Here is a 72,089-nt window from a genome sequence, read left to right as displayed (position 1 = left end):
TTGTCAGAATGGCTAAAATCAAAAGCACAAGAAACAAGTGTTGGCCAGGATGTGGAGAGAAAGGAATCTTCATGCACTCCTAGCAGGAATGAAAATGGATGCAGTCATTGTGGAAGACAGTATGGAGGCTCCTCAAAAAGTTAAAAATAGAACTATCTTACAATCCAACAATCACACTACTGGGTGTTTACTCAAAAAATACAAAAACACTAATCTAAAGAGATACATCCACCCCTATGTTTATTGTAGTATTATTTAGAATAGCCAAACTATGAAAGCAGCACAAGTGTCCATCAATAGATAAATGGATAAAGATGTGGGGTGTGTGTGTGTGTGTGTGTGTATGTGTATATATATACAACAGAATATTATGCAGCCATCAAAAAGAATGAAATCTTGCCATTTGCAACAACATGGATCAAGCTAGAAAGTATAATGCTAAGTGAAATAAATCAGAGAAAGGCAAATACCATATGATTTCACTCATATGTGGAATTTAAGAAACAAAACAAAGGAGCAAAAGAAAAAAGAGAGAGAGACAAACCGATAAACAGACTCTTAACTATAGGGAACAAATTGATGGGTACCAGAAAGGGGGGGGATGAAATGGGTGAATTAGGTGATAGGGATTAAGAGCACAGTCATCATGATGAACACGAACATACAGAGTTGTTGAATGACCATACTGTACAGCTGAAACTAATATACCACTATATGTTGACTATGCTGGAATTAAAATTAAAAACTTAATAATAAATAAATAAATACATAAATCCTTGACCATTCTGGCTTTCACAGTCAAATGTAGCAAATGGAAAATACAAGACACCCAGTTAAATTGGAATGTCAGAGAAATAGTAATTTTTAATGTAAGTATGCCTCATTCATACTTTGATATCATACTTTAATACATTCATACTTTAATATCAAAGAATTAGTATTCTTTGATACTAATCTAAAACTACACAAGTGGTAGTGCCTGAAAGGTTGGTTGCAATGTAGAATTTAAAACCCTATTACTGAATATTTTGTACTCTGTCACATTAAATACATAGGGCTATGTAGCTGATGGCTACTTCACCCAATGTGTTTGCTTTAGATGGGGCATATTTATAATAGAGTAGAGCTAGGATTGTTCTGGTCTTTGTATCAACTTTATGGTATATCTGAGCATAATCTGAGTATATGTATGGTATATCTGAGTGTAATCAAAATGTATACATGTTCATTTCCGTTTTTGTTATCTTTTAAAGAGAAATACTGGTAGCTATTCTTTGATTTACTGACCAGGATATTTCAGGGTCTAAGTCAAGAAGGCAACCCTCCATCATGACATTAGTCTTTCCATTTGGTGGTGGTTTGTCTTGCTGAAGGGTTAATAGGAAATGCACTTCAGCATAACTCAGGAACTGCTGAGAACAGCAGAATGGCAGTACTTTGCAGTGGCAGGAGCATGTTATTCAAGACTGAAGAAGGATCAAAGGTCATGTCTCAGCCTTATGAGGAATTTAAAAAGTGGTACATGTGGAAATCCTTTTAAGCTCTAACATACTGCAAGCTTGTCAATCATCATATTTTGGAATTTACACTATCGCTGATTGATATAAATTATTATAGTGAAGTATACAGGTTTGGTTTATGCCTCCAATATTTAATATTTATATTATGGAAGAAAACGATGCTTTATTGCAGCACGAGCCTTGGGAAAAATCATGAGTTGTAATTTGGCAATACCCAAGAACATGTACTCTATTTCATTTTCTGGGACAATTCCCTCAGAATGGGACAATGTTTGTGAGTGAACAGCCACCCTATAGGGTTAAATACTGAAATACATTGTTATAATATAGTGACTTTATTATTATAAATATACATATGCCTTAGAATCTAGGGTTTCTTTTCCCTTTATCACCATATGCTTTATTGGCTGTCAATCACTATAAAAAAAATAAGATACAAGCCATGCTCAGTCAACCAGGTGAGACAAACACAAAAGGAAACCACCTCTGCTCCAGTACCAATGATACACAGAGGTAACAGCAGCAGTAATTATAATCTCTACTCAACAAAGTTCACCTTACACCCACTCTGTCATGCACCCACATTTTGTTCAGTCCCTGCCCTACCACTTCCCCTTGGCCATCTCACTGCCCATTGCTTCTGTCTCCTCACTATCCTTTCCATCTCTTCCTAGTTTCTCTAGAATCATTTCTTCATTCTCTACTTCCTTAGGATCAGTACTCCTTAGCCTGTCTATGGAACATATAACCTTTCTCTCCTGGCTTTGAAATCACTTCACAGAAATTAAGCCATGCTAAATAGTCCAACAGGCTAACCAGAACCATGTGTGGGGGTGCTGTGGGGCTTTGTTAAGCAATGACTAGCGAGGGCAAGCTGAAAGAAGGCACCCAGAACAGTGAGGGAGCACTCCAAACGGGGGGGAGAAGCAATGCGTCTAACAAATTTGGCTGTGTGCCCACTTTGCTGGGCTCAAGCCTCTCTGCAGAGCCTGTTGGCTGCTTTTTGTTTGTTTGTTTGCTTATTGCAGGTGAAAAACTCACATAATTGTTCCAAAGCAAAAAGAAGTATTACTGGAATAATGAAAATAGCACATCACAGAAGGAAGCTGGCCACACTTAAAATGGAATAAAGTAAGACAAAATGGCACCAAATCATGAATTCAGGTAAGTTATGGGTCAAAAGTTGTTAAATTCATCCTCCCTCCCAGAGCCAAGATTCCCAGTACAACAAGGGTAGAAAAGTCAAATGCCTATAGAAACCAGGTAGGCAAGGGAAAAAGTGAAGGTACTGTCCCATTAGAAGTGGTACAGACCATGGCAAAAAGGGGAACACATGCCTTATCTACATGGGGCAGCCCCTACACAGCTCTGTCCAACTGTGACCTTTAGGTAAATGGGCCCACTGCTGCTAGATCTTCCAATTTTTCCAGAGGAATTGGAAATCCAGATTTTTGGTGACTTTTAAAAGTGATTAACTACTAAGTCTTAATGTTAACTACTTACTCAAATGTTTTTAAATACCTCCTGAAGTCAAAGACAGTATGAAAGTGGACCAGATTTGGCTCACAAGAATGACTCTTAACTCTGTGAAAAACTATCTGATGGCCCAAAACACATTTTAATAGCTCTAATCCTGAGCTCTTTCTTACCTTCAACCAAAGACCATGTTGGCATAACTTTGACACTATATGTTGTTAATTTTGTCCTCTGGATCAAGACAGAACAACCCCACTCCTTGTATCTCCCTTCTGTTCTTGAAATATGGAGTATTATGCCTCCATCAGAAAGGATGAATCCCAACTTTTGTAGCAACATGGACGGGACTGGAAGAGATTATGCTGAGTGAAATAAATCAAGCAGAGAGAGTCAATTATCATATGGTTTCACTTATTTGTGGAGCATAATAAATAGCATGGAGGACAAGGGGCATTAGAGAGGAGTAGGGAATTTGGGTAAATTGGAAGGGGAGGTGAACCATGAGAGACTATGGACTCTGAAAAACAGTCTGAGGGGTTTGAAGTGGCGGGGGAGTGGGAGGTTGGGGTACCAGGTGGTGGATATTATAGAGGGCACGGCTTGCATGGAGCACTGGGTGTGCTTGCATGGAGCACTATGGTGAAAAAATAATGAATACTGTTTTTCTGAAAATAAATAAATTGGAAAAAAAAAAGAAATATGTTCTTCAAAACCAAAATGCCTATGCCTTTATAACCTCCTTCTTTCTTATCCATCCAATCCCTTTTTGCTCTCCAAACTACTTTTTTTTTAAATTTGTGACTGGGTTATGCTTTTCTTTAAATTTTGTTTTGTTTTCATCTTTTTCCTTCTTAAGTACCTTCAGAGACCCCTTTTCTAAGGGAGTGGAAGTCTACTGCATTCTACTCCTGGCTTCTCTCTATCCCTTCACTGTCTCTACCCCTGGGGTACAAAAGAGATCTATCCGATGAGTAAATTTGAAACGAATAAACCAGGCATGCTCAGATCAACTTGCTTTTCTTCTCCTGGGACTGACCTACCCACAGAGAAAAGAAGTCCTCCAACACTAACAGACTGATGTTTCAACTTCCAACTTTCTTTCAATTTATACAGAACCTGTTTAAATAACTGGGATGTATCTATTGGGCTCTCTGAAAAATACAATCTACCTGGTCCCAGGAATTCAGGTAGATAGCTATCAAATCATTCTGAACACCTGCAAACTCAACCAGAGACCTAAGAAAAGAATTGCACTACAAATAGAAAAGCAACCACTTTCTGCAAGGTAAGAGGTGTGGAGAAATGAATCGGAGGCAATATATGGGGAGATAAACCGTGGGAGGAGGGGGCCTCCACCAGCCGGCTATCGGAAAGTGACAGAGCAGTGGTGTACAGAATTAGAACTTTTAGAAGTCTGATCCAGGGAGGGACGGCCTTGCCTAAAAGGTTCTTAGGTGGCAAAGCGGGGTGGAGTCGAAGATGGGATACTGTGGTTTCTCAGGATCCCCATGGTCATAGAAAGAATGGGAGTGCTGGAGTGTAGCAGAGCTCAGGGCAGCCAGCTGCAAACAGTGAGCCCAGGAGTGGGCCTTCATCTCAGGGTTGCCATAAACCATGAAGAGAGTCCCAGTTGGGCAACTACTCTCCAAGCAGAGACCCAGCAGGCAGCAGAGTCTGGGAGAGACCCTCCTGCTTCCTCTGGGAAGAGCTGTGTGGGTACATGTAGGATCTGGCAACGTCTCCTGGAGCAGGGGCCTAGGAAATGACAGAGCCCCAAACAAGACTCCCTCCCCAGAAGGAACAGTATGGATGCCCAACAAAGGAGTCTGCAGGGTTAGGAGACTCCAAGCAGGGTTACGTACCCAAGACAGAAATGCTCAGTCACAGGCTGAGTGAGCACAGAGTGCTGACGGAGACCAGGGAGAGAGGAGTAATTGACTGCCTTTCCCTGAGGGCTCAATGAAGAGCGTGGGGGATGTGAGCTCTTGGCTTCAGGGCTGGAGATTGAGAGGACACCATTTTCATGCTCATCTTCTAGGGCTGTGCAGAAAGGCTTCAGGGAACAAAAGCCACATACAACCATCCAGACAGCTTACTTAGCCTGGCCCCATGGCAAGGGCGGTGCAGTCCCCCATAGCCAAAAACACCTGAGAATCAGTGCACCAGGCACCTCCCAGAGAAGATCAGCGAGAACATCCATCTAAGACCAAGTCTACGGATAACCCAGAACTGCTAAACTCTAGTTCTAGGGGAAGGTAGTGTATAGAATTCATGGTTTTTTTTCCTCATGAGTCCTTAGCCTTTCAATTTTAATTTTTTTCTCTTTCCTTTTCAACCAGTTTTTTATTTCAACTCTTTTTTTTAGTCTTTTAATCTTCATTTTTACAGTTACATTCTATTCTTTCATTGTATTTAATTTTTATATAGATATAGAAGTTTCTCTTTCTTTATAATTTTGGGATGTAGTTTCTTCTAACAGACCAAAATACATACAGAATCTAGTATATTTCTCTGTTCTCTTCACCTGTCTGATTATATTCTCTCTTTTTTTGAATCTTTTTTAAGGGGTACCTGGGTGGCTCAGTCAGTTAAAATATTTTTTTAATTTTCATCTTTACACTTACATTCTATCCTTTCAATGCATTTAATTTTTGTGCTCTGTTCTATTCACCTGTCTGTTTTTATTCTTTCTTTATGTTGTTGTTGTTGTTTTGTCTTTTAAGTTTCACTTTTACAGTTACATTCTATCCTTTCATTTACTTAATTTTATTTTTGTACATATGCAAGTTTTTCTTTCTTTACAATTTTGGGATCTAGTTTTCTATCAAACAGGCCAAAATACACACAGGACCAGTGTATTGTTCTGATCCATTCACCTGTCTGATTACATTCTCTCTCTCTCTCTTTCTCTCTTTAAAATATTTATTTCTTTTTCAGTTTCCAGTGTATTCTGAATTGTATAGACTATATTTCTCTGGGGTCATTGTTGCCATTTTAGTATTTTGTTCTCTCATTCATCTATTCTTCTCTGGGCAGAAGATGAAAAACTCACCTCAAAAAAGATGGAAAAACTCACCTCAAAAAAGAGAACAAGAGGCAGTACTGACTGCCAGGCACCTCATCAGTATGGATATAAGTAAGATGTCAGAACCAGAGTTCAGAATAACAATTGTAAAGATAGTCCATGAGCTTGAAAAAAGCATAGAAAACACTGTATGAAATAGAAAACACTGAGAAATCCCTTTCTGGAGAAACAAAAAGAACTAAAATCTAATCAAGTCAAATCAAAAAGGCTATTAATGAGATACAATAAAAAATGAAGGTTCTAACTGCTATCCTCTAACTGGGGATAAATGAGGCAAAGGAGAGAATTAGAAGACAAATTGATGGAGAATAAAGAAACTGAGAAAAAGAGAGATAAACAACTCCTGGATCACAAAGGGAGATAATTGATACCATAAACTTGAACAATTTTAAAGTAAGTGGAGTCCCAGAAGAAGAGGAAGGGGGTAGGGCAGAAGGTATATTATAGCAAATTATACTAGAGAATTTCCCCAATGTAGGGAAGGAAACAGGCATTATGCTCCTGGGCTGCAAGGGTGGCTCAACATCCTCAAATCAATCAATATGGTACACTATATTAATAAAAGAAAGGACAAGAAACATATGATTCTTACAATACATGCAGAAAAAAACCTTTGATAAAGTACAGCATCTTTTCCTGATTAAAACTATTTACAGTGTAGGGATAGAGGGAACACATCTCAATATCATAAAAGCCATATACAAAAAGTCCACAGCAAATATCATTATCAATGGGGAAAAATAGAGCTTTTCCCCTAAGGTCAGGAACATGATAGAGAAGTCCACTATCACCACTGTTGTTCAACATAGTACTAAAAGTCCTATCCTCAGCAATCAGGCAGAAAAAGAAATAAAATGTATGCAAATCAGCAAAGAAAAAGTCAAACTCTCTCTTTCTCTTTGCAGATGACATGTTATTCTATGTGGAAAACCCAAAAGATTGTACCCCAAAATTGCTAGAACTCATACAGGAACTCAGCAATGTGGCAGGATATGAAATCAATACCCAGAAATTAGTTGCATTTCTATACACTAACAATGAGACAGAAGAAAGAGAAATTAAAGAGTCGATCCCATTTACAACTAAACCCCAAACCTAGGAATAAACCTAACCAAAGAGGCAAGGATCTATACTCAGAAAACTAGAGAACACTCTTGAAAGAAACTGAGGAAAACACAAAGAAATGGAAAAACACTCCATGCTCATGGATTGGAAGAAAAAATATTGTGAAAATGTCTACACTATCTAGAGCAATCTACACATTCAATGCAATCCCTATCAAAATACCATCCACTTTTTTCACAGAGCTGGAACAAATAATCCTAAAATTCATATGGAACCAGAAAGGACCCTGAATAGTCAAAGAATGTTGAAAAAGAAAACCAAAGCTGGGACATCATGATTCCAAAGTTCACGCTCTATTACAAAGCTGTAATCATCATGACAGTATGGTACCAGCACAAAAACAGACACATGATCAATGGAACAGGATAGAGCATCCAGAAATGAACCCTCAACCCTAATCTTTGACAAAGCAGGAAAGAATGTCCAATGGAAAAAAAGACAGTCTCTTCAACAAATGGTGTTGGGAAAACTGGACAGCCCCATGCAGAAGAATGAAACTGGACCATTTCCTTACACCATACACAAATATAGACTCAAAATGGATGAAAGACAAATATGAGACAGGAATCCATCAAAATCCTGGAGGATAATACGGGCAGCAACCTCTGTAACCTCAGCCACAGCAACTTTTTGCTAGACATGTCTCCAAAGACAAGGGAAACAAAGGCAAAAATGGACTATTGAGACTTCAACAAGAAGATTTGCACTGCCAAGGAAACAATCAGCAAAACCAAAAGACAACTGACAGAATGGGAGAAGATATTTGCAAATGTCTTATCAGGCTAGTATCCAAAATCTATAAAGAACTAATCAAACTCAACACCCAAAGAATCCAATCAAGAAATGGGCAGAAGACATGAACAGACATTTCTCCAAAGAATACAAATAAATGGCCAACAGACACATGAAAAAATGCTGAATATCACCTGGCATAATCAAAACCACAATGAGATAGCACCTCACACCAGTCAGAATGTCTAAAATTAACAAATTAGGAAACAACAGATGTTGGCAAGGATATAGAGAAAGGGGAACCCTCTCACACTGTGGGTAGGAATCCAAACTGGTGCAGCCACTTTGGAAAACCATACAGAGGTTCCTCAAAACGCCAAAAATAGAGGTACACTATTACTCAGCAATTGCACTACCAGGCATTTATCCCAATGACACAAATGTAGTGCTCCAAAGGGGTACCTGCTCCCCAATGTTTCCAGCAGCAATGTCCACAATAGCCAAACTATGGAAAAATCCCAAGATGTCCATCAACAGATGAATGGGTAAAGAAAATGTGGTATATATACTCGTATACATACAATGGAATACTACTCCACCATCAAAAAAATGGAATCTTACCATTTACAACAACTGGGATGGAACTAAAGGGTATTATGCTAAGTGAAATAAGTCAACCAGAGAAAGATAATCATCATATGCTCTCACTCATATGTGGAATTTAAAAAACAAAACAGAGGATCATAGAGGAAGAGAGGGAAAAATAAAACAAGATGAAATCAGAGAGGGAGACAAACCGTAAGAGATTCTTTTTTTTTTTTTTAATTTGACAGACAGAGATCACAAGTAGGCAGAGAAGCAGACAGAGAGAGGAGGAAGCAGGCTCCCTGCTGAGCAGAGAGCCTGATGCAGGGGTCAATCCCAGGACCCTGGGATCATGACCTGAGCCAAAGGCAGAGGCTTTATTTAACCCACTGAGCCACCCAGGTGCCCCAAGAGATTCTAATCATAGGAAACACACTGAGGGTTGCTTGAGGGGACAGGGGTAGGAGGAGGGGGTAATTGGGTGATAAACATTAAGGATGGCATGTGATGCAGGTTTGAGTCCCACACTGGGCTCTACACTGGGCAGAGTGCCTACTAAACAAACCAACGAACAAGAAATAACAAGTGTTGGTGAAGATGTGGAGAAATTGGAAGATTTGTCCACTGTTGGAGGAAATGTAAACTGATAGAGCTACAGTGAAAAACAGTATGGAGTTTCCTAAAAAAAATAAAATGGGATTTACCATGCAGCAACTCCTAGGTAAATACCTGAAGGAAGCGAAATCACTATCTTGAAGAGATACCTGCACCTCCATATTAATTGTAGCATTATTCACAGTAAACAAGACATTAAAACAACCTAAGTATCCATCGACATATACATGGATAAAGAAAATGTGGTATATATGCACAGAATATCATTCACCCATAATTAGAAGGAAATCCTGCCATTCACAACAACATGGATGGGCCTTAAGGATAGTGTGCTAATATCCTACTAGTATATGCTAGTAACTCAGGCAGACCAAGACAAATCCTGTATAAAATCTCACTTCTGTGGAATCTAAAAATGCTGAACTCACGAAAACAGAGAGCAGAATAGTGACTGTTGAGGGCTGGGGTTGGGGGAAATGGAGAATGGTCAAAGGGCACAAAGTTCTGGTTATAAGGTGATTAAGGTCTGGGGATCTAATGTATGATACAATGATGATAGTTAACAATACTGTATTATATATGTGAAAGTTGCTAAGAGAGTAAATCATAAAAAGTAACTATGTGAGGTGATGGAGGTGTTAACTAATCTTACTATGCTAATCATTTCTAATATGTACATGTATCAAATCATCACATTATACACCTTAAACTTACAAATGTTATATGTCATTAAAGCTGGAAAGGGAAAAAGAGACACCCAAAGGGATCTCCTGCATGCCAGACATACTCCTTGCCTCCATTGTGGAGTACTAGACCAATTTTCCTCTGATAGTCAGGATCATTCATCCCAGCCAGAACATTAACTCTCTTCTTTGCCTCCTGATTCAAAGGCCTAAGTACTTTTAAATGACTAGAAAGCAATCTTAACTTCCAGTTCAATGGAATCACTGGTATGCCTCCTGATGGAAGCATTCCTCCCTTTGGAGATAAGACCTCCAGGCAAACAGACAATAAGGTCATGGGAACAGGAAACAGAATTTTGCCAGTAGGTTACTAGGGGTAATAGTGACTGTTGTCACTCCCATTTCCACCACTTGTTTCCTGGACCCATGATTTCTGGCTTTGGGAGAAACAGCACCATTTATTAGATGCTGATTCAGAGCACATAACAGCCTTCTGCAGAACCTTGCCCCAGGTTGCAAAATATTGTGACCTAGATAGCACTGTGACAAAGTCTTCTTAAGGCCATACCACCATTCTATCAAACCAACTGCTTCAGGATAATGGGGAATATTGTAAGACCAACGAATCCCACGAACATAGGCCACTGCACACTTCTGCTGTGAGGTGAGTTTCTCAATCCAAAGCAATCCTATGTGGAATACCATGCCACTGGGTAAGCATTCTGTAAGTCCACAGATGGTAGTTTTGGCAGAAGCACTGCATACAGGAAGGCAAATCCATATCCAGAGTAAGTTTCCATTCCAGAAAGATCATGGGTATTTGGACCATATTTATTTGTGCCTTCAGGGCCTGCTCAGGCTCCATTACATATATAGTACTTTCATTTAATGATGGAGTATTGCTGTGCAAATCCAACTTGATGGCTTAGTGGGAGATAACACCCAGCTCATGATGGGTAGTTCAGTGTGCAAGTTAACTTATTTTCCCATAGTTAAGTCTTCACTCTACTAAGGCTCAGTAGCAGGTCGAGTTGTCTCAAAAGGGAAGTAGTTATCTGCAGAGGATGACAGGCACATGTCCTAGCAATGAGTCTCAAGTAATTGCTACTTCCTGCTCACTAGATCCAACTAGAATAATGTCATCAATGTAATGCACCAGCATGATAGTCTGTGGAAGGGAAAAGGGATCAAACTAAATTATGACATAGGACTGAAGGGTTGATATACCCTTAGGTAGGAGAATGAAGATATACTGGGTGGCCTTGCCAGCTGAAAACAAACTGCTCCTAGCAGACCTTAGCAATAGGGATGGAGGAAAGGCATTTGCTGGATTAATAGCTACATACAGGTATGAGGGGATGTGTTGATTTGCTCAAGCAATGAAACCACAGCTAGCACAGCAGTTGCAGCTGGAACCACCAGTTAAGCGTTTGGTAATCTACTGTTATTCTCTAGGATTCATCTGTCCTCCGCACAGGCCAAATGGGAAAGTTGAATGGGTATTTGATGAAAATAACCACCCCTACATCATTCAGATCCTTGATGGTGACAGTAATCTCCACACTCCCCTTTGGACTGTAATATTGGTTTGGGTTTGCTAATTTCCTAGATAGAGGCAGCTCTAGTGTCTTCTACTTGGCCTTTCCCACTATAATAGGCAATGGTGGAATATATGAGAATGGAGTTCATGGGTAAAGGATAAAATTGGGAGTCATGGGCACTTGGGTGGCTCATTCTGTTATGTGCCTGCCTTCAGCTTGGGTCATGATCCCAGGCTGCTGGGATCAAGTCCCCCATCGGGCTCCCAGGGAGCCCACTTCTCTCTCTTCCTTTGCCCCTCCTCCCTGCTCATTCTCTGTCTCTCTCTCTCATAAATAAATAAAAACCTCTTAAAATTTTGGGAGTCATAATGCAGGTGATATTTAAAGCCTTTCGATCACCTCACTACAGGAGACCACCAAGGAAATGAGTGGAGATAGAGAAACTGAGGACTGGTCTTGGGACTACACCAACTATAAGAGGAGGGAAAGATGGGCGAGAAGACTGGAAAGGATCAGCTTGTGAGACATAAGGTAAACCAGAGCCATGTGGTGCCCGAAAGTCAAGTAAAAGTCATGTTTCCAGAAGGAAGGGATGATCAGTTGTGCCAATGCTTGATTTAAAAAAAGGAAGATTAGTATTGAGAATTTTCCATTGAATTTAACCAAAACTAAACTATATATATCTTGATAGTCTGCATCTTTGTGTTTGTGGGTGTCTGTTAAATCTGGGAGCACCTGGGGACTGCAGAGCTGCTTCTACCCAGATGCTTTGCCTGCAAGTTGTAGCAATTTATTAGAAAATATCTACTGCTCTCCATGGTGATATCAGAAGCATGTGTGATTAAAGGAAAGTTGTTAAAGACCTCTGAAAATGTGATCTTTTCCACTGTAACACAGAGTTTACAAACGCTGTCTAAACTTTCAAGAAAGAGAGATTTTCCTTGTCCCAGGTAGTCCTGCAGCCCTGCAAAGAGCTTATTTCAGCCCCCAATAGGGTATATTGAGTTTTACCAAATACATTGTAGGTCACAGAAAATGTGAGCATGCTCCACCACCATCAGCATCATGGGGTGTATGTATGATGGGGTCAATGAAAAAAGAATGGTAGACTCACAAAGTATTTTTCTTGCTCATTACTCCATAGTTATAAGGAAGACAAAGACCTAGAAAGATCAAGACAACTGGGAGACAGTGTTTCCCAATATTAATAACATTCAGACCTAAATTAAAATAACAATATTTAATAGTATTTGTTTAGCATACTGAGGTAAACAAACAGAAAGCTCCAATGTCTGCCAGTGACCATTCCAATGGTTCTGGTCACCTCAAACCCTACCTAGGTGCCCCAACATCCAAGAGACTCAATATCTTAGCACTGTATACTTAAAAATATCAGTTGGGAAATCCTCCCTATGTTCATTTGGCTTATTTATCTCTATATCCCCACAATCTAGCACATGGCCACAGAACTCAAAAATGTTACAGAATGATAGACATGAGTATACAGGCTCCTTTTGACCCCACGGAATGGAGGGTGCAAGATTCAAATGGCTGAAGTCCCCAGGAAACTATATGGACTATTCAGAATCAGCTTGATCAGAGGAAACTGATATTGACCCTCATCTATCATTTACATATTTTTTTTAGATATTAAAATGCAGACCTGGGTGCCTGGGTGGCTTAGTTGGTTAAGCATCCAACTCCAGCTGTGAGATCAAGCCCCACATCAGGCTCTGCACTGAACATGAAGCCTGCTTGCATTACTCTCTCTTCCTCTCTCTCTGCCCTTCCCCAATAATGTTCTATCACCCCCTCCTTAAATAAGTAAATAAATAAATAAATCAGACAACAGTGTGAGCCAAGCACACATTCATGGCTAATAGAAATGCAAAGAGGTGTGCCATTATGGAAATGTGACTGATACACCTTAATACTTTCAAACCCTGGACTTTTAGAAATCTCTCCTAAGGAAAATTTCAAAAATACAAACAAAATTTTATATTCAGAGAAACTCATCATAACATTTTTTTGCACAACAAGGTATTGATTGAATAATCATATGATAGAATTTTTAAAAACTTAAAACTTAATTTACAAAGAGTTTTGATGACATAGGAAAATGTTTATATTGCATGATCAGGGATAGAAACAATACAAAATGGTATATGATTTATAATTTCAATCATCTTAAAAATATATACAATATCAATATTCAAAAAGGGCTAAATAAATACGATTGATGGGATTATGGGAATTTTTTGTTTTCTTCTCTTTATGTATTTTCTAAATTTTCTATAATAATAATACTGACATTTTTATAATTTAAAGTATTTTGGTAAAATCAAGTTTTGGAATCTGTAATGAGATGAAAAATGCTTATAATACTAAGTAAAAAATCAAGATGAACAGTATGATTACAACTGCTTAACTTTTATAAAAAGCATATCTATATTTAGAAAAGAAAACTCCAAGATAATAAATGTGGTTTCTCTGAGGAATGAGATTGGGGCAATTATCATTCTCCTTTCTACCTTTCTGCATTTTTCAATTTTGCACAATGGAAATATATTAACTTTATGTGATAACAGCAATATAATTCCTTAATTTTTATTCTAAATTTAATCATTAGGTGATAGTTGGTAGAATTTTCAAAGTAGATTAAGTACAACTAAGAAGGAGTATCTAATTAGTATGCAAAGAAAAAAATCTTTGGCAAAAATATCCGTGAGACTAAAACAGACTCTTTGTAAGCTTGAGAAAGACCCTATTCAACTCCATTTTCATAATCTAGTCTGCAGTCATTGTTGGACTTGAGAACAGCAGTTACACTTTGACATTTTCTGTACTATTACAGATAGTGACTTCTCTCTCCATCCCAAACAACTCCAGCTAGGTCAGTTTTAAATTTAAAGCATTTCTGGAAAGAAGATACTGTATAACAGACATAAAGACAATTAAAATGCAATGTTATTGTCTTTTTCACTTTCAATATGTCATTACCAACATTCACTTATCTTAGTGACAGATGTGGAGTGTTAACCAAAAAAAGACATGACCTTAGCATCTGGTGAGGGAATCTATCTTTCCACTGATCTGTGTTGACACAAACTAGCAATATGGCTGAGATTTCCTCCTTGGAAGTGAATTTTGCCCCATTACTAAAATACCTTTCTTCATAAATCTGATAGTGTGAGCACTGGGAAGCCCCATTACCAAAATACTAGCCAGTACTATCTTTAATGGGTTAGAAAGTGAGCAGTTCCATGCTTCTAATGACTGGCTATTTGGGGGCGACAACAGAAAGGAGCTGAAGGAGATACCAAGATACAAAACTATTCAAAGGGTGAAATTAATTTCTTCTGTTCTTCAGATTATAACCTGCCAGTCACTTTGGATTTTAATGTGCTGGGAATTAAAGGAATTACTATAAAGCAAGACTTTAGCTGATAATGAGCTATCTGTTTTAAACTAAGACTTTTTTTTTCCTAATGGAACATTTAGTACATCAGAGAAAGTATTTACGAGGAAGCCTCCTTCCCATCATCTGACCCTCAAGCCATAACCCCACCCACTTTACCATAAATACAAAGGTTCATTGATACAGTAGGGGATCCTCTGAAACCTATCCAAACCTCTCTCTCTATTCCTTCTACTTACACATCTCTAATATTAAAGTGAAAAATAGAACATAAATATAGATAAATGAATGTTTAAGACCTGTAAAGTAAAATAGGAATAGAAAAAATAAATAGGAATAGAAACAAATAAATAAATAGAAAAAAAGATAAAGGAATAGAAAAAAGGACATGGTTGGGCACATGGGTGGCTCTGATGGTTAAGTGCACACCTTTGGCTGAGGTCATGATCCCAGGGCCCTAGGATCAAGCCCCACATGGGCTCCCTGCTCAGTGGGGAGCCTACTTCTCCATCTGCCCTCTGCTTGTGCTCTCTATCGCTCTCTCGCTCTCTCTTTCTTTCTCTCTCAAATAAATAAAATCTTTTTAAAAAGAAAGAAAAAAGGACATGGTGGCATAGGGTACTAGTAGCTCACCAACCAACTAGCTGCTCACCAATCTAATTTCTCTCCTTTCTGGGCACACAGCTAAATTACACTTCACACCTTCCCTGCAATGAGGAGCCATGTGACTCCGCTTTGGCCAATGGGATGCAGACAGAAACAATGAACACTCCCAGAGCGGGACCATAGAATCCTCCCACATGCAATCCTCCCTCTCTCCCCTCACTGAATGGGGAAGCCCCCAAGGACACAAAGAAAAGTGAAGAAACATGGTAGAAAAGAACTGAAAGAAGAGAGCTTCCCAGGACTATATGTCCTGGGAAGACCCATTTTGAACATCCATATTGCATCAGCAAAAACTAAACTTTCATTATGTTAAGCCACAAAAATACTGGGGTTGTTTGTTTTAGCAGTTAGCCTATCCCAACTAAAACAGACATGGTTACATATATTTACATAATGATTGCAACAGGCATATTCATAGAGACATTCATCTATGTTTTATATCCAGAAATTCAAAAAAGACAAATTTGATGTTTTCAGCCCATTTCTAAATAATTTGAATTATGGTCTAATTTAGCAATTCACTTGTTCTATAAATATAGTTAAACATTAAGACTCTTTGTATAATTTGGCTGGCTGCTGTAAATCTGAGAACTTTATATCACTCTATGTAAGTCATGATTTAGATTTTGAGAGTGCATGACAAAGGAGGTAGTATTTCAGCTCAGTCTTGAGAGTAGTATTAGATTGATCAGGTGATTAGAGTCCTAGAATCAGGTGATTAGAGACCTAGCATTTCAAACCCAGAAGGTTCTTACAGTTGAGGAAAGGAAGAGCCAGAAAAGTTTCAATCTGCAAAAATCACACTATTGTATTGCAACAATTCCTGGTTCAGAAGAGGAATTCCTTGACTTCTAGCCTAGTGTTCACTGTATGTCACATCATCCTTCATATCACCTCACTTAGCAAGATATAAATATTCTCTGAATAATCTGTTATTAGGCAATGATTGTATACATTTACAAATATTCAAATGTCTATACACACACACACATACACACACACACAGGTTTCCACCTGAACTAGAAAAAACCTCTAATGCAACTATGTCTATCATTAAGGAATATTACCTCATTTTTGCTTGTCTCCCAATAGGAAATATATAGCCACACACACTGTGTGGTAGCTCGTCTTCAAAGATGGCCCCCAAAGTGCATGCCTCATGGTATCTATATCCTTGTATATAGGATCTCCTAATACACTGACTCCAGATTTCCAACACAATGTGCCAGGAGTGATGCAGAATCACTTCAAGACTTTAGGAAGATCAGTTGCTTGTGCTTCCTCCTTCTTGGAACATGTAGTTTGGGGAATCTAGAACCACAGTATAAGAAGTCTAGCTACCCTACCGGAAAGACTATATGGAGTGGTCATGTAGAGATAACAATTCTGAAACTACAAGGAGAGAGGCCCAGCTGTCCCAGGACTCCAGTAAGCATCTGACGGCAGCCACAAAAGAGACAACAAACACCACCAGATGTTCCCAGTCAATACACAGAGCAGTGAGAGATAATAAAATAGTTGCTATTTTAAGCCACAAATTTTTGGTTTTGTTTTCCCTTCTGATTTCTCTTATTTAATTGAATTAGCCAGAATCTTCAGAACAATATGAAATAAAAATTTATTCATTTGCATAATTAAAATAATCTATATAAGTTGTCATTTTGTTGTATTTTAAAATTTATAATTGTATAATTACTTTCAAGTTCTTCTTCCCTTGTGCAAAGATGTTTTCCATTTCTGTTGCAGATTTAACTCAGTTTTTTTTAAAAGTTTCATTATAGATATAAATTGTTGCATCTTTTTGGTGAATTGACCCTTTTATTATTATATAATGTCCTTCACTCTTCTGATGGTTTTGAGTTAAAGTCTATTTTGTCTGCTGTAAGTAGAACCACTCCTGCTCTCTTCTGGCTACCATTAACATGGAATATCTTTTTCTATTTCTTCACTTTCAGTCTATGTGTGTCTTTAAATCTAAAGCACAACTCCTATACATAGCATACACAGACTTTCCTCAGCTTACAATGGGTTACATCACAAGAAACTTATTGTAAGTTGAAAATATCATAAATCAAAAAAGCATTTAATATACCTAACCTACTTAACATCATAGCTTAGCCTTGCCTACCTTAAACATACTCAGAACACTTAAATTAGCCATAGTTGGGGAAAATTATCTAACACAAAGCCTACTTCATAATAAAGTGTTGAATATCGCATGTAATTTATTGAATACTGTACCAAAAATTAAAAACAAGATGTTTTTATAGGAATAGAATGATTGTAAGTGGAAAGGAGCAAGATGGCAGAGAAGTATGAGACCTAAATATCATCAAGTCCCAAGAGTTCAGCTGGATAGTCATCAAACCTTTCTGAAGAGCTACAAACTCAACAGGAGAGAGAAGAGCAACAGTTCTAGGAACAGGAAATCGACCACTTTCCAGAAGGTAGGACATTATGGAGAAGTAAATCTGAGGCAACATTCGGGAAGATAGACCATGGGGGGAGGGGTTGGCTCCCCGCAAGTGAGAGAGCAGCAGAGCACAAAATTGGAACTTTTAGAAGTCTACTCCACTGAGGGATGTCACTCCAGAGGCTAAGCAGGGGGGTGGAGCCCTCATGGGGACAGTGTGGTCTCAGGACCCACAGGGTCACAGAAAAACCCAGGGTGCCTGAGGGTGACAGAGCTCCCAGGTATTGGAGTGGGGAATCCAGCTGCAAAGACAGAGCCAAGGAGTATGCTCTCAGCTCAGGGTTACATTAAACCATGATCCAAGGTACAGTCAGGCCACTGCTCTTCAGACAGGGACCCAACAAGCAGCAGATCCAGGAGACTCACCTTCCTCCTCTGGGAGGAGTGGTGTGGGAGCATGCTGCAGGAATCTGCTGGGTTGGGAGACTCCAAACAGGGTTGTGTGCCAGAGACATAAATGCTCGGTCACAGGCCAGGTGAGCTCAGAGTGCGGCTGGAGACCAGGGAGATGGAAGTGATTGACTGCTTTTCTCTGAAGGTGCACAGAGGAGTGGGGCCACCAGCTCTCAGCTCCTACAGGGCAGAGATTGGGAGGCTGCCATCTTCATTCCCATCCTCCAAAGCTGTACAAAAAACTTCTGGGGAGCAAAAGCTACCAAGAGCAAACCCAAACAGATTACTCAGCCTAGCCCCTGGCAAGGGCAGTGCAATTCCAACTCAGGCAAAGGCATTTGAGAATCACTGCAACAGGCCCCTCCCCCAGAAGAGCTACAAGAACATGCAGCCAAGACCAAGTTCACCGATCAATGAGAACTGCAGAACTCCACAGCTAAGGTGAAAGCAACACATAGAATTCATGCCTTTTAACAGGGTGCCTGGGTGGCTCAGTGCATTAAGCCTCTGCCTTTGGCTCAGGTCATGATCCCAGGGTCCTGGGACTCTCTGCTGCCCACCCCCCCACCCTCCGCCTGCCTTTCTGCCTACTTGTTATCTCTGTCAAAGAAATAAATAAAATCATTTTTTTAAAAAAAGAATTCATGGCTTTTTCCCATGATCCTTTAGTCTTTCAAAGTTAAATTTTTTTATTTTATTTTTTCTTATTCTATTTTTTTAAATTTTTCATCTTTCCTATTTTAACATTTTTAAACTATTTTATCTTATCAATAACTTTTTAAAAATCTTTTTAAATTTTCGTTGTTATAGTTTATCCCTTCATTGTATTTCACCTTATTTCTTATATACATATAGGGGTTTTTATTTTCTTTAAAATTTTGGGATACAATTTCTTCTAATAGATCAAAATATACCCTAAATGTAGCGCATGGCTTTATGCTAGTCTCCAGCCTGATCACAGTCTTTCCTCTTCTTTTTTCAACCAACTTATTTTTTTCTTTTTTCCTTTTCTTTCTTTTTTTTTCAACCAACTTCTTAACAATTCCTTTTTAAGAATCGTTTTAAATTTTCATCTTTACAGTCATATTCCATCCCTTCATCATGTTTACCCTTATTTTTGTGTATATATATATATATATATATATATATACATATATATATAAATTTTTCTTTCTTTCTTTAAAATTTTTTAAAATTTTCTTTAAAATCTCTTCTGATTAGGTTAGTGTATATTTTTCTGGGGTCATTGCTAACTTTTCAGTATTTTGTTCTTTCATTCATCTACTCTTATCTGGATAAAATAACAAGGCAGGAAATACTCACCACAAAAAAAAAAAAAAAGAACAAGAGGCAGTACAGATGGCTAGGGACCTAATCAATACAGACATTAGTAATATGTCAGAACAAGAGTTCAGAATGACAATTATCAAGGTGCTAGCTGGGCTCAAAAAAAGCATGGAAGATATTAGAGAATCCCTTTCTGGAGAAATAAGAGAACTAAGATCTAACCAAGTTGAAATCAAAAAGCTATTATTGAGTTGAAGTAAAAAACAGAGGCCCTTACTGCTAGGATAAATGAGGCAGAAGAGAGAATTCATGATATAGAAGACCAAATGATGGAGAATAAAGAAGCTGAGCAGAGGAGAGACAAACAACTACTGGACCACAAGGGGAGAATTTGAGAGATAAATGATACCATAAGACTAAATAATATTAGAATAATTGGGATCCCAGAAGAAGAAAAAAGAGGGAGGCAGAAGGTATACTGGAGCAAATAAGAGCAGAGAATTTCCCTAATTTGGCAAAGGGAATAAGCATCAAAATCGAGGAGATAGAGAAGCCCCCTCAAAATCAACAAAAATAGGTCTGCACCGCATCATCTAATAGTAAAACTTACAAGTCTCAATGACAAATAGAAATTCCTGAAAGCAGCTCAGGACAAGAGGTCTATAACATAAAATGGTAGAAATACTAGATTGGCAGCAGACCTCTCCACAGAGACCTGGCAGGCCAGAAAGAACTGGCATGATATATTCAGAACACTAAATGAGAAAAAGAGGAAGCCAAGAATACTATACCCAGCTAGGCTATCATTGAAAATAGAAGGAGAGATTTAAAAGCTTCCAGGACAAACAAAAACTGAAAGAATTTGCAAACACCAAACCAGCCCTACAGGAAATATTGAAAGGGGGTCCTCTAAGCAAAGAGAAAGCCTAAAAGTAACACACCTGCAAGGAACTAGACAATATACAGTAACAGTCACTTTATGGGCAATAAAAAGGCACTAAATTCATATTCCAATAGTTACCTTAAATGTAAATGGGCTATATGCCCCAATCAAAAGATACAGGGTATCAGAATAGATTTAAAAAAAAAAAAAGACCCACTGATATGCTGTCTTCAAGAAACTCATTTTAGACCTAAAGACACATCCAGACTTAAACTGAGGGGTTGGAAAACAATTTACCATGCTAATGGTCATCAAAAGAAAGCTAGAATGGCAATGTTTATATCAGACAAATTAGATTTTAAGCCAAAGGCCATAATGAAAGATGAGGAAGGACACTATATCATATTTAAAGGGTCTGTCCAGCCACATGCAGAAAAATGGAATTGGACCATTTCCTTACACCAAACACAAAAATAGACTCAAAATGGATGAAGGACCTCAATGTGAGAAAGGAATCTATCAAAATCCTTGAGGACAACACAGGCAGCAACCTCCTCGACCTCAGCCACAGCAACTTCTTCCTAGGAACATCGCCAAAGACAACAGAAGCAAGGGCAAAAATCAACTATTAGGATTTCATCAAGATCAAAAGCTTTTGCACAGCAAAGGAAACAGTTAACAAAACCAAAAGACAACTGACAGAATGGGAGAAGATATTTGCAACGACATATCAGATAAAGGGCTAGTATCCAAAATCTATAAAAAGTTTAGCAAACTCAACACCCAAAGAACAAATAATCCAATCAAGAAATGGGCAGAGGACATGAACAGACATTTCTGCAAAGAAGACATCCAGATGGCCAAGAGACACATTAAAAAAGTGCTCCACATAACTCGGTATTAGGGAAATATATATCAAAACCACAATAAGATACCACCTCAAACCAGTCAGAATGGCTAAAATTAACAAGTCAAGAAATGACAGATGCTGCTGAGGACGCGGAGAGGGGGAACCTTCCTACACTGTTGGTGGGAATGCAAACTAGTGCAACCACTCTGGAAAACAGCATGAAGTTCCTCAAAAAACTGAAAATAAAGCTACCCTATGACCCAGTGATTGCACTACTGGGTATATATCCTCAAGATACAAACATGGTGCTCCGAAGGGGCACGTGCACCCAAATGGTTATAGCAGCAATGTCCACAATATCCAAACTATGGAAAGAACCTAGATGTCTATCAATAGATGAATAGGTAAAGAAGATATGGTATATATACACAATGGAATACTATGCAGCCATCAAAAGAAATGAAATCTTGCTATTGGCGATGACATGGATGGAACTAGAGGGTATTATGCTTAGTGAAATAAGTCAATCAGAGAAAGACAGCTATCATATGATCTCCCTGATACGAGGAAGTGGAGATGCAATGTGGGGGGACTTGGGGGGTAGGAAAAGAAAAAATAAAAGAAGATGGGATTGGGAGGGAGACAAAACATAAAAGACTCAATCTCAAAAAACAGACTGAGGGGGAATGGGAGAGGGTGGGGGGGATATGGACATTGGGGAGGGTATGTGCTATGATGAGTGCTGTGAAATGTGTAAACCTGGCAATTCACAGACCTGTACCCCTGGGGATAAAAATATATTATATGTTTATTTTTAAAAATAAATAAATAATTTTTTAAAAAATACTAATAAAAAAATAAAGGGTCTGTCCAACAGGAAGATCTAACAATTTTAAATATCTATGCCCCTAACATGGGAGCAGCCAATTATATAAACCAATTAATAACAAAATTAAAGAAACATATCAACAAAATGCAGTAATAGCAGGGGACTTTAACACCCACCTCACTGAAATGGACAGATCATCTAAGCAGAAGATCAACAAGGTAATAAAGACTTTAAATGACACAATGGACCAGATGGACATCACAGATATATTTAACATTCCATTCCAAAATAACAGAACACACATTCTTCTCTAGTACATATGGAACATTACCTAAAATAGATCACATCCTGGGTCACAAATCAGGTCTCAATCAGTACCAAAAGATTGGGATCATTTGCTGAATATTTTCAGACCACAGTGTGTTGAAACTAGAACTCAATCACAAGAGGAAAGTTGGAAAGAACCCAAATAAATGGAGGCTAAAGAGCATCCTACTAAAGAATGAATGGGTCAACCAGGAAATTAAAGAATTTTTTAAATTTTTTTAATTTTCTTATAAACATATATTATTAGCCCCAGGCTTACAGGTGTGTGAATCATCAGGTTTAGAGACTTCACAGCACTCACCATAGCACATACCCTCCACAATGTCCATAACCCCACCACTCTGTCCCTGCCCCACTCCTCCTGGCCATCCTCAGTTTGTTTTGTGACATTAAGATTCTCTTATGCTTTGTCTCCCTCTTGATCCCATCTTGTTTCATTTATTCTTTTCCTAGTCCCCAAACCCCCCACATTGCATCTCCACTTCTTCGTATCAGGGAGATCATATGATAGTTGTCTTTCTCTGATTAACTTATTTTGCTAAGCATAATACCCTCTAGTTCCATCCATGTCGTTGCAAATGACAAGATTTCATTTCTTTTGATGGCTGCATAGTATTCCATATTATATATATATATATATATATATATATATATATATATATATACCACATCTTCTTTATCCATTCATCTGTTGATGGACATCTAGGTTCCTTCCATAGTTTGGCTATTGTGGACATTGCTGCTATAAACATTTGGGTGCACGTGCCCCTTTGGATCCCTGCATTTTTATCTTTAGGGTAAACACCCAGTAGTGCAATTCCTGGGTCATAAAGTAGCTCTATTTTCAACTTTTTGAGGAGCCTCCATGCTGTTTTCCAGAGTGGTTGCACCAGCTTGCATTCCCACCAACAGTGTAGGAAGGTTCCCCTTTCTCCGCATCCTCACCAGCATCTTTCATTTCCTGACTTGTTAATTTTAGTCATTCTGACTGGTTTGAGGTGGTATCTCATTGTGGTTTTGATTTATATTTCCTTGATGCCAAGTGATGTGGAGCACTTTTTCATGTGTCTCTTGGCCATCTGGATGTCTTCTTTGCAGAAATGTCTGTTCATGTCCTCTGCCCATTTCTTGATTGGATTATTTGTTCTTTGATTGTTGAGTTTGCTAAGCTCTTTATAAATTAGGGGTACTAGCCCTTTATCTGATATATCATTTGCAAATATCTTCTCCCATTATGTCAGTTGTCTTTGGTTTTGTTGACTGTTACCTTTGCTGTGCAAAAGCTTTGGTCTTGATGAAGTCCCAATAGTTCATTTTTGCCCTTGCTTCTGTTGTCTTTGGCGATGTTCCTAGGAAGAAGTTGCTGTGGCTGAGGTCGAGGAGGTTGCTGCCTGTGTTGTCCTCAAGGATTTCGATAGATTCCTTTCTCACGTTGAGGTACTTCATCCACTTTTTTTAAAGATTTTATTTATTTATTTGACAGACAGAGATCACAAACAGGCAGAGAGGCAGGCAGAGAGAGAGGAGGAAGCAGGCTCCCTGCTGAGCAGAGAGCCCGATGTGAGGCTCGATCCCAGGACTTTGAGATCATGACCTGAGCCGAAGGCAGCGCTTTAACCCACTGAGCCACCCAGGTGCCCCCCTTCATCCATTTTGAGTCTATTTTTGTGTGTGGTGTAAGGAAATGGCCCAATTTCATTTTTGTGCATGTGGCTGTCCAATTTTCCCAACACCATTTGTTGAAGAGACTGTCTTATTTCCATGCGACATTCTTTCCTGCTTTGTCAAAGATTAGTTGACCATAGAGTTGAGGGTCTATTTCTGGGCTCTCTCTTCTGCTCCATTGATCTATGTGTCTGTTTTTGTGCCAGTACCATACTGTCTTGATGATGACAGCTTTGTAGTAGAGCTTCAAGTCTGGAATTGTGATGCCACCAACTTTGGCTTTCTTTTTCAATATTCCTTTTGCTATTTGAGATCTTTTCTTGTTCCATATAAATTTTAGGACTATTTGTTCCATTTCTTTGAAAAAAATGGATGGGATTTTGATAGGAATTGTATTAAATGTGTAGATTGCTTTAGGTAGCATAGACATTTTCACAATATTTGTTCTTCCAATCCAGGAGCATGGAACATTTTTCCATTTCTTTCATGAGTACTCAATTTCTTTCATGAGTACTTTATAGTTTTCTGAGTATAGATTCTTCGCCTCTTTGGTTAGGTTTATTCCTAGGTATTTTATGGTTTTGGGTGCAATTGTAAATGGGATCAACTCCTTAATTTCTCTTTCTTCTGTCTTGCTGTTGGCATATAGAAATGCAACTGGTTTCTGTGCATTGGTTTTATATCCTGACACTTTACTGAATTCCTACACAAGTTCTAGCAAATTTGGGTGGAGTCTTTTGGGTTTTCCACATATAGTCTCATATCATCTGTAAATAGTGATAGTTTGACTTCTTTGCCAATTTGGATGCCTTTAATTTCTTTTTGCTGAGGCTCGGACTTCTAGTACTATGTTGAATAGCGGTGGTGATAATGGACATCTCTGCTGTGTTCCTGACCTTAGCAGAGAAGCTCTGTTTTTCTCCATTGAGAATATTTGTGGTGGGTTTTTCATAGATGGCTTTGATAATATTGAGGTATGTGCTCTCTATCCCTACACTTTGAAGACTTTTGATCAGGAAGGGATGCTGTACTTTGTCAAATGCTTTTTCGCCAATTATTGAGACTATAATATGGTTCTTGTTCTTTCTTTTATTAATGTATTATATCACATTGATTGATTTGCAGATGTTGAACCAAACTTGCAGCCCTGGAATAAATCTCACTTGGTTGTGGTAAATAATCCTTTTATTTATGTACTGTTGGATCCTACTGCCTAGTATTTTGGTGAGAATTTTTGCATCTGTGTTCATCAAGGATATTGGTCTGTAATTCTCTTTTTTGATGGGATCCTTGTCTGGTTTTGGGATCAAGGTGATGCTGGCCTCATAAAATGAGTTTGGAAGTTTTCCTTCCATTTCTATTTTTTGGAACAGTTTCAGGAGAATAGGCTTAATTCTTCTTTAAATGTTTTGTAGAATTCCCCTGCAAAGCTGTCTGGCCCTGGGCTTTTGTTTGTTTGGAGAGTTTTGATGATTGTTTCAATCTCCCTACTGGTTATGGGTCTCTTCAGGTTTTCTATTTCTTCCTGGTTCAGTTGTGGTAGTTTATATGTCTCTAAGAATGTGTCCCTTTCTTCCAGATTGTCAAATTTGTTGGCGTAGAGTTGCTCATAATATATTCTTATAATTGTTTTTATCTCTTTGGTGTTGGTTGGGATCTCTCCTCTTTCATTGATGATTTTTAATTTGGGACTTTTCTCTTTTCTTTTTGATAAGTCTGGCCAGAAATATATCAATCTTATTAATTCTTTCAAAGAACCAGCTCCTAGTTTCGTTGATTTGTTCTATTGTTTTTTGGTTTCTATTTCATTGATTTCTGCTCTGATTTCTATTATTTCTCTTCTCCTGCTGGGCTTAGGGTTTCTTTCTTGTTCTTTCTCCAGCTCCTTTAGGTGTAGAGTTAGGTTGTGTACCTGAGACCTTTCTTGTTTCTTGAGAAAGGCTTGTACCACTATATATTTTCCTCTCAGGACTGCCTTTGTTGTGTCCCACAGATTTTGAACTGTTGTGTTTTCATTATCATTTGTTTCCATGATTTTTTTCAATTCTTCTTTAATTTCCCGGTTGACCCATTCATTCTTTAGAAGGATGTTGTTTAGTCTCCATGTATTTGGGTTCTTTCCAAACTTCCTCTTGTGGTTGAGTTCTAGCTTCAGAGCATTATGCTCTGAAAATATGCAGGGAATGATCCCAATCTTTTGATACCGGTTGAGTCCCGATTTAGGACCGAGGATGTGATCTATTCTGGAGAATGTTCCATGTGCACTAGAGAAGAATGTATATTCTGTTGCTTTGGGATGAAATGCTCTTAATATATCTGTGATGTCCATCTGGTCCAGTGTGTCGTTTAAGGCCTTTATTTCTTTGTGGATCTTTTGCTTGGATGATCTGTCCATTTCAGTGAGGGGAGTGTTAAATTCCCCTACTATTATTGTATTATTGTTGATGTGTTTCTTTGATTTTGTTATTAATTGGTTTATATAGTTGGCTGCTCCCACGTTGGGGGCATAGATATTTAAAATTGTTAGATCTTCTTGTTGGACAGACCCTTTGAGTATGATATAGTGTCCTTCCTTATCTCTTATCATAGTCTTTGGCTTAAAATCTAATTGATCTGATATAAGGATTGCCATTACAGCTTTCTTTTGATGTCCATTAGCATGGTAAATTGTTTTCCACCCCCACTTTAAATCTGGAGGTGCCTTGGGTCTAAAATGAATTTCTTGTAGGCAGCATATTGATTGGTTTTGTTTTTTTTTTTTTATCCATTCTGATACCCTGTGTCTTTTGATTGGGGCATTTAGCCCATTTACATTTAGGGTAACTATTGAGAGATACAAATTTAGTGCCATTGTATTGCCTGTAAGGTGACTGTTAACTGTATATTGTCTCTGTTCCTTTCTGATCTACTACTTTTAGGATCTCTCTTTGCTTAGAGGACCCCTTTCAGTATTTCCTGTAGAGCCGGTTTGGTCTTTCAGTTTTTGTTTGTCCTGGAAACTTTTTATCTCTCCTTCTATTTTCAATGATAGCCTAGCTGGATATAGTACTCTTGGTTGCCTGTTTTTCTTGTTTAGTGTTCTGAATATATCATGCCAGTTCTTTCTGGCCTGCCAGGTTTCTGTGGCTAAGTCTGCTGCCAATCTAATATTTTTACCATTGTATGTTACAGACTTCTTGTCCCAGGCTGCTTTCAGGATTTTCTCTTTGTCGCTAAGACTTGTAAATTTTACTATTAGATGATGGGGTGTGGGCCTATTCTTACTGATTTTAAGGGAGTTCTCTGTACCTCCTGGATTTTGATCCTTGTTCCCTTTGGCATATTAGGGAAATTCCCTACAATAATTCTCTCCAATATACCTTCTACTCCCCTCTCTTTCTTCTTCTTCTGGAATTCCAATTATTCTAATGTTGTTTCGTCTCATGGTATCACTTATCTCTTGAATTCTCCCCTCGTGGACCGGTAGCTGTTTGTGTCTCTGTTGCTCAGCTTCTTTATTCTCTGTCATTTGGTCTTCTATATCATGAATTCTTTCTTCTGCCTCATTTATCCTAGCAGTAAAAGCCTCCATTTTCGACTGCACGCCATTAATAGCTTTTTTTATTTCAACTTGGTTAGATTTTTGTTCTTTTATTTCTCCAGAAAGGGCTTCATTTCTCCAAACAGGATTTCTCTAATATCTTCCATGCCTTTTTTGAACCTGGCTAGAACATTGAGAATCATCATTCTGAACTCTAAATCTGATATATTATCAATGTCCATATTGATTAGGTCCCTAGCCTTTGGTACTGCCTCTTTTTCTTTTTTTGTGGTGAGTTTTTCTGCCTTGTCATTTTGTCCAGATAAGAATATATGAAGGAGGGACACCTGGGTGGCTCAGTGGGTTAGGCCGCTGCCTTCGGCTCAGGTCATGATCTCAGGGTTCTGGGATCAAGTCCTGCATCAGGCTCTCTGCTCAGCAGGGAGCCTGCTTCCTCCTCTCTCTCTCTCTGCCTGCCTCTATGCCTACTTGTGATCTCTCTCTGCCAAATAAATAAATAAAATCTTTTAAAAAAAAAAAGAATATATGAAGGGAAAAAAAAAGAATATATGAAGGAACAAATAAAATACTAAAAGGGTGGCAAAAAAAAACAGGAAAATGTGCTTTAACCAAATCAGAAGATACCCCAAATTGTGGGGAGGAGAAAGGGGGTAAAAAGAAGTTCAGGGGAAAAAATTTTTTAAAAGTAAACAAATAAAAAAATACAAAAAAGAAAAAAATATATTTATATATATATTAGACTGCTGACTAGAACAGAGTCACCCACTTATTTGGGGAGTATTTTGGTCTCTTAGAAAAAACTACCTCCCAAAATTTTAAAGAGTGAAAAACATATATAAGGGTAAACACAATGAAGGGATGGAATATGACTATAAAGATAAAAATTTTTTTTAATTTCTAAAAAAGGAGTTGATAAGTTGGTTGGAAGAATAAAGAAAAAGAAAGTGGAGAGTATTTGCTCAGGCTGAAGACTACAACAAGCCTGGTGCTAGATTTAGGGTGTATTTTGATCTATTAGAAGAAGCTGTACCCCAAATTTTTTAGAAGAAAAAACCCTATGTGTATACAAAAAATAAAGTTAGATACAATGAAGGATAAAATTTGACTATAATAATGAAGTTTCAAAAAAGATTTTTTTAATGAAAGGTATTGTTAAGATAAACTAGTTAAAAATGTTAAAAGAGGAAAGGGTAAAAGTTTTAAAAAATTAGCAGAAGAAAAAATAATTAAAAAAATTAATTAACATTGCAAGACAAAAGAATCATGGGGAGAAAGCCATGAATTACATGATTTGCTTTCTCCTCCTCTGGAATTCTGCTGTTCTTCTTGGTAAGTAAACTTGGTCTTGACTGGATTTCTTGTTGATCTTCTGGGGGAGGGGCCTGTTGTACTGATTCTCAAGTGTCTTTGCCCGAGGCAGAACTGCACCACCCTTACCAGGGGCCAGGCTAAATAATTCACTCGGGTTCGCTTTCAGGAGCTTTTTTTCCCTGAATGCTTTCTGTAGAGTTCCAGAGGACAGGAATGAAAATGGTGGCCTCCCAATCTCCAATCCGAAGGAGCAAGAGCTCGCAGCCCCACTCCTCAGTGTGCCCTCAGAGAAAAGCACTCAATCACTCCCGTCTCCCTGGCCTCTGGCCGTGCTCAGAGAAAAGTGCTCAATCACTCCCATCTCCCTGGCCTCTGGCTGCACTCTGAGCTCACCCAGTCTGTGACCAAGCATCTCTGCCATCTCTGGCACACAGCTCTGCCTGGAGTCTCCAAACCCCACAGATCCCGGAGGTCTTCCAGGGGATTCTCCCTGGATCTTGTAGGGACCCTACTCACAGAGCAGTGGCCTGTGCCACAGATTATGGTTCAAGATAACCCCGAGTTTAGAGTTCACTCCTCGGCTCTATCTCTGTAGCCGGCTTTCCCACTCTAATACCTGTGAGCTCTGCGACACTCAGACACCCCCGTCCTTCTATGACTCCGTGAAACCTGAGGCCATGCTGTCCCTGTGTGGGCTTCACCCCAGTTTAGCCTCTGGAGTGATGTCCTTCAGTGGAGCAGACTTTTAAAAGTTCTGATTTTGGGCTCCCTTGCTTTGCCACTTGCCGGAAGCTGGTCCCTCGCCCCGCAGTCTATCTTCCCTGTCGCTTTGGATTCACTTCTCCGCTAGTCCTACCTTTCAGAAAGTGGTCAATTTTCTGTTTCTAGAATTGTTGCTCTTCTTCTCTTCGATCTCCTGTTTGTAGGTGTTCCGAATGGTTTGATAAGTTATCTAGCTGATCTCCCATCTAGCTGATGTCATCTCAGCCTGCTACTTCTCCACCATCTTAACTCCTCCTTAAAGAAGAACTTTTAAAAATTCTTGGAAACAAATGAAAATGATTTTCATCATCAAGACAGTATGGTACTGGCACAAAAACAGACACATAGATCAATGGAGCAGAAGAGATAGCCCAGAAATAGACCCTCAACTCTATGGTCAACTAATCTTTGACAAAGCAGGAAAGAATGTTGCATGGAAAAAAGACAGTCTCTTCAACAAATGGTGTTGGGAATATTGGACAGCCACATGCACAAAAATGAAATTGGGCCATTTCCTTACACCACACATGAAAATAGACTTAAAATGGATGAAGGACCTCAATGTGAGAAAGGAATCTATCAAAACCCTTGAGGAGAACACAGGCAGCAACCTCTTCAACTTTAGCTGCAGCAATTTCTTCCTAGAAATATTGCCAAAAGCAAGGGAAACAAGGGCAAAAATGTTGGGACATCATCCAGACCAAAGCTTTTGCACAGCAAAGGAAACAGTTAACAAAAGCAAAAGACAACTGACAGAATGGAAGAAGATATTTGCAAATGATATATCAGATAAAGGGCTAGTAACTAAAATCTATAAAGAATTTATCAAACTCAACAACCCAAGAACAAATAATCCAATCAAGAAATGGGCAGAAAACATGAACTGACATTTCGGCAAAGAAAACTAATTCTTTGATTCAAAAAAAAAAAAAAGATGGCCAACAAACACATAAAAAAATGCTCAACATCACTTGGCATCAGGGAAATATAAATAAACCACAGTGAGATACCACCTCACACGAGTCAGAATGGCTAACATTAACAAGTCAGGAAATGACAGATGTCGGCAAGGATGTGGAGGAGAAAGGGGAACCCTTCTACCTTGTTGGTGGAAATGCAAGCTGGTGCATCCACTTTGGAAAACAGTATGGAGGTTCCTCAAAAAGATGGAAATAGAGATACCCTATGACCAGCAATCTCACTATTGGGTATTTAGATACAAATGTAGTGATACAAATATAGTGATAAAGATATAAATGTAGTGATCCAAAGGGGCACGTGCACCCAAATGTTTATAGCAGCGATGTTCACAACAGCCTAACCATGGAAAGAACTTAGATGTCCATCAACAGATAAATGGATAAAGAAGAAGTGGTGTACACACACACACACACACACACACACACACACACAGGAATACTATGCAGCCATCAGAAAATGAAATCTTGCCATTTGCAACACATGTGGATGGAACTAGAGGACATTATGCTAAGTGAAATAAGTCAATCAGAAAGACAATTACCATATGACCTCTCTGATATGAGGAATTTTAAAGGTAGGGGAGGGGGTCATGAGGGGTAAGGAAGGAAAAAATGAAACAAGATGAGATCAGGAGAGAGACAAATCATAAGAGACTTAATCTCACGAAACAAATTGAAGGTTGCTGGGCAACGGGGGGTAGGGATAGAGTGGCTGGGTTATGGACATATGTGGCATGGTGAGTGCTGCGAAATGTGTAAGCCTTAAGAGTCACAGAACTGTACCCTTAGGGAAAATAATACGTTATAATACAACAAATAAATAAATAAACAAATCATACCTTAAGACCAAAAAAGAATGATTGTAAGTGCATCAGTCAGTTGTTTACCCTTGAGATCTTGTGCTGACTGGGAACAGCATCCTGATTGTACATAATACCATATATCACTAGCCTGGGAAAAGATCAAAATTCAGAATTCAAAGTATGGTTTCTTGGGACGCCTGCTTCGCTCAGTGGGTTAAAGCCTCTGCCTTCAGCGCAGGTCATGGTCTCAGGGTCCTGGGATCGGGCCCCACATCAGACTCTCTGCTCAGTGGGAGCCTGCTTCCTTCTCTCTCTCTCTGCCTGCCTCTCTGCTTACTTGTGATCTCTCTGTCAAAATAAATAAATAAAAAAATTTTTAAAAACTATGGTTTCTACTAAATGTGCATTGCTTCACACCATCATAAAGTAAAAAAAATCGTAAGTCAAACAGTTATAAGTCAGGGGCTATATGTAGTTAGATCTCATTTTTTTTAAAGATTTTATTTATTTGTCAGAGAGAGAGCACAAGCAGGCACAGTGGCAGGCAGAGACAGAGAGAGAAGCAGGCTCCCTGCTAGACAAGAAGCCCAATGTGGGACTCGATCCCAGGACGCTGGGATCATGACCTGAGCTGAAGGCAGCGGCTTAACCCACTGAGCCACCCAGGCATCCCTAGATCTCATTTTTTTAACCATTCACCTACTCTGTGCTTTTTTTTTTTTTAATTTAAAGTAGTTATCAATAGATTAGGACTTACTGTTGGCCTTGTGTTCATCCTTTCCCCAGAGAGAAGCTGATATTTGGGATTTTTCTTCTTCTCACTCCACTTTGAGCCTGGGGAAGAGCTCTAGCGGGTAACTGTGCACTAATGCAAAACTTTGCCTTTGTTCCTCAGTGTGTCTCAGGAGTGTAGAGTATGCCAGGGCCATCAGTGCTCTCAAACAGGAGAGACAGACCTAAGTCTCCTAGGTAGCCCCCAGAAAAACTAAAACCGTGGATGTGTAATCCAACCCTTTCCCTCCCCAGGGAAAAGCTGGAATTAGGGATTTTTCACCCATTAACATAGCACTGAGACAAGAAGAAAGGCTATGGCAAATGCTTGTGTGATAGTCCAGACTGACAACTTCATTTTTAACACCTCCCAACCTAGGAGCCTTTCCTATCACCATCCAGCTTTAGGCAAAGAATAAACTAGAACATGGCCTGAAATGTCAAAACATTGGACATGATTTTAATGCTTTCTTTCCCTCCTCAGAGAGAAACTAGGAACTGGGTGTTTTCTTCCCAATCATGTGGCACTGTACCAGGAAGGATTACGGTGAAAAAGAGCTTCAAAGTCTCCAGCCAGCTTTGATGCAGCTGGTTTTACTCTCACCTTGATAGTAGGATCCTCTGAACTGGTTTCTGGACCTCTCGCAAAGGTTATTGATCCATGTATTGTTGTTGAATTGGTGTGTCCACGGGGGGAAAAGAGGATAAAGGACTTCCTACTCTGTCAACTTACTCCAACTTAACCATTTTTAAGTGGCATTAAGAACATTTACATTGTTTTGTGCCTCACTGCAATCCAGAACTCTTCTTGTAGAACTGAAACTCTAGCCCTATTTAAACAATAACTTCCCATTCCTCCACCCCCAGCCCATGGCAACCACAATTTTACTTTCTGTAAAACGTCTATGAATTTGGTTATTCTGGGTATCTCATATAAATAGAATCATATGGTATGGGGCACCTGGATGGCTCAGTGGGTTAAGCCTCTGCCTTTGGCTCAGGTCATGATCTTAGGTTCCTGGGATCGAGCCCCGCATTGGGCTGTCTGCTCAGCAGGGAGTCTCCTTCCTCCTCTCTCTCTCTCTCTCTCTCTCTCTCTGCCTGCCTCTCTGCCTACTTGTAATCTCTCTGTGTCAAATAAATAAATAAATAAAGTGGTTTTTAATGAATAAATAAACAGAATCATATGGTATTTGTCCTTTTGTGACCAGCTTATTTCACTCAGGAAGATGTCCTCAAAGTTCACCCATGCTGTAGCATGTGTTATATCTCGTTTTTGAAAATGAGAACTAGGAAAGCTGAGTCAAAAGACAGCAGCAGAAACAGCAAAGACATGATTCGATCTAAACACTAGAATTGCCAAAAAGCTCAAAAACCAATGATCAGAAAACTGTTGGAGTGAGAAAGACATGGAATTTAGGAAGGGGGGATGCGACAAAGGAGAAAAGGTTTGAGAATGCTCAGAGTGAGGGTAGAGAGAGATGCCTGAGTGACAATGGATCCCAGAAAGAGAGGGGCGACTGGTCTCCGTCAGAGAAGGTCAGGGGGCTCCAGGAGAGATTTTTGTCAAGAAGGTGAGTTGATAAGAGACCTAATACAACTGAATACACTAAAAAGATAGACAACTGGAGGAACTTGGCTTTGTATTCATGATATATACATAGAAAAATAAGCAAACATAAAAACAAGATAAATATTAAGTCCAAGGAAAGCAAATTTGGGTAGGAAAGGAAAAATCATCAAAAGACATCAGCTGTCAATAACATTTATAACAACAGAACAATATAAATAATATAAAGTCTAAGTACTCACCTAGCCAAAATTACAATATGACTATGTTGGAAGGTCAGGTGTAAGGGTGAGTTCTCTCATCTGCTATAATGTCTTTCATAACAGGAAAACAATAGATTATGTATAATACCTCTCTTTTTAAAAGTAATAATATAAACATGTTATTTAGATATACAAAGGTAAATACTAAAAGAATCAGATAAAATAGTTTAACATATTTGCTTCTGAGAAAGGAGAAACAGAGAAGATCAAGTTGGGGTAGGGCCTGCTATTCTTTCATAAGAAACCTGTGGAATTATTTGACTCTTTAAACTACATGCATCAAAAACTTCAGTGCAGATTAAAAACTTATATAAGGATAATATCCATACTCTTAAAGTCATCTTCCTTAAGTCCCAGAATAATGAACTAGACAGAGAGTATAGATGATTGAACACGGCATTTCTTATTTTATAGCTGTTATGTACAGTCATCCAAGAAAATGGGCACATGGCATACTTAATTATAAAATTAGTAGGTTTGTGACAATTAAACGCAATATGCAGTCTTGAATAGATCATGGACCAAAAGAAATATCTCTCTGTTTATCTTTCTTAACTATCACATTGTTGGAACAATTGCCAAAATGAAACTAAGGTCTGTAGATTATATAAAACTATTTTATCAATGTTATTTCTTGATTTTGATAACTGTAGTGTGGTAATGTAAGGGAATTTCCATCTTCTGTAGAAATACAAACTGAACAATTTATGCGTAAAGGAATATCAGGTCCCCACTTTATTCTCAAATAGTTCAGGAAAAATGTACCTCTATATCTATCTTTCAATATAGAAAGAATGATAAAGCAATTAGTGAACCCATGTAAAGGGTGTATTGGAGTTCCTGGTACTAATATTGCAACATTCCTGTCAAGTTGAACTATCTCAGAATAAAAATAATGGGCAAGCCAACAGACAACATGTGGCTAGGTGGACAGCTCCAAGACACTCACCCGTACTTCACCCTCCAATGACGATATGCTACTCCCATTCTGAAAAACCCTTTTCTGTAAAGTATAGTGGTTTGGATATTTAAAAAACTCACTTCAAACTTCAAACAATCTCGTTTTCATCATGGTTCAGTGTTTATACTGATTGATACAACCATTCAAAAACTCCTCTAGCAACAGTTATGAGGGAAGCATTTCCGGTGCTCGTTTCTGTGAGCATGTGTTCTTACCTAGCGCTGAGGAGTTAATATGTACCTTTTTTTCATTCCAGCCTAGAATTGTTCTAGTCATTTTAGTCTTTCAAAATACAAATGAAAGGAACCAACTATTTTGTTTCCACACTATATTAAGTGAGAACTACATATGGCCAAAAGTACATCGATTAAAAGCTTATTTTTCTGACTTAACAAAATGTCAAATGGTAGGCTAGTGCTAGCATTTACCCAGCTGCATGATGTCAGTGTTTCTGTGCTAGTGTTTCTGTGATTCTCTTGGCCTCTCCTTCATGGTCATAAGCTAGTTGCCCCATTCTCAAACATCAAGTTCAAGGCAGAAGAAAGGAAGGAAGAGCAGCACTAATTATATTTCCCCTCTTCCCAGGAGACTTCTGTTTACATCTTATTTACTAGAACTGGGTCACATGGCCACCCTTAAGGAGGGGCAGGGGAGACAGAGAAAGCAGAGAAGAAGGCTGTCACAACTGGCTTCTCGGACCAGGCATCTCACCCGGGAATCCTACTTGCATAAGGCTGAGCACATCGCCACTCTGAACAAAATTGGGGTTCTGTTAGAAAATAAGGAGGAATTTTAGGGAGACTGGGAAAGCAACCAGAAGGATCTCCCAAACATTTCCACTTCCAGTCCTCAGACAATTGGCTACAGCCTCGTCATTCCAAGAACTGCCATTCACTCCATTTGATACAAAACCCTACCTGTTAGCTGATTCCTCTTTCTTAATTCCGAGCATATACATGGTCCCATAAATAGCTTAGACTGCTCCTACTGGCACTGGGAAGTTGCTTTCTGGGTTGTCCAGCAAATTTAACTCTTTGGAGTTGGGTCTACCTTCTTAATTAAATTCTGAAAATGAAATGTCCTCAAAGTAGATATACATAAAGACCTTCCTGTCAGTTAAGACCTAAGTCTTATGGACAACTTTCAAAAATTTATGAAAGGAACATACTGGTAAAGAGAAGGTAAGCTTGACAGATAATTCTATAAACGTAATTTATGTGTCATACGAATACATGGAGCCCCTGCATTTATTCATCATAATGTCTGTTACAGAAAGGCCAGGGAGATGTTGGAGCCAATTTGTGGCAAGTGTAACATTTATATTGGTTAAATAACAGCTTTACTATTCTAGCAAACTTCTCAATAATAAAAGCTATAGCGGTCTGTGTATCATCTGCTGGGTTGGCAGTTGCACGTAATTGTACAATTATTCTTGTGACTAATATTTTCATGTCTTCTGGCTGTAGGAGAAAATTGAAGCCAGAGGAGAAAACAAGTTGTGTAGGAAAAAACACATAAAAAGAGAAAGCTAAGAAACAGGGATCAGTCCAACAAGGGCCTTCATGGACAAGACTGTCAAAGGAAAAGGGAAAATGTAATATTAATTAGAGTATTACTCAGTTCCAGCTCACTAAAGTGCTCTTTTACTGTGTCCAATATAGTGTTGACTCAATGGAGTTTTTTGTTTCATTAATTTATTTTCACTCTCATGGTTTTTTAAAGTAAACTCTACACCCAAAGTGGGGTTTGAACTCATGACTCTAAAATCAGGAATTGTGCACTCTTCCGACTGAGCCAGCCAGGCGGCCCTTACTCTCACAATTTTAAATTCTTTTTCTGTGTACAGTCCTTCAGTTCTTTACTCAGATCTGCCTACTTCTATTTTGTAACTTCTGGTTCTTTATCTCTTTGAAGATTTGGCACATAATTTTTAAATTTTTTTTTCTTTAGGAGTGAATCCATCTGATTGATTATATATATTTAAACCAGTCCCTAATCCATGCAGTTAGTACAAGGTTTTCTTTCTTTCTTTTTTTTTTTTTTATTTATTTGACAGAGAGAGATCACAAGCAGGCAGAGAAGCAGGCAGAGAGAGAGGAGGAAGCAGGCTCCCTGCTGAGCAGAGAGCTGATGTGGGGCTCGATCCCAGGACCCTGAGATCATGACCCGAGCCAAAGGCAGAGGCTTTAACCCACTGAGCCACCCAGGCGCCCCTGATTGATTATATTTTTTACTATCTTTTGTAGCAGTAGCTTCTGAAAAAGCTGATTTATATTTGGCGGGGGGGGGGGGTGGAAGACTAATCGTAGGTGGGGTTGGTCTTTGTTGTTCTTGCTATTTTGTCTTGTTTTCTCTCTCTGTGATCACTCCTCTCTGTCTGTAAGCTTTGTGGTTGCCTTCACTCAGCCCCCAAGGAGACCTACCACCTGAGTCCAGAACCAGGTCTTACACTAGAGGAACAGCCCCAAACACAGAATGACAGGGCTATTTTCGATGGAGTCACTAAGCCAAATGAGTCCCACTGCTGGGTCTGCTCTACTTCCTCCTGTCCCCTGCAGGGATTCAGCTCTGTAAGGCCACAGCTTCAAGCCGTGATCAGAACTGTCGCCACCTCCTTTCATGGTCCGGGAAGGCCCCCCTAGCCTTTGCTTTTACACAGTGATGCTTGCCCTGGTGCCCCACCACATGTGGGTCGCTTTGCTTTTCCTTCCGCCGCGGAAGAGACACTCCTAACGCTGCCTATTTCGAGACCTGCAGCCCAGGAGGCTGAGGCTGCGATCCCAGCTTACCGTGGAGTGTTTCCATTTCTGACCCATGGAAATGATTAGTTATTGCTTGGTTTGGGTTTTTTTGTTTTGTTTTGGTTTGGTTAGGTTTCAGTTTCAGTTTGGGGTTTTTTTCCAACCATAGCTACGTCTTCTAAGTTTGAAGCAAGGATACAGAGCATCACTTGGTGGGGAAGTCTGGAAAGAAAATAAAGACAGGTATAGCTTATATTCCCCACTGCCTCAGTTTCTTGCTCATTTCTATTTCTTTTTCTCCCACCAGATGTCATGTGTTTCTTTGGTTAGTCGGTTGGTTAGTTGCTTGAAACCAGGATGTCATCTATGCTGAAGACATGACTGGTTTAGGCTATGGAGTTTTGAGTCTTAACAGCCCTACAACCTGGGTTAGATTCCCTTCTGCCTCCATATGTGTACCAGTAGGAGAAGCTTCCATCGGTATATTCCTAAGCTGGAATTACCATGGGTGATGTTTTTTAAGCTTTTAGGGGTGCAGAAAATAGCTACGTATCTCCTCTGATGTGTTTTCTAGCCTTCTTTCAGGCCAGCAGAAATACTGCTTTCTCTACTACTTTTTCTGTGGTGGCACAACCTAATTCCTAATTCTTGCGTACTGTTTCCATTTCCCCCAAGAAATCCGTATTTCTCCAGGTAGTGTCAACTGATTCTTTCCAAACTTGCCCTGTTCCCAGATTGGTCCCATTCCCCCTCTACAACACACTCACACTGTTTGTCCCACTGAAGGCATCCTTCCTGCTATGTTCTCTTTCCACTTGATCTCAAGACAAAAATGTATTTTTTTTCCCAATTTATTTATTTTCAGAAAAACAGTATTCATTATTTTTTCACCACACCCAGTGCTCCATGCAAGCTGTGCCCTCTATAATACCCACCACCTGGTACCCCAACCTCCCACCCCCCCGCCACTTCAAACCCCTCAGACTGTTTTTTTAAGCTATTGCTGTTCCTTTCCACATCTCAGGTTTGCTGCCCCCAAAGCCCAAGCAATCTTTTACTGATCCTATATTATCCAGTATTGGATTTCGAGTCCTCACTCTTGGTCTGCAGTGTTTCCTCTGCCTCTGAGCAAACATGTTATCTAGAGCCCAATTATTCTGTCACCACAGGCCAAGAAGATGACATAGCCCTATAGAGAAAGAGTCTACTGGGGGGGGGGAGTAGAAAAACATACATACGGCTAGATACAAATATATGGATATCCTTACAAACTTGTGGCAAAGAGGCTTTCTTAAATAGGATGCTTTTAAAAAATCATTTTTTAAAAAAATGGAAAAAAGGGGGTGCCTCTGTGGCTCAGGAGGTTAAAGCCTCTGCCTTCGGCTCAGGTCATGATCTCAGGGTCCTGGGATCGAGCCCCGCATCGGGCTCTCTGCTCAGCAGGGAGCCTGCTTCCCCCCTCTCTCTCTGCCTGCCTCTCTGCCTACTTGTGATCTCTGTCAAATAAATAAATAAAATCTTAAAAAAAAAAATGAAAAAAGACTGGTCAGTTTGGTTACATCCAAATTTTGGTCCAAATGATCCAAGACTACATGAACAAAGCTGAAAAATAAGCAAAACTGATTAAGAAAAATTATTTCCACATACTTAACAAAAGATAATTTTATAAGGTCACTTGGGTGGCTCAGTCAGTTGAATATCCAACCCTAGGTTTCAGCTCAGGTCATGATCTTATGGACTGTGAAATCAAGCTCCGGGTAGGGCTCCATAATCGGTGGGGAACCCACTTGAAGTTTCTCTCCCTTCCTCCAACTTGTGCTGCTCTAGCTCTCTCTCTCAAAATGAATAAATAAAATCTTAAAAAATAATAAAAATAAATTTCAAAAAGATTATTTTTTGGAGTAATAAGAAAAAGACTAACAGAGACACCTGGGTGGCTCAGTGGGTTGAGCCTCTACCTTTGGCTCAGGTCATGGTCTCAGGGTCCTGGGATCGAGCCCCGCATCAGGCTCTCTGCTCAGTGGGGAGCCTGCTTCCACCTCTCTGCCTGATGCTCTGCCTAATTGTGATCTCTCTCTCTGTCAAATAAATAAATAACATCTTAAAAAAAAAAAGATCTGAGAACTCTGGAAAACATTGTTTAAAGAAAAAGAAAAAGACTAACAACATGATAGAAATGCAAATAAGTTTATGAACAAAAGATTTACAGAACAGAAAATATAAGTTGTCCAATACACATATGAAAAAAGTCTCAGTCTCACCAGAAACCATGAAAATGCAAATGAAAACAATGTCATTAATAAAACTAAACATTTAAATAATAATATTTCTCTCCATTAGATTGGCAAAAGTGTTTAATTTCATTAATGAGCTTTTGCAAGGTTTTGAGGAAGTGAGTACTCAAATACTGCTAGAGGGAGTGTAAATTAATTCCACCCTACACCCCAGCAGTTCCACATATAGATTTCTAACTAGGAGAAACTCTGGCACATATGCACAATACGGCACAGACACTTACGTGAAGGTTCCATGTGGCACTATTTGTCATAGACAAAAATTAGTAACATTCTAACTGTCCATCAATGAGGAAATAGCTAAAGAAATTATAGATACATAATAGCACATTGTGTAGCAGTTAAAAGGAACATACATACAAAACTGTATATTAACTAACTGGAATCAAAATAAAAACTTAAATAAAATTTTAGAAGGGGTACCTGAGTGGCTCAGTCATTAAGCATCTGCCTTCCACTCAGGTCATGATCCCAGGGTCCGGGGATCGAGCTCCACATCGGGCTCCCAGCTCCGTGGGGAGTTTGCGTCTCCCTCTCCCTCTGCTGCTCCCCCTGTTTGTGCTTTCTCTGTCAAATAAATAAATAAAATCTTAAAAAAAAATAAATAAGTTAAAAAATAAAATAAAATAATAAATTTTAGAAATGGAACACACCAAATTTATTTGTGTCAACATGGATAAATCACAAAATGTCATTGCTAATTGAAAAAGGCAAGTTGCAAAACACTATATACAATAGCATACCATTTTGTCGCACAAACACACAAATGAGACTAAAATGATATTCTGGAAGTTCATAATAGTGGTTATCACTGGACACTGGGGAGAAGTATATACGTATCAAGGGACGTGGCATAACAGCAGCACACATTAATTAAGCTTACTACGTGTGATATGGTATTTAAGAGTTTTACATCTATTATTATTACATTTAATCCTTCAAACAACCCTATGGAGTAGGTATTAGTAACATTTTCATTTTCCACATAAAGAAACCTAGGCATAGACAGGCTAAGTAACTTGCCTACAGGTGCACAGTCAGCTAATTGGTAGAATTAAATGTGAGCCTGGGCAATCTGGCGCCAGCCTTCCCTTAGTTACTCTGCAGCGATGCCCACGAGGCAGCACCGCAGGGAACGGCGGGGGCGGTAGAGCAGTGCTGGAGAGGCCTTCGCAGAGGCTTTAGCTGTAGTTTCCTGGCATTTTTGAAGAAAAATATATTATTCAGGGATGCTTATATAGTTAAAATTTAATTTTCAATAGGAAAAGCAATTGTTGATATAGCTTGGACGGAACCGCCTCTAAAAGAAAAGGAAGGTTGAATGAACGAAAGGAAGGGAGGGAGGGAGGGAGGGAAGCAGGGTGAGTGAGAGGGAGGAGGTAAAAAGGGAGAAAGATTTTTATCCCTTTTCATCTATTTAGTGATGAATTTCAGAGCTCTGGTCTATCAGATGCATCTCGTGCTCCATGCCATCGTCAAGATTTATCTCAGACCAAGTTGAGAATAAGGAGATAAAAAGAAAAACAAAAGCTTTAGATCATGAATACCCTCTCTGGTCCACAAATACCAACAGCATTCGGCCAAGGTTCTCTACGAAGAAGCTCTGCCGTGAGAAGAGCTCTTCTTTGCCCTTGAAATGAATTCCTAAGCTGCTGCCCACTCCCCAGAGGACATAGCTTGGTCTGCAATCATCCTCATGGTCTTGCTCCGACCAACAGAGAAGGACAATTCCAGTCAACCACGATTAAAGCGAGGGAGGAAAGGAAAGTTCCTCCTAATTTCTGGAAAACATCCACTGTCCCCCAGCCCTCCCAGGGGCAGTGGCCACCTCCACCAAAGCAAGGCCCACTTTATCATCACAGCTGTGTGGGGAAACCGGTTTTCCTAGAAAGCCACTGGAAAGAGAAAAAAAACCCTACAAACGGAGGAACCAAGAAGATACTCTGCCACCAGGAACTGCATGTAACTTTTCCTTCAGCACGGAGAAACTTCGAAGCGCTAGCACAGTGTCCTAAGCTGTGTTCTTGGACTTGGCCAATGCAGTATCTGTGGTCAGCCTCTCAGGGTGGAGTGAGGGCTGACGGAGGTGAGATGTGAGCTCCCCCACGTGGCTGACGCTGTCCGCTAACCAGGATGGGGTGAATGGGTTTTTGCAGGGGATTCCAGATTTCTCAGGTCTATGTGCAACCCATTTATTTTCTTTCCATGTGTTTTTACAGCATTTTCAGAAATAACATCATTTTGTGATGAGTTCTTGTCCTGAAACACTGAATACTGCAGTGATTACGACTGGGGTTAGCCCAGAATATTTTTCTCAATAATAAACAGTGCAACAGACTTCTTCCCATCTCTTTTTGCCAACCCACACAGCACTTCGAACATGAACTCATTTTTTGAGCAAGTTGTTATTTTCAGGGCTGTGCTACAATTAATTTAGTATCTGACTTACCAAATACTCTATGGCCAAGGAGAAAAATAACTCTAGTGTGTCATGTACTCTAATGTAGTCCTCATCTATGATTAAAAACAAAACATACCAGACGGGGCTTGATACATGTTCCTCACCCAAAAATGCCTCAAGAACACAAAACACAGAGCCCCTTAGCCAAAGCTTGCAGTAGTTCCTTCCTCCTCTGTCTTAGGAACTCCTTCCAGATATAGAACAAGCCTTGAATTTGGCAATTCTTCTTGCTGCTACAGCATATTTTCTCTTTCCCAAGAAAATGTTCTTTCTCAAAGAGTAAAATGCCCAAAATTAAAAGGCAAGCTGGCAAACTAGGGAAATACTGCAATGACTATGATGAAACACTTATATAAAACTATCAGGGAAAGTCTTTTACCCCAACAGATTCAAAAACTATGAAGATGATTTCTAAAAGAGGAAATACAAGGGGACAAGAAAATTGTAAATACTTCGCCCTCTAAAGAAATCAAATAAACAAAATTTAAAGCAAGGAATATTTTTGCCTATCATATTAACGAAGATGTTTAAAATGCTAAAAATAGGGGCACCTGGGAGGCTCAGTTGGTTAAGTGTCTGCTTTCAGCTCAGGTCATGATCTTGGGATTCAGGAATCGAACCCCAAGTAGGGCTCCTTTATCACTGGGGAGTCTGCTTCTCTCCCTCTGCCCCTCCCCACCCTAGGTTTGTTCTCTCAAGTGCTCTCACTCAAATAAATGAAATATTTAAAAATAATTTAAAATTTTAAAAAATGCTAAAAATGATGCTGTAGATATGATAAAATAGACACTGGGATATTCATTTTTAAAAAACAATTTGGGATAATATCAAAAGGAGCCTTAAAAATCTTTGTACCCTTTGACTTCTGGGATTGATTTGAAGAACATAATACAAAGCTAAGGGAAAGCTTTATGTAAAAAGATTCATACTGAACTATTATGGATAGAAACCACCTAAATAGCGGCACCTGGGTGGCTCAGTGGGTTATTAAAGACTCTGCCTTCGGCTCAGGTCATGATCCCATGGTCCTGGGATCGAGCCCCACGTTGGGCTCTCTGCTCAGCAGGGAGTCTGCTTCCCCTTCTCTCTCTGCCTGCCTCTCTGCCTACTTGTGATCTCTGTCAAATAAATTAAACAAAATCTTTAAAAAAAAGAAAAAAAGAAAGAAACCATCTAAATAGTCAATTTTAAGGGACTAGTTACTACCATAGTTTACTTGACCTAGGGGTTGTCAATTCTGGCTGCACATGAGAATCACTTGAGAAACTTTATTTTTACAATAATGATGCTTAGGCCTCATATCAGAACAACTGATTCAAAATCTCTGGGGGGGGAACCTGGGCATGTGTATATTTTTTAAAACCCTGTAAGTGTTTCTCACATGCATCCAGGGTTAAGACTGATCAGGCTAAGGAAACTATAGTAGTGTTATTAAGTAGTATATTATGCAACCAACAAAAATATGCTTTCAAATTTTGAAAAAAGTATTTTATTTCAAAACAGTTCTCGGGGAAAATGGGTGGCACAGTCAGTTAAGCATCTGCCTTTGGCTCAAGTTGTAATCTCGGGGTCCTGGGATTGAGTCCCACATCAGGCTCCCTGCTCAGCAGAGAGTCTGCTTCTCCCTTTCCCTTTGTGCTCTCTTTCCCTCCCTCTCTTTCAAATGAATAAATGAATCTTTTTTTAAAAAGTTCATGGGGTGCCTGGGTGGCTCAGTGGGTTAAAGCCTCTGCCTTTGGCTCAGATCATGTTCCCAGGGTCCTGGGATCGAGCCCCACATCAGGCTCTCTGCTCAGCAGGGAGCCTGCTTTCTCTTCTCTCTCTCTCTGCCTGCCTCTCTGCCTACTTGTGATCTCTGTCAAGTAAATAAATTAAATCTTAAATAAAAAAAAAGTTCTGCACTTAACAAAAAGTTGCAAGGTTGACACAGAGAACTCCTATATACCCATCACCCAGGGACCCCATTCAAGTTTGGCCAATTATCCCAGAAATACACTTTTCAGTGAAGGATCCAGTCCAAGATCTCATATTGTTCCCAACTGGTATGACTTTCTTGACTTCTATCATTCTGACATTTTCCCCCCAACTCTGACATTTTTTAAGATTATAGGACAGTCATTTTATGGAATGTCTTTCAGTGTGGGTGCATCAGAATCTCCCAAGATCATGTCCTGTTTGGGTGATTTGCTAGGAGAAATCCCAGGGTGCCACATATTGTCCTCCTTACAGCTATGATTTATTACAGCCAAAGGCTACAAAGCAAAACCAGCAGAGGGAAACCGCACAATGGGCAAGGTCCACAGGAAACCGGGCACAAGCTTCCAAAAAATCCTCTCCCCGTGGAGATACACAGGACACATTTCTCTCCCTCGGCTATGACTTGTGATAACACGTGTGAAATGTTATCTGCCCGGGAAGCTTATTAGTGACTCAGTGCCCCAAGTTTTGACTGAGGTCTGATCACATTAGACACCTCTGCCTAGCCAATTTCCAGACTCCCAGAAGGAAAACAGGTATTCAGCATCAACCACATTCTTCGTACAGCTTAGGTACTGGGAGCTACTCTCATCAGCTATTTAGTCAGTGGTGGGAACACTCCTGAAATCCAAGTTCTCAGACGGTAACCAAGAGCTAATCTTACAAGCAGGGCTTTCTAAGAAAAGGCCTTTTTGGGGCACCTGGGTGGCTCAGTGGGTTAAAGCCTCTGCCTTCAGCTCAGGTTATGATCCCAGAGTCCTGGGATCGAGCCCCACATCGGGCTCTCCGCTCTGCGGGGAGCCTGCTTTCTCCTCTCTCTCTCTGCCTGCCTCTCTGCCTACTTGTGATCTCTGTCTCTCAAATAAATAAATAAAATCTTTGAAAAAAAAAGAAAGAAAAGGCCAAAATTTCTAAAGTCTGCTACATGAACTCTTTTCCACACAGATTTGTCTGATGTTTCTCATGATTAGACCCAAGTAATGTATTTTTGCTAGACTATCACAGATGTCGTATTCTTCTCATTGTACTTCCTGGGTGGGACATGGCATCTACTGGACCCTGTGATAATGTGATTCCTGGGGATCCTGGGTATCTCACTCAGTTAAGCATCCAACCCTTGATTTCAGCTCAGGTCATGATCTCAGGGTCCTATGATTGAGCCAGGCGTCGGGCTCCGCACTCCTTGAGATTCTTTCCCTCTCCCTCTGCTACTTGCCCTGTGAAATAAATTAAGTAAATAAAATTTGTTAAAAAGAGGAGAAAAAAAAAAGAAAGAATGATTCCATTTTAGGTATTTGACTGCTGATAGCTTTCAAGTTCCAGCAGCCGTCTTTCTCCTGCCCCGCAGCTGGGCAGACTGATCCGAAAGCTCAGGTGCGCCCTCTTTTGGTACAGGTAAGAAATTCAAAACACACAATCCCTGGTCCCTGGCTGGGCACCCCATGCCTTAAACAAGATGAAAGCCAAAAACAGTCACCCTCCTTGCCCTCTCAAGACACTTTCAGACCGGCTGGGGTCCTGCCCTACTCTCCCCAAAAAGCCTCTATCATCTTGCAAAATGATGACCGCAATAAGGTACTTCCATCCCTTCACACAATTACAATTTGTACTGGTAAGAACATTTAAGGTCTACTCTCTCAGCAACTTCCAAGTATATATTACAGTACTAACTGCAGTTACTAGGCTGAATATTGGATCCCCAGAATTTGTTCATCTTATAACTGGAAGTCTGCATACTCTGACCAACATCTCCCCATTTCTCCCAACCCCCAAACCCTGGCAACCACATCTTACTCTCTGTTTCTATGAATTCAGCATTTTCAGATGCCATGTATAAGCCAAGTCATCAGCATTTGTATTTCTCTAACTTATTTCACTTAGCATAACGTCCTCAAGGTCCATCCATCTTGTTGTAAATGGCAGGATTTCCTACTTTGTTACGGTTAAATAATATTCCATTGTGTACATACGTCACATCTTTTTTTTTTTAAAGATTATATCTATTTATTCATTTATTTATTTATTTATTTATTTATTTATTTGAGAGAGCGAGAATGCATGCACACCAGCAGGGGAAAGTGCAGAGGTGGGGAAGGGAGACAAGCAGACTCTGCACTGAGCACAGGGCCCCACGTGTGGCCCAATCCCATACCCTGAGATCATGACCCGAGCCGAAGCCAAGAGTCAGATGTTCAACCGACTGAGCCACCCAGGTGGCTCATAGCCACCCTATGCAACATCTTCTTTATCCATTTATGTCGATGGACACATAGGTTCATTCTATGATTTGGTTATTGCAAATAATGCTGCAGAGAACATGGGGGTGCAACTACCTCTTCAAGATAATTTCATTTCCTTCAAATATATATCTAGAAGTGGAATTGCTGAATCATGGTAAATCCAATTTTAATTTTCAGGAAACCTCATACTGTTTTCCATTGTGATTACCAATTTATATTCTCACCAACAACGTGCAAGTCTTCCAATTTCTCCACATCATCATCAATACTTATTATCTCTTGGGTTTTTTGTTTGTTGTTTGTTTGTTTCAAGAATAGCCATTCTAGTAGATATGAGGTGATATCTCATTACAGTATTGATTTGCATTTCCCTAATGATCCTGTTGACCTTTAGTATTTGGGGAAAATGTCTCTTCAGTTTCTCTACTCATTTTTTATTGAATTACTTGGTTGTTTTTTTTTTTTGTTATTGGTTTGTATGAGTTTCTTACATATTTTGTATATTAACACCTTATCGAGAAGATGGGTTTCCAAATATTTCCTCCCATCTGTAGGCAATGTTTTCACTTTTTTGACTGCTTCTTTTGTTGTACAGAAGCTTTTTAGTTTGCCATAGTCCCACTTGCTTATTTTTGCTGTTTTCGTTCTTGTAATTTTGGTGTCATATCCAAAAGCTAGTTGCCAAGACCAATGTCAGGGAGTCCTTCCCCCCCCTTTTTTTTTCAAGATGTTTTATGGAATCAGAACCTGCTTTTAAATCTTAAATCCATTTTGAGTTAATTTTTATGGGGTCTAAGAGAGGAATCAAATTCATTCTTTTGCATGTAGCTATCTAGTTTTACCATCACTATTTGTCGAAGAGACTGTCCTTTCCCCATGGAGTTTTCCTGGCTCCATTATAAAATATTAGTTGACTGTAGATGTGTGGGTTTATTTCTGGGCTCTCTATTCTGTTCCACTGTTCTATATGGTTATTTTTATGACAGTACCATACTGTCTTAATTCACATAGCTTTTATTTCTGTGCAAGTGAGTCAGCCACTTGGTTGTGAGCCTGTCTTCTCAAACAACTCTCCTTGGTCTTGGATGGTACTGGAGTTTCACCATCTTCTACCTGGTACTCAAAGTTCCCATGAAAACACTTTTGTCCATGGATTTTTACTTTTTTTCCAGTGCTATGCTGATATCACACTACCTTGACTACAGAATCTTTATAATAAGTCTTAAAAGTGAAGCATTAGAAGCCCCGAAACTTTCTTCTTCTTCACAGTTGTTTAGTTATTCCAGGCTTTTGGTATTTTCATATAAATTTGAAAATCAGACTGCTAAAAATAAAAAGCAAAAAATCCTGTTGGCTCATATTTGGAGAGAATATACTTCTTAACAACACCTAATCTTTTAATTCACAAGCATGGCTAACTCTCTGTTTACTTAAGTCTTCTTTAATTGTATTGTTTCCTAGGTGAATTTTGTGGGGTTTTTTAACATATCTTCTTTTTATGACTTTTCTTTTCATCACTGGTTTTAAGCAATTTGATTATGAGGTAACTTAGTATAGCTTTTTGCATGTTTCTTATGCTTGGAGTTCCTGGAGATTCTTGGATCTGCGGATTGAGTTTTCATCAAATTTAGAAATTTTTTTAGCCACAATTTCTTTGAACGTTCTTTTCTGTTCCCATTCACCGTGTCCTTTGGGATCTCCCATTATATGGGTTGTCAGCTGAACTTGCCCTAAGTTTGCTAAAGCTGTGTTCAGTTTTACTCAGTCTTTTTTTTTTTCCTGTATTTCATTTTAAGTAGTTTTTATTGTTGTTCTTTTTTTTTAAGATTTTATTTATTTATTTGACAGAGATCACAAGTAGGCAGATAGGTGGGGGGTGGAGGGAGCAGGTTCCCCGCTGAGCAGAGAGCCTGATGCGGGGCTTGATTTCAGGACCCTGAGATCATGACCTGAGCTGAAGGCAGAGGCTTTAACCCACTGAGCCACTCAGGCGCCCTATTGCTATTCTTTAAATTCATTGATCTTTCCTTCTTTGGTGATTCATTTGTTGTTAATACCATCCAGTGTCTATATTATTTCAGATATTGTATTCTCAATCTTTAAGAATTTTGTTCTGAGTTTTTTTAAAGAAAATCTCTTAAGTCTCTCCTTAATGTACTCATATTTTAATCTACCTTTTTGAACATATGAAATATAATTACAGTATCTGTTCTAATGTTCTTGTCTACTAATTCTATAATTTGAGTGATCCAAATCTATTGATTTTTTTTCCCCATATAGTACGTATTTTCATGCTTTTTCAAGTGCCTGGTAACTTTATTAGACCTTGCATTGTTGATCTGACCTTGTTGGGGGCTAGATTTTTTTCCCTGTTTCTACAAATATCCTTGAGCCTTGTTCTTGGAATAAACTTGAGGTTTTTTTTTTTTAAGATTTTATTTATTTATTTGACAGAGAGAGATCACAGTAGACAGAGAGGCAGGCAGAGAGAGAGGGAAGCAGGCTCCCTGCTGAGCAGAGAGCCCGATGCAGGACTCGATCCCAGGACCCCGAGATCATGACCTGAGCCGAAGGCAGCGGCTTAACCCACTGAGCCACCCAGGCGCCCCTTGGAATAAACTTGGAAACAGTTTGGTCCTTTGAGGTTTGGTTCCATTCTTTTTTATGTAAGCTTAAAATACTTTTTAACCTAGGGCAAATTTTGTCCCGCTGTTACACAGCACATCCTTCTGAGTGCACTATCTGACTCCATAAGCTGTGAGATCTATCCACTCTGGCTGATGGGGAATGCAAACTCCTCCATGCCCTGTGGAAACCCATATCATTTTTCTTTCTAATCCTTCTAGGCAGTTCTTTCCCAAAATTTGAGTCATTTCCTCACAGATGTATATTGTTATGTCCTCAGATGAAACTCAAAGGGGATGTTTTTCAGATGCTTAGAACTTTATTTCCATGAGGCTCATTCTTCTTTAGAACTGTGCCTATACACTAGCTGCCTCCTTAGACTGACATAGCCATCTCCTCACAGGCTGTAGGGAAAAATCAGTACCCATTAGGTTTTCCTGACCAAAAGCAAACATTTCCTTAACAGCCTTTTGACAAAGAAAGAATAAAGAAAGAAGTGAGCCAACAAATACTTTTTAAAGAGGAGAATGGAAGGAAGAGGTAGTAGAATTTTTTACAGAATTTTTTAAATAACACTAGAGAAAGCTTATGAGAGTGTTAAATTTTTTAAGAATGCAAAATTATACATACAATATGGCCTCAATTATGAATACACACACAAACACACACACACACTCACACACACACACTCCTGGACCAAGACTAAGAGAGATACTAACAACACATTCCCTTCAGGGTAGGATTTTTCTTATTCTTGGTTTTTCTGTATTTTCCAAAGCTTTAAAAAATAATAATTAAGTGGCATTTTCATAATAAAGGAAAAAATATAACAAACTGGGGAGAGAAACTACATTCACCTTCAAATAAGAAGGAAAAGAAAAAGAGAGCAAAATGTCCCAAATTTTTGTGACGATTTTGTTGGACAGAAGGAATCTATGAGTCTTCATATTAAGATTAGAAATTCTATTTATTTAACTTCCCAAAATGTCAGCACTCACCATCACCACTACCACTAAAATATGTGGTGGTGGATCCAAGGACCCAAGATACTTCTAATTCCAAGTAAGATGCTACACAATACTAAATAAAACTGCCTTCTCACTTACACTGACCTGAAGACTGATGATAGCCAGTGGCCAAAGGCTCTCTGGCATTTGATATGAATGCCAGAAATTTGGCTCCAGCTATCTAAATTCTTGACTTAATGCTATGATGCCACAAGTAAGTTTGGATGTTGAACTTTACAGTAACATTTAAACTCCATAGACTTCAAAGAAAAAAGGAAAAGGTTATTTTAAACAGCCCAAAGAACAAACAAATCTGTAGGGGTTACTGCACAGAAAAACCTAACTCTCTTTGCTAGACTGGTATGTAGCATGTCCTCCACCATTTTTCCTCTGCAATCTTGCATTGATAAATTCTGTGTTTGTAGGATTTGAAGAAACTTTGTGTAAAGATAGTTTATCTAAATGAACATAAACAAAATAAAAATAGTCTTTCCCCAAAAAAGCAAACATTTTACCCTTTGTTCACTAATTCCCCGTTAAAATGCAGTGTTTCTTCTTCTATATAAACCTTGTATTTGCCATGGCTAACTCGGTTTTCTGCTATCCTGTTCATACATATTAAAGGACTCAATGACATAATTGGCTTTGCTTTTCACTCAGTTGCTTAGGGCTTATAAAAATAAGACACAAATACCCACAGCTGTTCTAGGCAATCACTCAGCTCTTTGAGAAAAAAATACAGATATAGGGACAGGTGGCCTCACTCTCAGCACAATGTTGAGAATCAAGGGAACAGGGACTGCAGCTGTGTATCCAGGAGAAAACTAACAAACTCCCAGGCTTTCCAGGCTAACTGGAGTTATGTATGGACACCCAAGATGAAGAAAATGGTCTTTCTTGAGTCTTGTTTCTTCTGTAAGTTGACCAACTGATATCCAAGGTCTTTTTCTATGGGAATACCTTAGGGTCCCTGATTACCCAGTGGAGGTAGTTCAGGAGTTCATAAAATAGAAAGTCAACAGCAAACCCAACTGTCAGGTGAAAAGGCTGTAATGAATTCAAAAAGAGATGTACCTGCCCTTTCTACCTGCCTGTTCTAACCTGAGTGCAATAACTTGGCTTTCTAAGTACAATTGACCAAAGGCATAGAGACATAGCAAGGGAAGGTGTTAGTTGAGATGGATTTGAAGGAGATTAACTAAGTAAGTGATACTGTCTGATTCTATTCCTTTTTTTTTTTTTAAAGATTTGTTTATTTATTTGAGAGAGAAAGGAGGGGTCGGCGGTGGGGAGAATCTCAAGCAGACTCCCCCACTGAGCACAGAGCCTGATATGGGGCTTGATCTCACGACCCTGAGATCATTACCTGAGCCAAAACCAAGAGCTGGATGTTCAACAGACTGAACCACCCAGGTGCCCCTGAGTCTACTCTTAATATGCTCACAGCACCCATACTAATCAAAGCTTCTTATGGCTACCCAGAGGATGTAAAATCACAGAAGTCATGATTCTTGTTTCAAACACTGGCTGTCCTAGCAGCTGCCAGCTCTTTCCAGGTGTGGTTGTCCCCAGAGCTTACCTAATGACCCACTGAATCTCAGAACTCCTACACAACTGTTTTCAGCTTTATTTACATCTTTGACTTCAGATTCACCATAGAATTGGACTGGGAGTTTCCACTCCATTTCTCAGCCCTATTAGGCACAGCCATGGCCCATCACCTTCTCCCAAGTGTTAAGTGAATCAAATAACAGCTTAAGTCTCTATTCCATGTTTCTATCCTAACCTACCATCCAGCCTATATAAACCACCCACTGAGCTATACTGATGCTTCTCAAGCATTTCCTATGACAGCACATTTACTCCATCCAGTCCTAGTTTCCAGTGGAAGAAGAATTTGAGAATAGTCAAGATGATCATATGAGATGAAAAAATCTAACAAAGGGAAAACATAATGGTGATTTTCATATACATTGATAAATACTTATTAAATGAATAGAACAGAAAGCCGTTACAACTCAAATCAACATATATGCTGCACTCATAAAGATCAGCCCTCTCCAACTTTACAAACATTCCTATTATTTCCTTTTATGAATTATAAATTTTTGTAAACCTTAAAAGGATAGAGGATTCTGGGAAGATGGCAGAGTAGGAAGCAGCAGGACTCAGTCTCCTTACCTAGATAATTGCACTGGCAGAATCTGACAAATGTAAAATTTTTGAAACTCTGTAGTCTACTGAGGGTTTGCAACTCCCAGGGTAAGGCTTGGACAGTAACTAGTCGTAATTTCAGTCAATTTTATCTCTTGTCACAGTAGTAGCTACTCATCCATACCCTACAGCAAGAAATGGGAAGTTGGGTAAAAATGACCCTATACACCAAATATGAGGAATCTGTTCTCTGATAACTGATTGGTGCTTCTGATCACAGAAGCATAGACAAAAAGATAGCAGCATAGTTGTTGTACCTCCCTCAACTGTTAAAAGCCTCTCCCCTTGGTTGAAACAATGTCTATGACATTTAAAAGGCCAGCACCTTTCCTGCCCCTTTTTTTTCCTTTGTTCCCCTTTTGGAAACAAGATATTGAAGACTAGGACATAAAAAGCAAACCACATATGCAGGAGGAATTAAAAGTCTCCACACGTGCCAGGGAAACGTACAGGTTCTGAAAAGAACTGAGAAGACTAAGTTTACATCTTGGGCTAATACTTGGTACAAAGACAGCCTATAGCAATCAAAAGCAAAAATAGAAAAATAAAACAAAAACAACAAACCCTAAGGTAGGAGAAGAATGTGATTTCCAGAGCTATCATACAATTAGACTCAAATGACCAGTTTTTAACCAAAAAAATCAGAGGGCATATGAAGGAATAGGATAGTGTTGCCCATTCAAAGGACAAAAATAAACTAACAGAAACTGTCTCTGAAAAAGACCTAATAGCAGATCTATTAAACACATTAGAACTGTCTTTAAAACTAATGGAAGATGTAGAGAAAAATCAAGAAAATAATATGTAAGCAAAGTGGAATTATCAATGAAGGGAAACTTTTTTTTTTAAGATTTTTTATTTATTCATTTGAAAGGGAGAGAGAGTGAGTGAGGGCAGGAACAGGGACAGAGTCATTGGGAGAGGGAGAAGCAGACTCCCCTGTGTGGGGAGCCCAACGTGGGTCTCAATCCCAGGAGCCTGAGATCATAACCTGAGCCCAAAGCAGATGCTTAACTGACTGAGTCACCCAGGAACCCCCATAAAAGGAAACAAAAGTTTTTCAAAAAATTCTTGAGCTGAAAAGTATAATTAAATTAAAAAATTAACTCAGTGGAGTTGAAGGAAGATCTGAGCAGGCAGAATAAAGAATCAGCAAACTTGAAGAAAGGACAATAGAAATTATAAAATCTAAGAAAGAAATGAGAGTGAAGAAAAGTGAAAGAGCCTAAGGGGTCTATAGGAAACCATCAAACAGACCAGCACAAGCACTGGAAGCCCCTGAAAAGAGAGAGAAAGGGGTAGAGAAAATAGTTGAAAAACAGGTGAAAACTCCCCAAATTTGATGAAAAACTAGAATATAAACATTCAGGAAATTCAACAAACTCTTAGTAGAATGAACGCAAAGACACCCACACTGAGACATCTTAAATTCACACTGTCAAAAGACAAAGACAAAGAGAGAATTTTTAAATTGGTAAGAGAGAAGCAACTCATCACGCATAGGAGATCTTCAAGAAAATAGCCAGCAAATTTCTCATCAGAAACTTTGGAGACCAGAGAGCCATGTGCTGAAATACTCAAGTGCTAAAAGAAAAAAAAAAGTCAACCAAGGTTCTTATGTCCATCAAAACTGTCCTTTAAGAGTGAGGTAGAAAGGAAAACATTTCAGATAACAAAAGATGAGGGAGTTTCTTACCACTAAACTTGCTAAAGGGAGTCCTGCAGACTGAAGTGAAAAGATACTACACAGAAACTTGAAGCTGTATGAAGAAATAAAGGTATTAATAAAGGTAAATACATGAGAATTACAAAAGTTAGTATCACTGTAACTATGGCAACTCCATTTTTATTTTCTATGTGATTTAAAAAGATAACATTTTTAAAAACAATTGCTTATCTAAAAATTTAGTATTGTTTTAACTTTGGTTTGTAACTTCATATCGTTTTATATATAATTTAAAAGACTAGTGCATTTTTTAAAAATGTTAATTAATGGGGCACCTGGGTGGCTCAGGGGGTTAAAGCCTCTGCCTTCAGCTCAGGTCATGATCCCAGGGTCCTGGGATCAAACCCCGCATCGGGCTCTCTGCTCAGCAGGGAGCCTGCTTCCCCTTCTCTCTCTGCCTGAGGCTCTACCTACTTGTGATCTCTCTCTCTCTGTCAAATAAATAAATAAAATCTTTTTAAAAATAAAGTTAGTTCATGTTTTTGAACACACAACACATAATAATATAATTTTGTGATAAAACCTGAAAGGGACTGGGACAGGCTGCAAAGGGACAGAGTTTTGTATTTTATTAAAGTTAAGCCATTATAAATTCTAATTAGAGTGTTATAACATTAAGATGTTAAATGTCATAGCTATGGTAATTAGACACACACAAAATCACCCTATAAAATATACACAGAAACAAATGAGACAAGAATTTAAATGTTTCACAAAAAAATAAACTGAATATAAAAAAGACAGTAATTCAGGAAATGAAAAACAAAAAGCTTTAAGGTATGGAGAAAACAAATAACAAGACAAATGTAATTCTATCCTTATCAGTAATTACTTTAAATGTATATGGATTAAAATCGCTCAATCAAAGAATAAACTTTTAAAATGATCCAACCATATGCTATGTACAAAAGGCTCACTTTAGATACAAAGATACAAAGAGATAGAAAATTAAAGGATGGGAAAAGATTTTCCATGCAAATAGTAACCCAAAGAAAGCAAGAGGAACTATATTGAGACAAATAGAATTTAAATTCATAAGTTTACAAGAGGAAAAGAATTTATTATATATTAATAAAAGGTCCAATACAACAAATATAATATATAATATATAATTATATAATATATAATACAATATATAAATATTATATACAATATAATTATGAGTGTATACATATATATGTATATAATAATAGACCATCAAAATACATGAAGCAAAAACTGACAACATTGAAAGGAAAAATAGTTCTGCAGTAATAGTTGGAAACTTCACTACCCCATTTCCATAATGGAAAGAACAACCAACAGAAGATAAATAGGAAACAGAGTACTTGAACACCACAATAAGCCAACAAGATCTAGAAGACACACAGCATAATCTATTCAACAACAGAATACACATTCCTCTCAAGTGCACACGGAACATTTTCCAAGTTAGACTACATGTTAACCCATAAATTAAGTTTCAATAGATTTAAAAAGATAGATAGCATACAAAGAAAGTACCTTCTCAGATAACAATGGGATGAATTTAGAAATCAGTAACAAAAGAAAAATTTTTAAATTCACAATTCATGGAAATTAAACAACACAATCTTACACAACTAATAGATCAAAAGGACACACAAGAACATTAAAAAATAGAACTACAAAAAAAATAGAACTACCCTATGATCCAGTAATTGCATTCCAGTAATTGAATTCAAAAGAACTACCCTATGATCCAGTATTTACCCCCAAAACTACAAAAATTCTAATTCAAAGGGATACATGTAGACTATGTTTAGTGCGGCATTATTTACAATAGCCAAGATATAGAAGCAGTCCAAGTGTCTATCAGTAGATGAATGGAATATATATATAATGGAACATTATTCAGCCATAAAAATATTTAAAAAAACACACACACAACCTCTGCACAGCAAAGGAAACAGACAACAAAACTAAGAGACAGCCCACGGAATTGGAGAAGGTATTTACAAATGACATTACAGATAAAGGGCTGATATCCAAGATCTATAAAGAACTTCTCAAACTCAACATTCAAAAAACTTTTTTTATCTTGATGAAGTCCCAAAAGTTCATTTTTGCTTTTGTTTCCCTTGCCTTTGGAGACATGTCTTAAAAGAAGTTACTGTGGCCAATGTCAAAGAGGTTACTCCTTGTGTTCTCACCTAGGATTTTGATGGATTCTTATCTCACACTGACTGAGGTCTTACATTCATTTCGAGTTTATCTTTGTTTATGGTGTAAGGGAATGGTCCAGTTTCATTCCTCTATAGGTAGCTGTCCAATTTTCCCAACACCATTTATTTAAGAGACTTGTCTTTTTTCCATTGGATATTTTATCCTGATTTGTCAAAAGTTAGTTGACCATAGAATTGAGGGTCCATTTCTGGAGTCTCTATTCTGTTCCATTGTGTCTCTATTCTGTTCTATGTGTATGTTTTTGTGCCAATACTATGCTGTCTTGGTGATCACAGCTTTGTAATATAGCTTGAATTCAGGCAACGTGATGCCACCTGCTTTGTTTTTCTTTTTCATTATTCCCTTGGCAATTTGGGGTCTTTCCTGGTTCCATACAAATTTCAGTGTTTTTTTATTCCAGCTCGTTGAAAAATGCCAGTGGTATTTTAATGAGGATGGGAGTGAAAATGTAAAGTTCTCTGAGTAGGGTAGACATTTTAACAATATTTATTCTGAAACTCAACACTCAAAAAACTAATAACTCAGTCAAAAATTGGACAAAAGACATGAAAAGATGCTTCTCCAAAAAAGACATACAAATGGCTAACAGACACATGAAAAAATGCTCAACAGCATACAAATCAAAACCACAATGAGATACCACCTTACATCAGTTAGAACGGCAAAAATTGACAAGGCAGGAAACAACAAGTGTTGGAGAGGTTCTGGAGAAAGGGGGACACTTTTACACTTTTGGTGAGAATGCAAGCTGGTAGAGTCACTCTGGAAAACAGTATGGAGTTTCAAGATGTTAAGAATAGAGCTACCCTATGACCCAACAACTGCACTATGTATTTACTCCAAAGATGCAGATGTGATGAAAAGAAGGGGCACATGCACCCCAATGTTCAGAGCAGCAATGTCCACAATAATCAAGCATGGAAGGAGCTAAGATGCCCTTCAACAGATGAATGGGTAAAGAAGATGTAGTACATATACGTAATGGAATATTATTCAGCCATCAGAAACAATGAATTCCCACCATTTGCATCAACATGGATGGAACTGGAAGGGATTATGTTAAGTGAAGTAAGTCAAGCAGAGGAAGATAATTATCATATGGTTTCACTCATATGTGGAACATAAGCAATTGCACAGAGGACCACAGGGGAAAGAAGGGAAATCCAAGGGGCAAGAAATCAGACAGGAAGATGACCCATGAGAGACTGTGGATGCTGAGAAACAATCTGAGGGTTTCAGAGGAGAAGAGGGTAAGGAAATGGGTATGGAGGAGGGCACATGCTGTTATGAACACTGGGTGTTATACTTAACTGATAAGTTGTTGAACACTACATCAAAAAGTAATTACAAACAAAAAAGTAATTATGTACTATACAGTGGGTAACTGAATGTAACAAAAAAAAAAAAGAATGAAATCTTGCCATTTCCAACAACATGGATGGAGCCAGAGAGTATAATGTGCAATGAAATACGTCATTCAGAGAAAGACAAATACCATATGATTTCATTCATATGTGGAATTTAAGAAACAAAACAAATGAGCAAAGGAACAAAAGAGAGAGAGACAAAGCAGAAAACAGATTCTTAACTATAGAGAACAAACTGGTGGCTACCAGTGAGGAGGATGGGTATGGGTGAAACAGGTGATGGGGTTTGAAGAGTATACTTATCATGATGAGCATTGAGTAATGTACAGACTTGTTGAATCACTATATTATACACCTGGAACTAATACAACACTGTATGTTAACTATACTGGAATTAGAATTTTTAAAATTAATTTGAGATAAATAAAAATGAAAATACAACATACCAAAACATGTAGGACTCAATGATAGCAGTACTAAAGAAAAAATTTATAACTATAATGCCTAAAAAAGAAGATCTCAAATCAACAACGTACCTTTATATCTCATTGAAATAGAGAAAAGCAAACTAAACCCAAAGCTAACATAAGGAAGAAACGAATAAAATTAAAACAGAGATAAATTAAGTACAGAATAGAAGCATAATAGAAAAAAATCAATCAAATCAAAAATGGTTCCTCAAAAAGATCAACAAAATTTACAAACTTTTTGTTAGACTAAGAAGAAAAAAAAGAACCAAATTACAAAAATTGTAAATGAAAGTGAAGACATCACTATCAATTCCACAGAAATAAATAGGATTTTAAGAGAGTATTATGAACAATTGCAAGACAACAACCTGGACAACCTAAAAGAAATGGGCAAATGCTTAGAAACACAAAACCTATCTAGACTAAATCATGAAGAAATAGAAAACCTGCGCCTGGTGGCTCAATTAACCCTCTTCCTTAGGTCAGGTCATGACCCCAGGTTCCTGGGATTGAGCCCTGCATCAAGGTCCCCACTCAGCAGGAAGCCCTCTTCTCCCTCTCCTGTTCCCCTTGCTTGTGTTCCCTCTCTTGCTCTCTGTCAAATAAATAGATAAAATTTTTTAAAAAAAGAAAGAAAGAAAGGAAACCTGGTTAGACCTATATCTAGTAAGGAAATTGAATCAGTAATAAACAATCTCCTAACAAAGAAAAGCCCTGAACCTGAAAAGTCCAAGAATAGATGATTTCACTGGTGAGTTCTATCAAACATTTAAAAACTAATACCAATTCTTCTCAAACCATTACCAAAACATTAAAGAGGAAAGAATACTTTATAACTCATTCTATGAGATGAGCATTACCCTGGTACCAAAGTCAAAGACACTATAAGAAAATTACAAATATCTCTTATGAACACTGATGCAAAAATCTTCAACAAAATACTAGCAAACTGAATTCAGCCACATATTGAAAGGATTATACACCATGACCAAGTGAGATTTATTGCTGGAATGCAAGGATGGTTCCATATATAAAATTGGTCAGGGGCATCTGGACAGCTGAGTCAGGTAAGTGTCTGCCTTTGACTCAGGTCATGATCCCAGAGTCCTTAGATGGAGCCCCGCATCAGGCTCCCTGTTCAGGCTCCCTTCCCCCTCTTCCCCTGCTCCTGTACTCTCTCCCTCTCTCACTCACTTTTCCAAATGAATAAATAAAATATTTGTTTTAAATCTGTCAGTGTAAAACATCGTACTAACAGAATGAAAGATAAAAGCCACATGATTATCTCAACTGATGCAGAAAAGACATTTGATAAAATTCAACAACTTTTCATGATAAAAACTAAACACACTAGGAATAGATGACAATTACCTCAATGTAATAAAAGTCATATATGAAAAACTCACAGCAAACATCATCCTCAATAGTGAAATACCAAAAGCTTTTCCTTTAAGATGAGGAAAAAGGGAAGAATACCTACTTTCACCACTTCTAATTTAACATAGTATTGAAAACTCTGGCCAGAGCAATTAGGCAAAAAAATAATAGGCATCCAAATTAGAAAGGAAGAAGTAAAATTATCTCTGTTCACAGATGATAGCAATCCTTAATATCAGTGCTGTACAAGCCATACTGGAGCCTATGGCAAAGGGAAAACTCAGTAATACTTACTCTTTCTTTAGAATTTTGATATTTTGTTCATTGTTGATATTTTGATTTTTACATTAATTTTCATTTTTTAAATGTGATTTCTCTTGACTACTGAGCATTTTTGTGCTTCCTTAAATTTTGTGCCTGAGGAGAGTCCCTCACTTACCTTACCCTAGATTGAGCCTTGGTTAATATTCAGCAAGTTTCTAATAAGTAATCTTAATCATACCTGAAAATTATGTCATTGCCTGTAAGAGTGGAAGGAAAATCTTACAACTGCGGATCATTTTCCAACCCATCTTGAGGTTCTTCACCATCAAGGCCTTTGCACTTGCTGTTCCTTATGCCTGGATCTTCTCCCCATCTTCACGTGGTCGGCTACCTCTCACCCTTCTCAGATTATGTGTCTTATCAGAGAAAACTTCCCCAAACCACTCCTACAACAGGTCTTTAAATAGGTTTCTTTATTATTTTGGACCACAAAATGCTTTTGTTTCTTTCATAACACTTAAAATATTATATTTATTTACTTGTTTGCTGAGTTCTTCAGCAAAGTGTACCCCCCTCACTCTACAAGCTCCATGAGAACAGAGACCCTGTCTGTTCACTATTGCTCACCATTACCTCATCATCACCCAGAAGCAGGCCTAACACATAATAGGTACTCAATATATGATGATCGAATGGATTAAAAGGCTAAGAGGGACATAGAAACACCCAGACAATTGGGGGATCTTTATGGGCAAAAGACTTGTTCTGCTTCATGTTGAACGTCTGGAATACAATCAACCTTATCTACCAAGGACACAAACTCCTCAAAGTGAATCAAGTGGTGAGCATGGTTTGGGAGATGTGGCCTAGATGGGATTCAGTTATAGTTGAAAGCCTGGAGAGGGAGTTTCAAGGAAAAGTGCTAGTCGGGCAGAAGATGAATGTACAGTGGGAGGGAAGAGAGTTACTGGGCCAGACTCAAATGGAAGTCATAACTAGGCCTCAAGGGGTTTCCACAAAACCTGCCAGGACTGGGGGCAAGACCCAGTCAGCCAGGAAACCACTAGGTCCAGACCAAACTAGAAAGGCCAGAACACAAATTACACTAGGAAATGATAGGCTTCAATACTTTCAGGGCTGGCAGTAACCAGGGTAATGATTGTTATCACTAAGGAAGCAGAAGACACTGAACACAAGGACTCCCTCTATTCAATACCATAGGATTATATAAGCAAATACACCAAGACACAATCTTGGAGTGAAGCAACCAGGGAGAGGAAGGGTAAAAACTAAAAAATCAAAGATCAAGAAGACTATTTAATCATTTAATTAGGCCAGATATGTTTGTCTCCTACTTTGCAGGAATTTGTAAATGAGATCACTTCAGTTTTGGAGAACTAGGGAATCTACATTTTCTTAATGCAGTCAAGCGATAGTATAAGAAAACTGAACGATGTCACAGCAAATGTACAAAAGAACTCTGATGGGCTATGGTTTGGAAACATGGGTCTATATAGCTCATCTGAATCCTACTTATTATTGCTTTTTGTCTGGTCCTAGAATGATTGACTTACAGACCACCAGAGCTGGGAAATACCCAGTGCTCATGTGTTTCAACCTTCCTCATTTTATAAATAAGGAAAGGGATCTTATTATTTGTTCGTCCCAGTCTGGTCCCACCTCAGTGAGGCATGCCAGAATTCATGCGAAAGAAATCCCCCACTGGGTTACATGGTTCTCCCACCTTCACTTGCCCTGCACCCCAGTCCTTGCCCCAGGCTCTCAGTCTCTGTTAATGCTTCATCCAAATGCTCCATCTGATGCATAACTCAGTGCAGTATCTCCCCCTTCAGTGATTTTGACTGCAGAAACAGCTCCATTTCTAAACACTTGTCCTTACTTTAGCTTTGTGATAAAACAATCTTAGAAGCAGCTTTATAAATAATCTTCCTCCTGGCTTGACCTGGCCCTGAAGGTCTCACACCAGTATAATGACCAGTAGGCAACATTCTCATATCCATTATGACCTTGAAATGAGAATAACTGCCTCTTTCATTTTTCTACATCTCTATCTCTTTGATGAGATTATAATTTCCTTGAAACAAGGATTATTCATCTTTATATTCTTCCCCACATGACCTAATACAGTTCCAGGCAAAGATATTGGCTAATTGATTTAAATCACTCCTCAAATCACCAATACAACCCCCACACCATCTTCTGAGTGAGCAGAGTAGGCAGCTGTTGGCTTGATATAAATTTAGAGTTTAGGAAAGCTCTCCCAGCCCAAGGACCGTTCCTCTCTGCCAGGATACTTAAAATAACCACATTACTCACTCCTTTGAGTCAAGGCCTTGAAAATTCTTGTTAAAATGCAAATGTCATCTGAGAGGGATAACATGAAGTTATCAATGCCTATTAATAACACAGAGTATTATTAGCTTAGCAAGGAATAAGAAAGATTCAGAATATGGAAGGGCAGACTTAAGTCAGTCCCAGTATTTAGGAGCTGGTAAAATTAGGAACATCTTGGCAGCGGGTGGATGCATATTGAAAGGAACAAGGATATCAGAAACTCAAATGAAGTGACAATAAAAAAGCATCTGGTAAACGCAAAAGAATATTAATAATGATAATTATGGCTAATACTTTTAAGTACATGCTCTGTGCCAAACTGCATTCTAGGTGTTTGCATATGTTCACTCAGTTTTCATTTCCTCATCTATAAGACAGATAAAATAATATGCCACACTTCCGTGATTTGCTCAATGTTACAAAGCTAGTGAGTGGTAGAGCGTCACTGTGTTCCATTGTTGTTTTCATTAACACGGTCATGATTTTAACCACAGGACAGGGGCCATTCATTCCTCTCGATCCTCCTCCCCTACATTTTACAAGTCTCTCAATATGCCTATCCCTTCCTATTTCTCCTACACCCCAGCCCAAGTTCTCTTTCTTTCTTCTCTACAAAGCACCCTCTATCTGCCAGGCCTATGTCTGCCAGTGCCTCAGCTCATATAAGCCTTAGATACTAATAATTTCTACGTGAAGAAACTAAGGCACAGAAAAGTTCATTACCTATCTTCCACCCCAGCTCAAGACATTCTGTAAATGCTAGCCCTGGGATTTGAACCCACAAAGGCTGGTTCCAGAGCCCTTACTCATATTTCCAATGTGACTTTGCTATCCTAAGGGTTTCCTAACTTGCCCCCCTCATTTTGCTGATCTTTCCCAAACCCCAACACCCCCACACCACAGACCCCAAGGTCTCATCTTCCTACTCTATCTCCTAACCTGGCACTCAAGCAAGTGGGTGCTGAGATTACCACCTTCTTCATGCTGCTCTGGGCATAAGTATCTAGAGAAAAGCTACTGATTTGACTACATTTAAAAAGAAATTAATATTTCTGCATGATCACAAACAATTCAACAAACAACAGACAACCTGGGAGGGCCACTTGGGTGGCTCAGTCAGTTAACCATCTGCCTTTAGCTCAGGTCATGATCCCAGAGTCCCTGCTCAGCCGGGAGACTGCACCTTCCTCTATTTCTTCCCCTTCCTATTGCTCGTGCTCTCTCTTGCATTCTCGTTCTTTCTCAAATAAATAAATAAAACTTTAAGAAAAAAAAAAGACATCCTGGATGGGTATTAAGGAGGACACGTATTGTAATGAGCTCTGGGTGTTACACGCAAACAATGACTCAAGGCACACTACATCAAAAACTAATGAAATACTGTGGTGAGTAACATAACATAATAAAAAATTTTTTTTAATTTTTAAAAAGACAATTTTGGAAAATATTTATAGCATTCATGACAAAGGGCTAGTTTTCTTAATTTACACAAAGCTTTTAAAGATATGTCCCCAAAAGGGGGGTGGGGTGGGAATAACATATATAAACACACAATCCAGTAGCTTAAATCTAATTTAAAATGTTAGAACTGAATTGTAATTTTTTAAATGATATTTTAATATATCACAATATACTATTTCTCACCTATTATATTGGAGAAAATTTTTTTTATTTTTTTCTTTTCTAAGTTGGCTCCACATCCAGCATGGAGTCTAATGTGGGGCTTAAATTCACAACCCTGAGATCAAGACCACAGCTGAGAACTAGAGTCAGATGCTTAACTGTCTAAGGCTCCTAGGTGTCCAAAATTGGACAAAATTTTAAAGATTAATATCCAGTTTTACAGATAGTGTGGGAAAGAGGATCTTTATAGACTATCATTTGGAAAGTGAATTAGTGTAGTTTTTTTGTAGGGCAATTTGGGAACAGCTACCAAAATGTAAAATGCATATGCTATTTGATTCAAAATTACTACTACAAAATATTCACTTTACAGATATAGTGAAACAATTTAACAAGGAATTCTTTATTTTTTTTTATTAACATTTAATGTATTATTTCCCCCAGAGTACTAGTCTGTGAATTGTCAGGCTTACACATTTCACAGCACTCACCATATCCATCCCTCCCAATGTCCATAACCTAATCACCCTCTCCATACCTCCCTCCCCACAACAACCCTGTTTGTTTTTTCTCTTTAAGAATCTCTTGTGGTTTGTTTCCCTCCCAATCCCATCTTTTTTCATTTTTTCCTTCCCTAACCCCCCAAACTCCCCACCCTGCCTCTCAAATGCATCATATCAGGAAGATCATATGATGATTGTCTTGCTCTGATTTATTTCGCTCAGCATAATATCCTCTAGTTCCATCTGTGTCATTGCAAATGCAAGATTTCATTTCTTTTGATGGCTGCATAGTACTCCATTGTATGTATATGTACGTATACACACACACACACACACACACACACCACATATTTATCCACTCATCTGTTGATGGACATCTAGGTTCTTTCCATAGCTTGGCTACTGTAGATATTGCTGCTACAAACATTCGGGTGAACATGTCCCTTCAATCACTACATTTGTATCTTTAGGGTAAATGCCCAGTAGTGAGATTGCTGGGTCATAGGTAGCTCTATTTCCAACTTTTTGAGGAACCTCCATACTGTTTTCCAGAGTGGCTACACTAGCTTTCATTCCTACCAACAGTGTAAGAGGGTTCCCCTTTCTCCCATCCTCACCAACATCTGTCCTTTCCTGACTTGTTAATGTTGGCCATTCTGACTGGTGTGAGGTGATATCTCATTGTGGTTTTGACTTATATTTCCCTGATGCCAAGTGACATTGAGCACTTTTTTATGTGTCTGTTGCCCACCTGTATGTCTTCTTTGCCAAAATGTCCGTTTATGTCCTCTGCCCATCTCTTGATTGGATTATTTGTTCTTTGGGTGTTGAGTTTGACAAGTTCTTTAAAGATTTTAGATACTAGCCCTTTATCTGATATGTCATTTGCAAATATCTTCTCCCATTCTGTCAGTTTTCTTTTGGTTTTGTCAACTGTTTCCTTTGCTGTGCAAAAGCTTTTGATCTTAATGAAATCCCAGTAGTTGATTTTTACCCTTGCTTCCCTTGCCTTTGGCGATATTTCTAGGAAGAAGTTGCTACAGCTGAGGTTGAAGAGGTTGCTTCCTGTGTTCTCCTCAAGGATTTTGATGGATTCCTTTCTCACATTGAGGTCTTTCATCCATTTTGAGTCTATTTTTGTTTGTGGTTTAAGGAAATAGTCCGGTTTCATTTTTCTGCATGTGGCTGCCCAATTTTCCCAGTACCATTTGTTGAAGAGACTGTCTTTTTTCTATTGGACATTTTTTCCTGCTTTGTCAAAGTTTAGTTGACCATAGAGTTGAGGGTCTATTTCTGGGCTTTCTATTCTGTTCCATTAATCTATGTGTCTGTTTTTGTGCCAGTACCATACTGTCTCGATGATTACAGCTTTTAACAAGGATTTCTGTCCAAGATTGTTCACTGAAGGATTTTTTCATAAGAGAGTCCAATTGCTGGTAAGTATATCATAGAAAATGAATTATGATTTCATGGACACATTTTCAAAGGTATCTATGCTAAACTGTAGTGGTCTCCAAATTGAGTTACATGTACCAAGGGTAAATAAAACAAGCTAGTACAAAAAGGAGAAGGAAATATTAGAACTAATATTAAATATGTATTTGTATATTTTATCTCATCTTTCTTCCATCTATTCTCATGTATGTTTTTAAGTGTACATAAGACGAGGGGCCTAGCTGGCTCAGTCAGTAGAGCAAGTGATTCTTGATCTCAGGGATGTGAGTTGAGTCTCTACACATTGGGTGTAGAGATTACTTAAAAATAAATAATCTTTACAAAATAAATAAATGTACATAATGCATGAATGTAGTGGTTGAAGGGGTTCAGAGTATAACATCCCAAGATATGCCACTCTGGCATAAGGAAGATTTTGAGCTGGGAAGAAATAGACACAAGAAAAATTCTCTGGGGCACCTGGCTGGCTCAGCTGAAGGAGCATGTCTCTCTTAATCTCAGGGTTTTAAATTTGAGCCCCATATTGGATAGAGAGAGCACTTAGAAATTTTAAAAAGTCTTTTTTTAAAAAACCTTTCTGTTCTTCCCCTCTCTCCCAGGAAGGGCAGTACCATTCTTAATCACCAGAGATCACTCTATACTCTTTATCAGCCCAGAGATGGCACCAGAGAAACCTACACACCTTGCTAAAACCTTGCTAAAATAACCTTTATCTTCCATTAGTTTTCTCCATATATTCACTTTCCCCCAACTCACCACCCTCTAGAATATTTCAAAGTCCTTTTCTTTTTTCATGACACAAATTTTTGTTCTTTATTAAGTTGCTGTAAGTCCTGCTGGTTGCTTGATCCTGGACTTCCCAAACTCCAGAACTCTGAGAAGTAAATGATTGCTATTTCCACCACCTAGTCTTTGGTATTTTTGTTACATCAGTCATACAAAGGCCCTTAGCAGTGGGGCTTCTAATTATTTTCCTTCTCCCTGCCCCTTCCCTACTCCTTTTCCTTATCTCCCACCCAATGCACTATATGGTCCAGCAAACCAACTTACTCCCAGATTCTCACTTCTATGTGTTGAAAGCTACTCTTCCATGTGTCTCCTGTGCTCCTAAATATCTTGCTGGGTATCCCAAGAATGTAAAGCCCTGGCCGATCTTTACCAGAAACATTTCTCAGAGTTGGAGATGAGGCAATGCCTCCCTCTGGGACAAAGAAAAGTTTGCTTACTGCCTGCTATAAAAGAACAGGCTCCCAGCTCTATGTTCCTCTCCTGTAAAAACCTGCTGGCATGCAAACATTTATGTGGGTGCTCTGTGTCACTGTCATGGGGTTTAGGGAATCAGGGAACTGACATAATCTGATTGATGCTTATGCTACTTGCCAGGCTGTGAGTAATAAAGTCTTTTGTATCTTATCCAAGAATCTTGTGTCTTCTGCCAACATCCATGAATCCATAATAGACTAAGTTATTAGCATTTAAGTAGAGTAAAATCAAATTTCAGATCTGACAATAGAATGTCTTCACTTCTGTTCCACTGCCCACACATTCTCTTTGTTTGAAACATTCACTCACTCCTCCTGTCTTTGCTTCTTTGTTTCTTTGTATTTCATTTCTTTCATGGTTATCACAGTTTTCACAACTTTTTCCTGCTGATTTCAAAATTATACCTTATAGCTTTATTCTCTTATTAGTTATCTTTAAGTCATGGTTATATGTCTCCAGCAAAAGTTTAATATTTCCTTTCTTCTCTCAGACTCTACAAAGTTTTCAGAATGTTTTAACACCAATCATACATCCTTGTTTTCCATGTTATGGTGGTCTCTTATTTTAATTTCCCCTCATTTAAATCACCCCCCCTTTATTTTTTTATTTGCTATAGGCAATGATTCAGGTTTACCATATGCTTACTGATTGTATGCTCACTACTAACTCTTGCATTTCAATCCTTTCTTCTAGGTTTAATTCCTTTCTTAGCTTGACGTGTATTCTGTAGTTCTCCCGGCAATGATTTGTGAGTGGTGATTTCTTTCAGCCACTTTATCTGAAATGTCCGTACTTCATTCTCTCTCTCTGGAGACTGCAAATAGCAAATGTTTTTTAACATTGGTATACACAAGAGCTGGAGGAATTTGCCAATTGCGGATTCATGGGTCCCTTAAGCATTCTGTTTTAGTAGTTTTGAAAGGGGAGAAACAGAGATATACCTTTTCAATTAGCACTTAAAGTGATTCTGATGTAAATATGATCCTTTGAGAAGCAATGGGGCTATAAGCAGATGGATGCCATGGAAAAGATTTTTAGGGTTTTTTTTTTACATTTTTTCATTATAAAAGTAACACAAACACATTAAAGGAATTTTAGAAAAATAAATGAGGAAGAAAAAGTCAGTTCTATTTAAATACAATTGCTGTCAACATTAGTATATACAGTTGATCGGCATCATTAGCATATTCCGTATTTGCATATTCACAGACTTTCTAAGACTTATTTGTAGCTCCAAAATCAATGCTTGTGGAAATGCACAGGGCAATGGAGAATTTGAGTCCAGCTGGCATTGAACAAAGCCATACTCTGCTTGTTTCGGCTCTCATGCTGAGATGACCAGAGGATGGAGTCAGTAGGGGGCAGTATAGTGTAGTACAAGAAGCTCCAGCTCAGGTCAGCTGGACCGGGTTTGAATCTCAGCTCTGGCACTTGTTACAAGAATGGTCTCAGACAAGTCACTTAACACCTCTGATCCTCGTTTTTTCTCTTTTGTAAAATGAAGAAAATAGAATCTACCAGGATCGCTTGTTTTTAGGATCTAAGATTATAATCTATATGAGATACATATATATATAAGTACATATTTCTCCCAGGATCAACAATTCCATATTTGCTAATTTGGTGTTCCCAGACCTTGGGGACGTAATTACCATTGTGACAACTGACTGTATTTCCTTCCAGACTTTTTAGTGTTCTCAAATTTTTTGCAATGTTGTTCTTGAGATCGATATACTGTATTTATTACAAGGTCAGCTTCTCCCATTCCGGATGACCTTCTATGAGGTCATGATTTCAACCTGCTACACATCAGGATCACCTGGAGAGTTCTTAAAAAACACTGATGCCCAGGCCCCACACCCAGAGATTCAGATGTAATTATTATGGGGGGGGGGGGTCCGCAGGTAGCAGTGACTTTTAAAAGCTCCCAGGTGGTTCCAGTGGATGGAGGAGGAACCTCTTTTTAACCTATTTGGAGGAGAAGCTAATGGTCTCAGTGCGCTTCCGAGCCACCTGTTTGGTAGCCCCGTGTCCCTGTGGAACACTACTCCACCGTTCTCAGCTCTGCTCTGGCCATGGCCCATTCTTCTGCCTGCCAGGACTTGGGACTCCCTGCTAGCACCTTTCCCTCGACAGTGCTGTGATCTGTACCACTGACCTCATTAGAAGGGTGAGGTAGAAAGTACTCAACAGTACCACACAAGGCAGGAAAAGAATACCAGGCTTTCTGGGAGATGAGAGGTAATGGAAGGGAATGCAGAGCCAAAGAATAAATGCAGAGTATGCCCCAGATGTGAGTGCTCCAGTAGTCCAAGGGCAGGGAACCGTCACTACCACATGAGTCTGTGTGCAGAACCAAACCCTTGCCTTCCACCTCCTTCCTGCCTTAGGCAGTAAACAGGGCATTCCCAAAGCCTGAGTTTCTCAGGCTAGAATAATATTCCATAAAGATAGAAGGTGGGCACCTGGGTGGCTCAGTTAGTTAAGCGACTGCCTTCGGCTCAGGTCATGATCCTGAAGTCCTGGAATCGAGTCCTGCTTCAGGCTCCCTGTTCAGTAGGGAGTCAGCTTCTCCCTCTAACCCTTGCCCTTCTCATACTCTCTCTCATTCTCTCCCTCTCAAATAAATTTTTTTTTTTAATTTAAGATAGAAAGGAGTCCTTGTGCCATTGTGACATAAAAATACAAGTCTTCCTTCCGGATAGATCCAGCAGGTAACCAATGAGTCAAATGCATACACACATACACACTCCCACTGAGACAAAAAGTCTCAGACAGAGTACTGTCTCAGTTCACACCAAGGATTTAGAGAAACATTTCCTAACTGTGAGTTAACATGGTCCGCACATAAATTGAAGGTAATGTTTTACCTTATTATGCGAAGCAATATCAACCTCCTCACCCAGTTTCTTAGCTCCCTGCTTACAACCCATTCCCAGAGGAGTCCTGGTGATTAACTGGGACACTTCTGCATGTTTTTCAAGCATCCCAGCCGCTTACCTCCTGATGGCCACATTCTGGCTCCACAATGCAACAGCAAAGCTTTGAAATGCTGCTTTCTTTTCTATTATGTCAAATCATTTTCTTAGCATGTTTCCAAGACTAGCTTCTGGCAGTGGTCAAAGGCAGCATGAGGTTTATTACACTCCCAGGAAGACGACTTCTGAACCTCGCCTCAGGGTGCAGTGGTAGAGACGGGAGGAGGGAAGAGAAGCTTTCAACATTTTCTCTGCATTTTATGTTTTTGGATTCTAATGTGTTTACTGAGCATTATTGCATTAGCACTTTCCCATGCTGTAAAGTAATGCAATTAGGTATTTTTAATTGCTAAAAAATGTTTCCTTGACTGGATATACCATGGGCTACTTAACTCACTCCCTATGTATATGTACATTGTTTGTTTCCAATTTTTTCTTATCTTAAATAATGCTGCATGAAACATCTCTGCTTGTAAAGCACCTTGCTTAGTACTACTTGCTGACAATGGATGCCAAGAACCAGATACAGTTTTAAAATTCTTAACAAAGGGGGCGCTGGGGTGGCTCAGGTGTTAAGCGGCTGCCTTCAGCTCAGGTCATGATCCCAGTGTCCTGGGATTGAGCCCCAAATTGAGCCCCACATGGAGCCCCACATCTGGCTCCCTGCTCAGCAGGAAGCCTGATTCTCCCTCTCTCACTCCCCTTGCTTGTGTTTCCTCTCTTGCTGTGTCTCTCTCTGTCAAATAAATTAGAATCTTTTAAAAAATTTCTTAATAAATATTGGCAAACTCTTTTGCAAAAGACATGTATCAATTTACCCCTTCACCAGGAACATATGAGAAGGGATGCACCTGGCTTTTCAATGAGAAAATGACATGGTCACATCTGCATCTTATAAAGGTAAGTTTGGCTCATGTCTAGACCTAGTTTAGGTGGGCTTCAGCAGCCCAGGTGTAAAATAGCAGGAGCCTGGTAAAAACTAGAGGGAAGGTTTCATGAAGGAGATTCAAACACCAAACAACCAGAAAAGAAGCAAGGCTCCTCTTGGCTTTAAAAATGCTGCAAATACGAGCTGAGTTGAAGAGGACATGGAGAGGTATTTCCATCTGTACCACAACTGAGACATCACATAGTGTCTGCTGTATTTAACTGCAGCATCCAAGGCCCCTTGAGGCTGTTTTCTGTCCACATAAAGTTGCATTATGCAGAAACGTCATGTACATGGATATTAGAGTTAACAGAAGCATCCAAGTAGATATTTTTCATAGTCAAGCCTTCACGTTTAAAAAAAAAAAAACTTTCCTTATTTTGTTTCTGATTGCAAAAATCAGTCACGCTCACTCTGACTTCCAACTGTCATGCTGATTTATCTGTTCTAGAGAGCTGCCGTGCCTTTCTGATAGTCTATACAACTTTAGGACAAATTTCCCTCGAGACCATTTTAGAACCTAAAAATAGTAGCTATAGCACAACAGTTCCCCTTCACTTCGTAAAAAATGTAATTTTTATGAATCTTTTTAAATTGTCACTTACAAATAATTGGAACTTAAATCTCTATTTTAAAGTCACTGAAACCTGTCTTTTAAATTCAAATGCACAAAGTCTATTAATCTAAACCTTGAGTCTTGGATGTAATAACTCTAATTATCCACTACAGCAACAGTTTCAATCAAAAAGGATAATCATCATCATCAAAAAAAAAAATCATCAAAACAATAGTGATAATCAAAAAAATGCTCATTTCATGTAGCTTTACCTAATTTGGCTTATTCTTCACATCTATAGAAATATGCCTAAAGATTTTTTTTAAAAATCCAAACTGTTTATGG

This window comes from Neovison vison, chromosome 3, assembly GCF_020171115.1.
Source record: "Neovison vison isolate M4711 chromosome 3, ASM_NN_V1, whole genome shotgun sequence".
Lineage (NCBI taxonomy): Eukaryota > Metazoa > Chordata > Mammalia > Carnivora > Mustelidae > Neogale > Neogale vison.
This window is presented reverse-complemented; position numbering follows the sequence as displayed.